The sequence below is a fragment of the Talpa europaea genome, assembly GCF_964194135.1.
Source record: "Talpa europaea genome assembly, chromosome: 9".
Lineage (NCBI taxonomy): Eukaryota > Metazoa > Chordata > Mammalia > Eulipotyphla > Talpidae > Talpa > Talpa europaea.
In genome coordinates this window covers 91,484,574-91,556,662 of record NC_140076.1, presented here as the reverse complement: position 1 = coordinate 91,556,662, position 72,089 = coordinate 91,484,574, and the positions used below count along the sequence as shown (strand labels likewise).

General features: G+C 39.0%; 1 pseudogene across 1 annotated transcript; it reads left to right on the top strand.

Annotated features, from left to right (window-relative positions):
• Positions 1 to 56,008: 56,008 nt before the first annotated feature.
• LOC311176783 (BCL2/adenovirus E1B 19 kDa protein-interacting protein 3-like) lies at positions 56,009 to 56,611 on the top strand (annotated as a pseudogene). The gene has a single exon. The product of its transcript is annotated as a BCL2/adenovirus E1B 19 kDa protein-interacting protein 3-like (transcript).
• The last annotated feature ends 15,478 nt before the right edge of the window (positions 56,612 to 72,089 follow it).

Sequence of the window (72,089 nt, the reverse complement as noted above, 5' to 3'; positions counted from 1 at the left end):
ATGAATTCTTTTGTTGATGCTTTTCTGATTTTAGAAGGTTGAAACAGACAACTATCACACAATAATGAGGAAAAATATTTCCTCTTCAAATGTTCACTACAAGAAATATCAATTTTCTTTATTGAAAGGCAGACAATAAAATGAACTCAACACACATCACTGATGATGCACATGATTTGGTCAGAACGTTAGTCACAGCTGCACCTGTGTAGACAATCACAATTCCACTACATTGGTCTTTGACCAACAGTGACTGAATCTTGATGCAGTTGTTTCAAGGATATTAAAATAAGAAAAAAAATCTTAAAATTGATAAAACATTGATTAAAATTATCTTAAAAATTATAAAATTGATAAAATATGACCAAATGTAAGCTATTTATTTACTTATTTTTCTCCTTGTGTATCATTAAAATATTTATTGTTATCTATGGCACATACATAAGGGTCTTGAAGGAATGAAGTAGATGGATTGGTTTCCAAGACTTAGGAATGCATGGATATGAAATTATATACCGTTACAGAATTTATGGCTGTTAATAAATAAGGAATTGTAATTTCTCATAAGATATTTGTCGATAAGAAAAACCTTAAAAATTACAAAGGACACTTTTACCAAAATGTCATCTGTCCCAACTGGAGACATAATAAGCAGAGAAGTTTTTTGTAAAAAAGACACATTAACTGTAGATAGTATTTACTTCAGGTAGAAAAAAATGGAGAAGACACAAATTAAGTGAGTGACATTCCTGTGTTTGAATAAATACAAAGAGTATATACTTAGTAGTAAGGTGGACAGAAGAAACACACTATGGATATCACCAGCCAGTGACATGCAAAGAAAGAAAAGACAAGAGGCTATTCCTATTTGATATCTGTGAATCTGCCTAGTGGGTTCCCCTATAAATTCTATAATTTGCTTGCCTAGATCCAGGACATGGGCAACGCAATCCTTGCCACGTGCACATTCCTGGTTTAGCCCTTCTGCCTACCTTTTGCTGTATCAGGCCTTTGACCACAGACTTATCAAATAGAACTCTTCAGAGAAGACCTCTGAAATTTAATCCAACCCATTTTAGAAAGAAACAGGGGCTCAAAGACAAAATGCAAATTGCCTAAGAACATGCCTCTTTATTCCTGCCATATAGTCTGCTCTGATAATGAAGTCATTTGTTCTTCACTTGCATTGTCTTTGAACCCCTCAGTCAATGACAGGAACCTTTGTATCAGATGTTCCCATGAGCTAGCCTCCTTTCATTGTTTATATTAGGAATTATTTCAGCTTCCCAGGGAGGTAACAAGTTGAGCAGTTTAAAACACACATACGTATATACTCTCACAGGAGACACATATGTGACTTCTAAATGCCAAGCATTACCTTGGCAGTAAGTTTACTAAAGATAAAACAATGATTCTCATTATTTTTGTGACCCCATGGTCCACAGGAAAAGGAAGACAAGCTAAAAGTTCAGGTAAGAATGAAGATGTAGAGGTGAGGACCATATGGTGCTTCCTCTGCTGAAGAGATTCAAAGATGATCTCAGGGAAGAGGGTGAGCCTGAGTGGAAATTTGTTAGATAATTGGAAATCTGTGAGGTAAAAGGGAGGAAGGGTGGTAGAGTGAATATCTATTGATTGTGTATGCTGAGTTATTCATCCTCCTGCCTGATAACAGCAACTACGATTTCCCAAGGACCCCAATCTCCTCATTCTTGTTCCATGTAATTTACTCCACTCTCCCTCAGAGTCACACATGTGACTCAGATCTCACCCATGACAGCATCCCCCCTACCTGACCATGACATCACTTTGTTGATGAGTGGAAGATCTTAGGGAGAGTAAAGAGACCCAGATATGGGCCCTTCATTAAATTAGGTGAGAAAACATGAATATCTCTTTTCTTGCCTGGAGTTGCCAGTAGGTTAGTTTATAATTTGGACCAGTTGGTTCCCATTTTATAACCATAAGGAAGTCTGTTTGAGCATGGAGTCATTACAGAGGAAAGAATAAGTGAGACACAGGGAAATCAATAGCTGATAAAAAATCATCTGAATATCTGGATTCAGCTGTGTCTGAATCTGTGGTCAGTCTACCTCAATAATTTCAGTTGTGTGAATCAATAGTTTTCCTTTTTTACTAAGACCAGATTGAGTTGTATTCTGTTTTCTGCATTTTCAAGACTTCTAATGCAAGGAGGTCACATTTGAGAAGAAAGATTTGGGGGACACATAACATACAGTATTATGGGCCAAGTTGCGTTTTTTTTCAAAATTCATATGAAATTGAATATCCTAGTCCTCAGTATATCAAAATGCAACTGTATTTGAAGATATGGTCTTCAAAGAGGTAATTAGGTTAAATGAGGTACTTGGAGGACTAATCCATTATGATTGGTGTGCTGACAAGAAGAGGAGAATAAGACTTAGAGGTGGACATAGGGAAGACCATGTGAAAGCACTGGAAGACAATGACATTTATGAGTCAATGAAGGAGGCTCTTGGCACAAATCAACCCTGCTGACACCTTGACCTTAAACTTCCAGTCTCCATAACTGTAAGAAAGTCCATTTCTGTGATTTGAGTCACACATTTCTATTATAAAATTCCTAACAAACCGACAGATGCAGGCTCCCAGGAGTAAAGACTGCCAAAGACAAAGGAAGCAGGTTGTCATTTCAAGTTGGTCTCTTCAAGTAGCCTGGCTTCTAAGAAATGGGTTATTGTTGATTTTTGCCTCAAAATGGCAAGAGGTTCTATTTTGTCTGTACACAGCAGAGTCCTGATGAAACATAGTACAGTCTGGCCTTCAAACAATGATGGCAAGAAAACTTCCATTGTTCAACCTTCAGGTATATCCCAGCCTCAAGGATACACTCTTCACTGTTATCCTAATGAAGTCCTTCAGGTCTGGCAGTTAGAGAGAAGAGTGAAAATGAAGGATGGTTCAAAAACAAAAGGAGAGCCTCCCTGGTGGCACAGCAGTTGAGCGCTGGGCTGTGAGGCTGCCCACAGCCTCTGCAGCGCTGGTTCGATCCCCAGTGAGGGTCCCACATGATGCATAGACCTCTCCTGCGGCGCCCACTGCTCCCCTCAGCAGTGTACTTCATCAGTCTGCCTGTTGTGTTCCCTGCTCTGGCTCTGGTGAATTCTCTCCCCTCCCGAGCTTCTGACTGTACCCAGTGCTTGTATAAATAAATAAATAAATCTTTAAAAACAAAAGCAAAAAACAAAAGGATGAGAAAGAGCAAACTTCTGTTTGAAAAAGAATTTTAAAAATTAGATTTGTTTACCCCCAGCCTGGGTGTGTGTGAGGACTCATTACTGACTAAATTCCTCATGTTTCATCTGGATACACAAAGACAGAGCTGGAGTTGGTAACTCGAGGGAACCAATCTCCTGTGTTATTTCTAACTCTCCACTTATTAAAGTTAGACCAATGCTATTTTCTCCGGACGAAGTTCTATCAGAGACATTTTAAAGTGCTCTTTACTCGCTTGATAGAAAACATCTGGGCATTCTTGAGAGTTTTCATGGATTTTTACCCATGCTCATAAAAAAACCATGAAGTTCTTTTTTTTTTGAAATACCATTTTGCTTCCAGATATAATTATTTATTAATTTTAATATTGTTCTATAAATCATGTTTTCCACATCAGACTGTCATGCACACACTGAGAATTGTGTGAAGTCAAAAACAATTTTTTAAGAAAATATATTTCCTTCTCATTTATTGACACTAGCTGAGATATTTTCTGTTGAGTCACTATGAAAACAACTCCTTCTAAATGCTTTTTATACTTAGGGGAAAAATGAAAGCAAGTGCTTTCTTATATTAAGTGAATATATTACATGTTAACAAGCATTTTCTTATTTTTATAATGCAAAATATTGTTAAGCACAATTTCACTCTCCCTAATTGTAATAAAGCTGGTTTTCTTTTAGAATGAAATACAATAAACTCATAAACAGCCATCTACCCAAGGCTTTATGCCCTCCATTATAGATAGATAGATAGATAGATAGATAGATAGATAGATAGATAGATAGCTCCAAATGGTCTCCTACTTGATAGTTTTAGCCACTGAGCTATAAATGAGAAGTAGACAATAAGGCGGAGACATTATTTTGCCAAAATTCACAGATATACATACAATGTTACAGCCTTCTATTTTAAAATGAAGTTTGAGTAAGTCTGCATGAGAAGGCAGCCAGCTGCCGTTTCACTGACTTTCAGAGAAATATTTATCTAATTCCTACACAAACAGCAAGGTTAGGGTTTTTACGGTCCACCTTCTCTAGCAGGCTTCCAACCTCAGAGCCCACAGTGATGTTCTCCCTCCCCGAACTCATAGAGTATTTATTGTTGCCGTCACTGATTTGGCACTTAGCATATGCTACCTGGCAGTGTTAATTATCTTTTTTTATGTACATGTCCTGTCTGTCCAAGGAGCTGAATCTCCTTGACTGTAAGGGCAATATCTTGCAGCACTTTATTTCTCCAGCAGCTAGAGCAAAGTACTTTGTGAGATAGGTTTTCAACATGTTTTTGGATGATGGTGGTGATGGTGCACTAAAGGAGAGACATTACTCAATTTGCCCTATGACACCAGGCAACTTGAAAATTCCCTTCTATAACCTACCATAAAACTTTGTGTACTGTAGCTACTTAACATATGCTTGTTAAATTTTAAGCAATTTTCTTTCAGTCCAAATAAGCTGGTACTCCGCTATTAAACCAATTCATAGTACATGTCTATATATAGGTTTTACATAGGTTAGTCTTTTAGCAGGTACATGCTCATTAAATATTTTTGTCAGTTGTTCTCCCTCCACACTTTATATAAATGCTGCCTTCACAGCTTCACAATATGAAAATCTCAGAATCCTACCTAAGATCTAAACCATGAGAATATTTGGAGATAGGATCCTATAATCTATGCTAAAAAACTCTCTCCTATGATTCTGACATGCAACCAGTATTGCAAACCATTGAAAATCCTACTCAAAGACTATTTTGGTGCCAAAGTCTATCCTTATTTTTCCTTTTCCTAAATATTTTCCATACATGAAATAAAGATACACGCAAAGGAGGGACCCATTGTCTATAATGTATGTGTCTAAATAATAACATATTTCATTTCCCACACTCTCTTATAAAATATTTGAAGCAGCTTTCAAAATGTTTGAGAATAAAATAAATATCAAGGGAATTGAAGCTTGAAAAACATGAGTTGATAATAAATCACCAAGAGTTGAAAGACACAAGTATGGGAATACTGTTTGCAAACCAGGACGCACAGAGTCCTGTTCACAGGCATAAGGTCAACCAGAGGTTTATTTAAGTCTACATTTCCTAACATCCAAAGCAGAGAGAGAAACATAGGTGCTTAAGCGTCCCCACAGAATAAAAGCAATGCATTTTTCTAGATACCTGATGTGTCCTTATAAAGAAGAAAAATGGTTACCTGTGATAGACAACATCTCCCACTGAGTCATTGTTGCAAACAATCATGTATTTTCTTCCACTATTTCCTAAAGTTTCCATCAGTATGGTCTGCTAGCATGATGACAAAACCCAATTCTGCAAGAGTAGTTCTACACAGTCTAAATTGTGCAATTATTCAGAAAGCAAATTTTGGACAATGGGTGCTCTTCAGATATTTTTCTGTAAACATTATTCTTGAGACTGTGTTTTTGATAACAATTTGTAAAAGTTTAAGATGGTCTTCAAACACGAGAGCCCAGTGTGTCAATATTCTCCATTATTAATTATTTGCTTGACATTCATATATGTAGAAGAATAGTTCTGGTCTATTTATTAAAGACATATGGTTGACCATGCTAAAGCACCATCACAGGTGGCAAATGAGAAAAGTTTCATCTAGACTGGGTCATTATTTAAAAAAAAAAAAAACATTCTGAACCAGTTTTAACACTGGAATAAATGTATTTACTTTGTTGTATACTCAAATGCCCTACAGTTGAGCTACACACTGAATTTTTTTGTGAAATACAAAATTTCAATAAAAATTCTACTGTGTTTCGGCTTTCCAAACCAAAATCCAGACGGGAGGGTTACTTTCAACTCACCTACAATATCTACTCATTTTGCGTAGACCTGCCTTCAACTAATTGACTCTGAGAGGTTAAACCAAAAGAAGAGAATGTGAATATAGAAAGAAGACAAGTTGTAAAGCTGAATATTCCTGGAGAATTCAATCTTTGCCTCCCTCCTCACGTTGGCTGCATGACCTTGAACAAATCCATCTTTTTCCCATAGGCAAAATCAATTTTACTCTGTTTCACCATGTTGCTTGGCACTGAAGCTACAATTAAACGTAAGAACGTCAGTAAACAATTGTTTCGTATTGTAATAAGTGCATGCTAATTGCAGGTAAAGCTGAAATCTTATGAGTCAATGGGAAGAAAGGAGCCACCTAGCATTCCACAGGTGCACGGAGAGTGGGTCTCCTCTTCCTTCCTCACTTATGCACACGAAGGTCCTGGTGGCTCTGTTTTCACAGGCTTTGTGTTATTTCTTCAGTTCTAAGCCTAAGGTAGACAACAGATCACTTCTGCATCCTAAGCCCAATATGTCCTGTTCTTTAGTTTTCATTTGCTGAGCCTCAGTATTTATGTTGTACTTAGGATTTACTGTGGGGCTTACAGTCACTGGCCTTCCTATCTGTACCCCCCAACTCATCCCCACCAGTGGACAGTGAAACTCAGGATGGCAGACATCACACCCATGTGGGCTCTGACTGCCCCTTCAACCCTTTTCAAGTGTGGCACAATGCAGTCGGCATTCAATAAATTCAGCTGGGTCGAGTTTCTCACTCTCTTGCTCACACAGGATTAATACTATCATCTCACCATGTAATTTGCCACGGCAATGAATGAGGCTAACATGTGGCCACGTGGAGATGTTTACCCAGTCCCATATTGCTCTCTTGACTTGAATCTGTCAACAACCCTATAGAAAATGCAGAAATTCTCCCCAGAGATAGGTGCCATCCTGCAGTTCAGTACCACACATCGATTATTATCTGATGTAGTAATCAAATTGCTTTTACACATGCAAGCAGTAAAGTGAAATGAACAATGAGCTGGGTTTGACTTACAAAATGCTGTCTTATTTTTTTTTTTTAACTGTATGGTGCCTGTAATTTTCCTCACATACAGTTGCTAACATGTCCACAAATGTGAGTCTTAGCTCCTGGTGATTAAAGGAGAGTGTAGTATTATCTGTTATCAGACTTACTGTGATAAAAGTTACTCAAAAAAAAAAAAACTTTTTTAAGAGAAGCATTTATTTTTTCTCATCTGAAAATTCAAGAAGTCTTTTCTTCTCTCCATAAACTTTAACAATAATAAAGAGAAGCCATTCCAGGACCTCTTCTGCAGCACTGATTTTGGGGAAAACAAATGTTAGCATCAGTATGGTATAGTTCAAAGACCTCAGCAAACATCTACCTGACCCAAACCCTTGCATTTCTGAGGTCTGGCCTGATTTGGAGGTACGGCTCTCCTCCTAAACACTCAAACCATATCTCCTTTGTGTGGAAAAATAAGATTTCATGCACAATCAAGTTTATCTACATCAAATCAATAAAAGCATTAAAAAAGATATAAAAGAAATACAGTTAACCAATTTAAATATTATTGAAAGTCTTGTAGAACTACAGATATGCTGAATGCGAAATTTCCTAGTTGAAAGGTGTGTTGAAAGCGGTTCAGGCAACACTGGAGAGCTTTGAAACGATGCGCAGCCACTTATGAAAACTATTCAGGTGCTTTCCCTAATCTGAAAAGGAGTGCTTTTTCATAGCATTAGTTTTATAATGAGCCTTTTCAGGCAAATTTCAAAGGGTGCATGGTTCACATACTTTAAACTAAATTCACTCATAATCTAGCATCCGACAAAAGCTAATGCTTAATTGTCTCTAAAGAGGCTATAGAAGGAAAACATTTTCCTTATTCACAAACATAGAGCTAAACAGTGGGGCTCCCTCCCATTACTACCCCTCCCTAATTTTCATAGGAACAATGACTCTCTAAAGAGCTGGCCATGAGGATACTGGGAATAAGATGCCAGGAACCAGATGCCAGGGCGACTCAGGAGGCTGAAACACATTGGCATAGCTCAACTGAGTGAGCCTGCTATGCCTGGTCTGAACTGGCTCAGGGACAAATACTTCAACCTGGAGGTTGCAGGAGATGAAGATCTGAAATCTCTGTGAACACAGATATCCAATAGCTTGCTATTGCCTGAGGCTCCGGGAACAGTCAATACATTTGTCAAGCTCCACCCAACTTTCTCCATGGCCAAAGGCAGAGGCTCTGCTTGCCGGGGTGCTTCAGTTATCACAGTGCTTAATAGTTCAGACAGTCAGGAAAGCATAATTTTGGAGAAGTAAATGAAACTCTCCACTGTCTCATCTATAAAACAGGGCTAAAGGTGGGACAATGATTTAGGACTCTAGTGAGACTTAAATTAGCTCAGGTACATGAAGAAATCATAGCAATGTCAGGCTTGTGGAAAAAAAAATGTTACCTACTATGAGGATACCATTTAATAAGGTAAAAACTAAGCCCCCACTCTTTGTCCAGCAGGAAGTTTTGGGAGGCTTGGACAAGGGAATTGACACAGTTGCCATGGGAATCAGGCCATGAGACTCAACACCAGGACCAGAAACACCATCCCAGGTCCAGGAATGCTGAAGCAGCAGCCACATGTTTCTGTGCAAAGGCCAGCGCCTGAGACCAGACATTCCAGCAGATAACTGGTGCAAACCGGTTAGAAAGCGGTTACAGCAAGAAGTTAGAAAGCCGGAGAAGAGTATAAAAGAGAGCCTTAAAATGTTCGTTCCTGTGCAAACCTCTCCTGTCTCACCCACTGCTCTGCTTCAGCAAGGTGTTTCAATAAATACGTCTTTTCTGTTCTCCACTCTGTCTCTGGTGAATTCTTTCACTCCCACATCTCTGGCCTCACCCCAATATTTCTCCCCACTAAAGTTACATCTGAATTGCTATTATTCTTATAGTTGCTATTGCATCATAGGAGTAGAAATTCTAAGCTCTTTGCCCGCATGTGTCTATGCAAGCACCTTCTTCTTTCTTTTTCCTAATAAACCCGCCCTTATGAATACTATATATATATATAAATTTTTAGTCTCTCAGAAAAGCGACAACCTATCTCCCATTTCATTTGTTATTGTCTCTTTTTTGAGTGTCTTTCCATTATAGCATCCCTTGATGTAACTTTGGCTGCCCTATTATTCCTTGTATACTAGAACGTTTAACAAGTTTAAGGCACACATGTGTTTGCAGGTGCAATGAGCTGGGGAGAGGGAATCCTCTCCCCTTTAAATAACTGTACCCAAGGAGATGCAGCACCATTGGAAAACAGCATGTTAAAATACAATGATTTGAGAAAGGCCTTTTGCAAATGATAAAAACTTTTGAACCAATCAAATCTTGAGAGAACCAGAAATAAGTAAACAGGAAAAACAAGTATAGCAGAAAAAAAAATCTCGCTTTCATAAACCTTTTAAAATCTTGAGTAATTTTCATAATTGTGACACTTGGCACAATTTGATAGTATCTTATATTGATTCTCAGGTTTTAAGACAATAATCATTACATTATTATCTGCAGCCCAAGCAGTGTAGCATAACCTCCTAATTAGGATAAAAAACAGAGCCAGGAGCAGCCCCAGCAAGTCACAACAAGTCAATATTTTTAATAAGGATTAATTAAAAAAAAACTCTACAAGGTTGTATTAGCGGCAGTTCTGGTATGTCTATTGATTAACAGTTGGCATTACATCTCATAAAGTGCTCATTATGTAAAGCATCAATCTAAGTGCGAGGTTTCCCCCCTTTAAATACTATTGATTCGTTTGGAGTTTTTTTTTTTTTTTTTTTTAAGCACAGTTTGGGAACTGAGAAGATTGAGAATTGTGTTATCCATCACCTTGCAGAATGACCAACAGGAAATGACAGAGGACTGAGTTCTCCCATAGCTCCCCAGAGCTGGCTTCTATTGAGGGACTTCACAGAGGGGCAGAGGAAATTTCCATGACCACACTGCCAACCGAAGGAATCAGATTTTTAACAGGCATCCTCAACTCTTGCAGAGTTGGTTCAAGCTGCCATTTTCCAGAAGCAGGATGGAGTTATTTTCTTGCCCTGAAATACTTACTTGCATGTTTATTCCCCACTCCCACTATTTCTTTTATATATTTATTTATATGCAAATAAACAACAATGCCCTTTGGAAACCACCTCCCCCGCCCTTCTGCGGACTGCAGTGTTAGGAATCTGCAGAAGACAGCATGGCCACAGGTGCCTGCAACTCATGAATATGCAGCTCTGACATTTGAAACTCTTCAGCAGATTTCACAGCCCCTTTCTTCATTGACACCAATTCACTCCCAATCACAAGGGTTTTCAAGTAAACAACATCAGTTGGAAGCTGCTGCAAATACTTCCCGAAGTAATCTCAGTCCATCCTTCTTAAGAGATTGCAGACTGATCTCCTGAATAATATTTTAAATATAAAGAAACCTCTATTCTTTTTTACTTTAATAATAATAAAAAAAAGCCCACATAGTCGATGCTAGGTGGCAGTGCTGTGTAATTAAAACTCCAAAGGATTCCTCCAGAATTTGTGACTCAGGACACCTACTTTTCTAAACACTATTCTAAGGTATAATTATGAGTAAAATACATTAGGAATTCGTGGTTCTTTCTTAGAAACTCATTAATAAGTCATGACAAAGCCTTTACCACTTGAAGGTCAGTATTTTTTTCCAAAAGAACCAAAATAGAATAAATCTAAATATATATGTTATGCATTTTAAGTGACCAAACTAAGTAATACTAATAATTTACCAGGAAATGCATTATTTAGATAAAACAAACTATACTTTCCTGTCATCTGTGATATTGTGCATATCTTAATTTTAGGAATCTTTCATGAGTTACCTCATGAATGGGAGAGTCTAGAACACCTGCCACCTAGATATACTGAGCATTACCAGGAATCATTCATTCATTCCTTTATTTCAAATATCTACAAAGACTGAGTAGATAGGCTAATACACTAGTATACCTACTGATTAATATATTAGGCCTAGTATAGTAGACATGATGAAGGAAACAAAAATGCATATACATAGTCTTCAACTTCAAGGATATGATATTGTATAGGGGAAAACTAAATGGCAAATGGACATGCAGAACCTAAGTACCAGGACTACAAAAGGGACAGGTCCTGGACATAGCAGTCTGGAAAATGAGAGTCATGGGTCAGGAGAAGCCTTCAATTGGAGACTAAGTATGAGATTTCTTCTTCCTCCCAGTGAATCATTTCTCTATAAATGACCTGCAGGGGAGGAAAAAAGTCTGTCCCTGATGTGCTTTTTGTCTAAACTGAATTTCCTTCCACAGAGCGGGTGACAGGAACATTGGACTGGTTCTAGTTCTCAATGGGAACTTTGGGATGTGACCACCTTGGTTTCTTAGTTTCTCATTCTGGCTCTACTGTTTACTAATGTGTGATGCTGACCAAGCTGCTCCACCTGAGTTATTAAACAGCACAACTCTGGAACTATCTCCTACAATTGTGGTGAGTGTCAATCGGTACCAATTCTCCTGGAGGTGATGAAAACCTCACCTAAAACTTCTAAATTAGATTCAAGGTTCTAAAATTTGAAATTCTAAAATTAGATTGTGGTGATTGAATTGCACACTTGAAACAGGTGAACTTAATGATATGTAAATTTTATATCAATAAAAATGTTATACAAAGAGACTGAAGATAAACCAACTGTGGTAGTATATTGTAATATTGTAGTATTATACCTACAATACTAAGTACTACAAAGAAAGAAGCACTGGTAGATGAAAGGAACACATGTGAACACATATGAAATATTTTGGCTCAAATGTATGAATTTTTTTTAAAGATTTATTTATTTTTATACAAGCACTGGGGTACAGGCCAGAGGCATGGTGAGAAGATTCACCAGAGACAGAGAGGGAAGCAGAACAGGCAGATGGACCGAAATATACTGATGAGGGGAGCAGCAGGCCAGACAGGAGAGGTCTGCCGCGCCATGTAGGTTGCTCCCTGGCTGGCCAGGAATCGAATCTGCACTGCAGAGGCTGCAGACAGCTTCACAGCGCTGCGCTCAACCCACTGTGCCACCAGGGAGGCCCTCAATGTATGAGTTTAGTGAGTATTAGCTCATCTCTTGGCCCTGGGACAAGAGGTTATATGATCTTGGAAAAGTCACATGTAACAATCAGAAAGCCTCTTGCGGTTCCAGTTCCTTCTTAATGGGAAGACACTGGGATACATCCCGCTATGACAGATTTCAGTTCCAAGATTACTCCAGATCCTGGGAAATGGCTTCTGAGTTTTCTCTGGCTCTTACTGCAGGGATTCCCCACTGGCAGGGTACAGGCTCAGTGTGGTTGCAGTCAATTTTCTGCCACCTTCAGTTAAATATATAAGCTCTTTTCCACTGAAAGATCCAACCATACTTTCATGTCCTTTATGGAGTTGGGGCTGCTTTCGAGTTGTGCAAAAAGGAAAGGGAATATCACACTATAGATTAGTGGTTAAGTCTTGCTGTGTATTAGGGTCACCAAAGCACTTTTGGAAAACACAGCAATACCCACGCCCTAAACATGACCAATTAATTCGGAGTCTCTGGTGGCTCCAAAATATTGTTTCTCAAAAGCCATTCTAGGGCCTCCCAGGTGGCACAAGGGGTTAAGAGGCAAACTATGAAACTATCCACAGCCACTGCAGCACAAGTTTGATCCCAGGCCAGGGAGCAACCCACATGGCACAGCAGAACTCTCCCGACTCGCCCGCTGTTCCCCTCAGCAGTGTATTTCGATCGATCTGCCTGTTCTGTTCCCTGCTCTGTCTCTGGTGAATCTTCCCACCCACCCCCACCTATGGACTGCACCCCAGTTCTTGTATGCACAAATAAATAAATCTTTTAAAAAAAGCCATTCTAGTGGTTTCCACTCACAGTGAGTGTTATAAACCATTGCTAAGTTAGTTCCCAGCAGGGCAGATGATGTTCATTTGGAGTAATCAGGGAAGATGAGTTACTACTTAAACTGGGTCTTGAAGGTCAGTAAGAGATGGATGTCAAGATGTAATGAAGGGGAAGAATTTCTAAGGAAATGCTCTGCTTCATCTCATTCTAGAAGATAAAGCATGCCTAGAGAGAATGATATAAATATCTACAAAAGAAGCAGGAAGAAATATATTCTGAAGGGATGGAAGGCAATCAAAACTCAGGTCAGGAGATTGGCAAGGGAAGGGAATTACAAAGAACAGGAGAAGAAGAAAATGTACTGCTGTGGTTACAGCCTAATGCAATATGGAGAAAGACCCCTAGCTGAGATCTATGTCTGCATGATGAAGTAAATCTGTCTGCAGCTAAGTCAACTTTAGTATATCCATCTTACACAATCAAGGGACCCGTAGTCTTCCTTCCTCTGCTACATGTGACTCCATACTTAAACTGCCAATCTCCAATCCAACCTCAGGGTCAATCATTGATAATCAAATTGGAACATCAAGTCTACTTCATTGGATGCCTCACACATGTTTTTTGTTTGTTTTTATTTTTTCTGTTCTTAGAGGGATAAAGATAGCAGGAGAATGCTATTTACATAACCAGATAGAATACTGTAATAGTGATGTTAATGTTTAGACAAAGTATAAAGCTGACCAAGATAAAAAAAGGGGGAGAATCTTACATTTTGTGTCACTGAAATATAAGAAATGAGGAAGGGTTCTGAAGCATAATTTTTATTAGCACACACAGAGGTGCACCTGACTCTGGATTAAATGTAATGACATGGCCATAGTGTCCTCATGCCTGTGGAATCCTATCAGGCAGAGGTATGTTGCAGTCAGCCTGGCATCAGCTCAGAAATGCTGATTGCTAATTTTTTTAGGAATTGGGTAAGCTGATTGACACCATACTGGACATGGTAGAATTACTTGCATCATCAGAGTTAGCCAATGTTACAAACCAGGGCTCCCTCTATACCCAAGTCAGTTGTTAAACATTTACCAGATTTGCAAAACTCTAAAATATGCCATATAGACTATGATGGGAATGGTTCCCCCTAAGATTATCATGCAAATCTGCCTCTTGAGTAGATCACCATTGTGGACCAGCATCTCTATATTCTGATGTTTATTTCTAAATAGTAGGCCTGACAGCCAATTTCTGTGGGGGAAAATTATTCCTAGAAAAATTGCAATAGAGAGGCCAAGTTGGCAAAAAAAAAAAAAAAATTGGTTACCAGCTATGTTGAAGATTTCAAACTCTATTCCACCAGGTCAATTTTGTATACATTGTGATTTTTAAGACCCTATGTAATTCAAAACTCACAATTCAACTTTAATTTTCCCAAAGGAATATAGTTCTGCAACCATTAATTAGTAACTGATGTTGATTTTATTCCCACTTTTAATTTTCCTATTGTTTCTAATACTTCACAGAGGATACTATTCCGAGTTAACAATATAGTCTACACCCTATAACAATATAGGGTATACTGTTGTTCGATCTTCCTCACAAAATAATCAATACACGTAAAGTACTTTTCAACAGGTGTGAATAAACACCTGAATGGCATGGTTGTGATATACAAAATACACAGCAACAGTGGACAGAACAGTGACATAGCAACAGTTATTAATAATGCACAGGAAAAAGTAGCTCAATGCTATCAAAAATAGGTATTTGAAATTACCAACCAACTAAACTACACTGCTCGTGGAAAAGGTTTACAATTCACCTGGAATCCCAGATTTAAAATGGCAAAATCTCCACAATAATTTTCTGTTATTTGAGGGAATCAGGTAATTTTTAATTTTGCAAATAACACACATTGTACTTCATATTTGAAATGTACAATCTCAACCTCACAATGTGACATCCCGTTCACAAGAGCGACTCGGGACCTTATGCAAAATGTAGGTCACTGGTCCTGTACTTGTGACCAGCAACCCAGCGAGCATCAAGAAATTCTGATGTGGGTAGAAGAGTTGGTCCACTTAAATACTGATATATGTTCTATCTCTTTGGAACATCCAAGCTGGAAAATCCTTCGATGAAAGGCTTCAGCTGATACAAAATGAAGTTGATTTATTTTACACAGTTCTTCAAGTTTAACTTTGTATAAAGCAAGTGGACTTGAAACATACTTCATCATCAGGGGAAAGGTTCAATAAGCCATGGTACATCCATGCGCCAGAGGCCAGCCACCACTTTGCACCTTATCTGTCTTAAGAGGCTCTACAGGAAAAGCATTGTATCTGAAAGATTCATGCCACACCTCGTTTTAATCATGGGCACAATAACCCCCATCTCTTCAAAGTCATTTAGCTGTGAATTTTCAAGAATACATCAAGTAGATTTTCTATGGGCCCATCTGTGCGGCACATTTATTTTCTGTGACTGTTTTGCTGAGCACAATGAAAACCTTGACTACTAATGAACAGGGACCCAGAGAATGGCATGGCTGAGGCTGCTGCTGAGGCTGCTGCTCCAGATGAGAGGGGAAACAATCTTTTTCACCTGGAGCTGTGGCCGCAGGTTTGTTGAGCTGCAGAAGCTTTTCAACGAAAGTCTTAGAGTTGAGCTCCTTTTCTTCTCTCTCACCTACTCCACTTGAGGAGTAATTTCTAATATGATCTTCCTGGCTAGAGAGCCAAAAAAGCTAAAAGCAATCTTTTTGACTCTTTTCAAATCAACATGTCAACTTCGGGTTCCAAATAATGTGCATGTCTGAAACTATTAGAAAGAAGGGCTGAGAGTGGAAGCATTATAAATTTAGAGGTTAAACACGGGCTTTGGAGACATGATTCTATCACCCTCAGTTTTATTATAACTGAAATGGGATTAACAAAATTTACTTTATGATGTTGTGATGAAAAAATGACAACACATGTACAAAGTTCTTAGCAAAGCCATTGCAAATGGTAAGCATAATCCATCAATTTTCATATATATGGTGTATAGCTTTTATAACATGATAATATAGAATCAATCTAATATCAGCTATCATTACTATTGATAAGAAGAAATAAACAATCTGATATCATCATGATCAGTCAGTCTATGCACAAGGCTGCCAATAATGAATCATTTTCTTGTATGATACTCAATGTAGAGGAATAGTCAATGTTCCCTGGGCTGCAGGGCTTTGAGATATAAGGCAAGTTATTAAGTTAGCACTGGATGCAAAATTAGTTCTTGTTCTGTTATCATTTTGGTGAAGGAGTGAGGAAAACACATTCCTGAGCCAGGCACACTTCAACACAGCACTGTGAATGATAAATACATTTCTAAGGATGCTCATTATATTATGGACTACTGTATCTGTTATGCCCAAATGTAGTATAGATGATTATTCTGAATTGAAAGATATCTCAATGATAGCTGATGATCAAATCATCTAATTTTATCAAATCATAAAAATTTATATTTTATATTCATATAATAGGCTATAATTTATATTATAATATGTTGTAGAATCCTACGCTCAGAGTTAGCTCCATGTAGAATTTACACATAATAACACAAATTTTATCCTACTGGTTGAAATGGTATAATTTTTTTGTGTTCATAAAACCTAAGTAGGTAGATTGTAGTTTCAGGTAGGATGAAGCGGTCACTGGCAATTTTTTTTTTCCTTCAGCAAAAGGTTTAGCAAAAGCAACATTGTGAGAGAGATACTATTTTGTGAAGAAGAAATAAATCAAGAGATTATTTCTAAAGAGAAGCCAAAGTGGAATCTTCTAGTGCTTCAAAACCCCAGAAGGTCTTGTGTCCTCCTCTGAGTTTTTCTCTCTTTGACAAAGTTGCTTCAGGTATTTGCATAGCCTTTACTTTCCACAGTCTATTCATTATTTTACTTATCTGAGTTTATTCAATGGCAAAATACAGAAGGAAAGATAATATATTCTCATTATATCTTTTCTCCCATAGTGCCTAGCATACAATTTTGTTTGGGGTGTTTGTTCAATATACTCTAACAAAATTAAATTGAGGTGTGAACTATAGTGCTCAAACTTCATAGAAAAAAGTATGTAGAGGCAGGCATTTAAAAAGGTACTGAAAGTGCAAACAGATTTGGCAAGTCAATAAAGAATATTAATTTCATAAAAGGGAAATTTATTTCTTAAGTAGAAACAATATTCTAATATCTAGAACTGTGCAAATTATGACTGCTTCCTTTTATGCATATATCCACTCATCTTACAAATCAGTGAGAGGTAGAAAAGTGTGGTGTGGTGACATGCATCTGAAGAGATGTGAACCTATACCTCTGAGTCATATCCAGTACTGTGAGCCAATGCTACCTCAACAACAACAACAAAATAGAAATACAAGGCAGTTGCCAGAATGGAAAGCTGAGGACTGTTTCTTGATTCCACGTATGGATTTATAGGAATAAAGAAAATTGTGGGGAGAGGGGGACAGATGTCACTAGTCTCAGTGGCTTCAGTTTCAGTCCTCTGTCAGCCACTGCTGGATAAGTGATCTCTCACCAATTATATCTCTAAACCTCAGTTTTCTAAAGGGTAAAACAGGAATAATAATCATAGGTAGAAATATGTACTTTATGGAGTTGTCATGTGAAATGAATGAAATAGTCCATGCAATGTGCTAAATCAATTTAGCCATCAGTTTTGTGTCTATTATATTTAGAGCACATGCTATTCACTGCATGAAGTATAAAATGTTACAGCAGACGTTTCTACGCTTAGACATTTACACCAGCACAGATAAGCAAGGTAAAGGAAAAGGTAAATTGCCTATGAGTAATGTGGCATTAATTCAATGGCCACTGAGGGTCAATACAGTTGAAAAAAGGGAGAGAAGAAGACACTGAGTGTTAGCATCAGGCCTTACCCAGAAAACCAGAACTTAGTCCTTCTCTCTCCTTCTTCATCAGCTGGGGTTACTTGTGAGCCCCGAGAAATGAGGAATTTGAAATTCTGGCAAGTCAACAAATTTGGATGAATTATATGAGGGAAAGGTAGAATTACAAAAGTAGGAGATACTACAAAAATAAACTATTAGCTGCCTTAAATTAGAAACTTTAATCATTCAGTCAATATAAGTTGAGGAATAACAAGACTACTGAGAATAGCTAATATTTATTGAGTGCTTCCCATATTACTAGGAGAGTTGAAGTGCTTTTCACATGTATTCTCTCATTTATTCTTCACAACCGTGATAGGAAGTAGGTGCTATGTTTTCTCATATTACACATATGAAAAAGGAAACTTGAAGAACTTAAGCAGTTTGCCATGGTGCCAAAATAGTATGACTGCCTACTCTGAATCAAACAACAAGAAATAAGAACAGTTATGGAGAAAGTCATAACAATGGGGGGAGGTTATGGATTCTTCCAGGTGACTCCCCTAGAAAGTTCACTGTTTCTCTCCTGCCTAGGGTAGAAGGAAACTTCCTCAGAGCAACTTTGCTCTCATTCTGCCAACTGACTCAAATAGAACAAAAAAGCAAAGTGAAATGGCTTCTGAAGAAAGAGGCATCCTGCTCTGCTAGCTGTTTGTGCGCTCTGATTTGCCTTTGGATATTTGGAACGATACTTGGAGACATCTCTCAAGATCACAGAAAAAAACCCAGACATGGTAAAACATGAAAGTCCTCATTAACTTAGTTTAAACGACACCAGCCTGATTAAGAGCATGAGCAGTTAAGTGAGGCTGAGCAAAATCCGTGTAACTTTACATTTTCTTAAATGAAAACCCTTAAAAGAGCTCTAATTCATGCCAATATACCAAAATAAATTGACTTGCAATCTAAATCTTAAGGAAATATATGCATCAGCTATGCCTTAAGAAAACATTAATTATGTCCATGCATTTCTAGTGTTCTTTGGTGCATGCCTGACTTATTTATTTTATAGCACTTCTCACATCGAAGTTAGTTTGAATTTATGAGACCATTCAATTGCTTTCTTCCCAGGATGTGGCACCTCAGAGTGTTTTACTCCGAGCTTCTAAAGGCACAGTCATCTACTATTAGCTTAGAATGATTAAAATAGACATTGAGCTACGTCACTTTAGACAATAATATCATTTACTTGACATGAATACTAGATACAACACAGAAAGGACTAACCAGTAAGACCTAAGCAATTATATACCAAATGATTCTGTTCTCTCTCTCTCTCTCTCTCTCTCTCTCTCTCTCTCCAAACACACACACACACACACACACACACACACACACTTTTCTTAGAATGTGCATCTCTAATTTGATTTCAAATTTACAAAATGGCATTACTTTTAAATGCAATAAGACTTAAATAATATTCTTCAGTAGTTAGCACTCCCTTATACTTTATGCAGTACTCTCATGCCTGCTGTCTCATTTTACCATAATGAAACTAAAGCACAAAGAAGTTGTATGTCGAGTCTTGGAGAAAAATGCCTGGCACAAAGAACACTCTGAAGAATAGCTACCCCTATGTGCTATTACCCCTCCAAAACCCTATGTCTGGCTGAAAATGGGCAGTCCATGAACCTCATTTAGCTTGCAGATGTGCATTGTATGGTTCACACAGGAGTTTAAAGATAGAATTACTTGCCAATATTTTAAAGATTGTTGTAACAAGTAAAATTCAGATTTCTAGCTCCTTCTAAGATCATAAGATCTGACACCACCAGATCTGAAACTTTCAAGAGTTTGGTGGCAGCTGTGCCTGTCCTGTGTGCTGTCACTCAGTCTGTTCCCTTTATTTGTGCTGCCTCCTCAAAACATCTGAATTTAGACATTGCACCACCTCGTGCAAAATACAGCAAAGATTCACTTCACAGCGAAGTCCCACCAAAGTCCTATCAGGAAAGAACAGAAGGAGACTGAAATTTAAGAATGAGGATTATAGCACATTAAAAACCTTTGATGTTATTCAATCTTGTAGTTCTTGGCTCCTTACATCTTACATCTTCCTGCAAAATGTTTCTTCTTCTTCTTTTTTTGGATGTACAACAATTAATTCCAGTTAGGGTGACAATAGTTAAAATCACTGCTAATCCAGGGTTCTGATTTTGCTTGATTTTTTTTTAAAGATTTATTCATTTACACAAGATTCGGGGTACAGGCCAGATGCGTGGGAGGGTGAGAGGATTCACCAGAGACAGAGTAGGGAACAGAACAGGCAGACTGACAAAATACACTGCTTAGGGGAGCAGCGAGCAAAACAGGAGAGGTCTGCCACACCATATGGGACCCTCGCTGGCCCGCTGGGATCAAACCTGCGCTGCAGAGGCTGCGGACAGCCTCACAGCATGGCGCTCAACTGAGTGCACCACCAGGGAAGGCCCGGTTTTGCTTAATTTAAGGTAAGGTATAAACAAGGAAGGAATTTATTTTCTACTAAAAAAAGTAGTTGATATTGAAAATATTTCCAAACATGGGTCCACTAGAAGATAAAAATTAAAAACAAAACAAAACAAAAAAAAAAAAAAACAAAAAAAAACACAACAAAACTGGTATTAATGAAGATTGGGAAACATCCATTTTTTTAATAACTCATTTAAAAAAAAGAGTTATAACACCTAAATAAATTAAATGACTTAGAAAAGACTGCTCAGTAGCAAAATCTTAGAACTAAAATTCTAAATCATGCATTTGTTTCAAGACACACATTCTGCAAATTTATCTTTCAAGGGTTCGGAGGCATGCCTAGTTTTCTTTAGCACAGCTTCAGACAATCATTCCCCAGGTGGTGTATCCAGAACCATGGCAGACTTTAGGGATCCAAAAACTGATAGCCCACAGTTCCTCCCTTTATGGGCCCTTTTCCAGTGATGAAGACCACAGAAAAATAATCAAAATGTTACTCTTTCCATAGCTTACCTAGTTACCATGACAAAAGGGGACAGATGAGGAAAAATGGAAAGTTATTTCCATTTCTTCAAGGTATCAGAGGAATGACATGACTTCAGTATTGAGTAGGATGAAGTTTGAGGAGACTGAAGCAGAGATGAGGCAGATGGATATCTGGATCATTTCTTTCAGGGGCAGAGTTTTCTCCCTATGACTTTTACCATTGGGGGCATGCCAGAGGGACTTTGCAGATGTCATTAAGGTCACTAATTGCTGGACCTCAAAATCAAAGGCTATCTTGAACTATTCAAGTGGGTCCAATAGAATCAGTTGAGTTTTAAAAAAAATAAATAAATAAAAGCTTCTCCTAACAGAGCAATAGAGAAAATCAAATAAATTGTAGAAGAGGAAGTTGGAGATATTCCAACTATGAGAAGGACTGGAGATGTTGCCACTGGCTTGAGATAAAGCAGGTCACATGTCAAGGAAATGGGAACTTCATTCCTACAACTACAGGAACTAAATTGCTCCAACCAGATGGGTGAGCTTAGAAGTGGATTCTTCCTCAGAGTTCCAGAAAGGAATCCAGTCTTGCTGACATTGTGATTTCAGTTCATGAGACTTCAAACAGAGGTCCCTGTTAAACCACACTGTGTCTGGACTTCTGACCCTTGGAAACCGTGAAAAAAATAAATAGGCAGGTTTACATCACTAAATTTGTGATAAACTGTTAAGCAGCAACAGAAACTAATTTGGCATCTTAGACATCATAAAGACATCTGCCTAAGGTGAGGAGTGTGTATCTACAGGTGAATCTGATACACTAATCGAAGATCCACATTTTTATTAATGTAAGGGTTTACATTAGAAAAAGATAATGGAAGCAAAATAAAGAAACACAATCTTTGTAAAAAGATTCCTCACACACCATGCACTGTATGAGGGATTGGTATTACTGTTTAATCATCATACATGCTTAGTGATGAGGCAAATATATTATGCTCCCCATCTTACAAGATGAGTGGGGTCTTAGATATAAAGGGCAGATTAAAGACTAACCACTAATTAGAGGGAAAGTCAGTAAAGGTTTCATAACCCAGGTCTGTCTGCTGAGGAAGCTACCGTGGTTCGTGCGTCACATGTGTATGAAGCTGTTCAGACCGCAGTTGTCTGGGTTTATGTGTCCATGGAAAAGATGGTCATTTTAGAAGCCCTATTTGGAACAACAATTTTTGAAATTTGAAGAAAACTTTTGGCAAATAGGAGTTTAATCTGCAGGAGGTGTAGTTCTCCTGAGTAATTGTTCCATTCTCTCTCAAGTAATGTCCTCAAACAAGGACACTGGGCTTCCCTAGCCCTGGCATCACAGCCAGTTCTGTCACTGCAACATATGGTGCCCAATGCTGGAAATGTGGCCCCTCTGAATTCAAGAATTAAGATTGGCAATCCAAAACAGAATTCCACTGAGGATGCCCATGCATTTCTAATTCCTGCAGTGAGGGGCAAGAATCTTCTGGCATCTGCTCCAGGAAATCTGCGCAGGCATTTCATCTGGAGAGCCTAACAGATTTTCCCACCTCTGGTCCATCTCGCTCCACTGTGGTTTGTCCACATTAATCTTCTCACTGATTTATCTCTTCTCATTCCAAATAGCTTGGATGAGATTGCTTCAATTACTTTCTTTGGGAAATTATTCTGTTATCTAATTGACCCTACTATTAATTTTATTTTCTATCATCCAATTTATTCTACCCTCCATTCCCTTCCCTGCTTCCCCGGTACCTCACAGCATCAGACTATTCTTATTTCTTTAACTTTTTGTCAATCACCTATTTTTCTTTCTCAGTCTTTATAATAACTCTAACAGCAACAAATTTGAGAACATAACAACACAGCAAAGACATGGAGATGCGAAAACTTTATACTGTCTACCCCTTCTCCGAAGATATTAAACTTTCCCAAATGTTCTTTTCCTGGAGTTTGAAATTCCTCACATTTTTGCAGCTCAACCAAATTTTCTCACCCTGCCCCCCATCTTTCTTCTCTCTTTTTGCATCCCCCCTCTATCTTCTTTGTTTTCCTTTCTCTTTATCTCTGTTTTCTTTCCTGTCCTTCTTTGTTCATTGTTTCCATGTGGCCTACAGAAATGACATCTTATTTGATATATTTTAGAATATGAGAAAGTTCAAAAATGAAAATTTGAAAAAATTCATATTCATAAAAACCAAGATAACCCCCTGAAAACACCTGCTGTATCTTATTATCACTGTATGACACCTTCCAGCCCACTGAGGGCCCCACTGAAGTCACTGGTTTCTAACTTTTTTAAAGAAGTTCTGCTCTTTCAAATGCAGAGGGCTTTGCCTCATTCCTGTGTCAGATGATATGAAGGGAAATTATGAATTTCTGTAACAGTTTAAAGAAGAAAATTACTGATCCAGTCTAGGGACCACGGCATGTTTTATGAAAGCAGGGAGAGCTCAGCTCTATCATCAGGGGAAGCACAGAGCCAGTTCTTTTTTTTTTTTTTTCAAGATTTATTTATTTATACAAGAACCAGGGTACAGGTCAGAGGTGTGAGAGGGTGAGAGGATTCACCAGACACAGAGTGGGGAACAGAACAGGCAAACTAACTGAAATACACTGCTAAGGGGAGCTGCGGGTGAGACAGGAGAGGTCTGCTGCACCACGTGGGTTTCTCCCTGGCCAGCTGAGATCGAACCTGCACTACAGAGGCTGCACACAGCTTTACAGTGTGACACTCAACTGCTTGTGCTACCAGGGAGGCCCCCAGAGCCAGTTCTTAAAGTAGCGTGGCTGACAGAAAGTGGGAAGGATATTTCAGAGAGAAATTGTGGGATGAGAAAAAGAGGTAGAGATGTTTACCAGAGGGATCCATATTTGAAGAACACTAAGTAATTCTACAACCTGGGCAGAAAGAGTGAAAGAAGTGACACACTTGGAATTAAAACTAGGAGGCCATGTTAGCCAGGGATTGTGAGGGCATTGAATGCCAAGGTACAGTAGGGCAGTGACTTGTCAAGACTAGTGACATACACTTAGGAAAATTATACAAGTAGCATGGGAGATGATATTATATGGCAAAAAGAATATGTTTTAAATTGGATTGGGACAGATTCAAATTCTAATTATTCCCTTTACAAGATGTGTGTGGCATTTCACAAATTATGTGTCACCACTATACACAGGTTCCTCATCCCTAAAAGATGGATAATAATATCTCATAGGATCTGTCTTGGTACAAGTTCCCTGGAAGCACAGTATAAGAGGACGATTAATGGGCAAGTGATTTATGAAGGAGGCTCTCCCAAGGAAGTTTTATCAGGACAGTGGGGGTGGTGGGGTGGTGGTAGCAAGCCAGTTGATGATACCATCTCAGACTAAGCCCACAAAGATTCAACCTCTTCTTGTCAGGTGACTCTGGAGTGTAAGCTATACCTCAGAGATAGCCTGATATGAGACAAGAGAGCTGAAAGTTTTGTATTGCTAGAATCATCCCTGTGTGGCTGGGATGATGGTGACATCATTGGTAGGAATATGCTTGTGATGGTTGGGGGTAGACTCTGAGGAGAGGAGAGAATAAATTCCACCATAGACTTGATTATCCAAACCAGCAAGTGAAGAAAAGGCATTGCTTTCTCCCATAGGACAATGAAATGAAAACACAAGGCTAATTTTAATGGGATGATACATATAATTAACCATTATTAGTTATATAAATCCCTTCACTTCCTCTGAAGAGGAGAGTGAATCCTGGGGATTGAAGGCTCTTTGCTGAGCAAGATGATGGGGTGGGAGTGCAAGCTGTGTCTGTCCAGAAAGCAGTAGGCTAAGAAAAAAAGAGGTAATGAAAGGCAGCTCTGAGGGGAAAGGAAAGGTGAGAGGAGATGCTGGAGAAAGACCCAAAAAAGAACCCGAGAGGATCCTGAGAGTGTAAGAAGATTATGACTTCTGATGGGGCCTCCCTGGTAGTGCAGGGGTTAAAGTCTCAGAGCTATCATGCTATCACCAGCCACTGCACATGGCATGAATTTGATCCCCTACCAGGGAGTTAATCCACATGGCACAGCAGACCTCTCCTGCCTCACCCGCTGCTCTCCTCAGCAGTGTATATCAGTAGATCTGCCTGTTCTGCTCCCCGCTCTGTCTCTGGTGAATCCTCTCAACCTCCACACCTCTTTCCTGCACCCCAGTTCTTATATGCATAAATAAATAAAAAATAAATCTTTAAGACTATGATTGGCATACAGAGAGGAAATTTGCGAAACTCAAGAAATTTCTACCAGTTTTGTTCAGGGAGTTTTGCTATGTGAATTTTTTCCCCCATGAAAAGTCAATAAAACCTACATCTTTCACTATTGTCTTCAGGAATGTCTTGGGGCATATGTAAGTGTAGGTTGTAGGGAACAGGCTCAAATGCTGTGTGTTTCCAATAATGGCCTGCCTTGAAGTCAGTTTTACTGGGTTGTGCAAGAAACCAGTTCACTGTAAGAAAATATCTGCAAAGCAGCTCTGAAAGTCTGGTCTCTAGGCAGGCAGGGACAGGCAACAGTGGGGAGAGAAAGGAACTGCATCTGAACTCAATTACATCAGTCAGCCAATCAGCTTTCCAAGGCACTGCACATTATTCAGAGTAAAAGTTAAAACAAAAAAGCAAATGGAGACTAATCATAAAAAAGCTTAATCATGAAAATAGAGCACACGCATTTCTAAACAAAGAGCCCTTGGAGCCAATCACAAGCTCCAAATGAAGAGATACGCAGTACCGTTGTCAACGGGCTGAAGCATCAGGAAAAAAATCCCAACTTAATCAGAAGGCATTCTTCCTATACAGTCAGCTCATTCCCATTACAACCCACTTTGCTAATGACCATTACTCAAAATGACAACATCGTAACTAAAATCACCATTTGTTCAAGTTAATTTCTTAAAAATCTGTGATTTTCCTCCATTACATTTAATATTTATGAATCCTAACTCACTGGAACTTCTCTATTTTCTGGTTATTACCATTCATTTTCAGGATGTAAAATGAAGGTCATTAAAGTTGGACTTTTCCTTTTCTTTTTCATTTGCCTAGCATTCCATCTTTCAAAGGCAATAGAATTCCCATCAAATGCTTGGCACACAATAACAATCTTACCTTCACTTGAATATTATGTTATTGGGAACAAAACTAGGGTCTCATTAATGTGATTGGCTACGCACAAGTATTTCTCTCTTGAAGAAATAGCTACTTTCTAACAAATCTGGCTAGAAAGTGAGTACTTTTGTTAGTAAAATCCTAATTTCACTCTAAGTTCCATCATAAAAGAGGAGAAAAAAAATACTCAAAAGAAAATGAAAACCACTGGCAAGAAAGAAATGAAGTTGGCAGAAAGGTTAATGCCATGCTGGGCACAATGTTTTGTGTTCTTCCTTATCCTATCCTCTCTCCTGGAAATTCTACTTTGTCACCAGATCCCTTTGGGATGTAACATTCCTGGTTCTTGGGACTCAGAGCCTTGCCACTATTTTTCTGGGTACTTACAGTATGTGATAGAAATTGGTTTGGTTTGCCAAGGGTTTCTGTAATCAAACAAATGAGATAGTCTTCAATTTTACAAGTCTTTGGATTCTGAAAATGAAAATGGATACCCTATTTCAGAAATTACTTAATGGAAAATCTCAAAAACTTAGGCTCTGGAGAGCAGTGACTGCTGTACTTTGACGACCACATCCCCTCAGTCTCATGCCAGGTTTCCCATGGCTTGGCATCAAAGGAGATACAACCTTTAATTAAATATATTATACTTAAAGGGAGATGTAAATCCCCTTAAGAACCTATATATCAGTGGAAGGGTTATTTTTAGACTTCAGTTCTCTATAATGCTCCTCCACTTCCACTCCTGATCCAAATTCAGAAAATACTTTTCTAAGAGACAAAATTTGAGAAAAGTTTCTCTGCCATAGCTTTTGGAACTCTTCTCCACAATGAAGGAGAGAAAGAGAGAAAGGGAGAGGGAGAAAGAGACTGCAAGGATGTGAGATAGAAAGAGGGAGAGAGAGACCCCAAAAGAGTAAATTTAACAAATAAAATGGTGAAGAAAATAAAGGCTAACTGAAATGAAAAAGGCTCCACTCAGACTGAACTAATTTGGAATGGTCTCTCATGCTGGGAAAATGTGTTGAAAAGAGCCCATACTGGTAATCGACTCCCACCATCACTGTAAAAAATAAATATGGGGAAAAAAAACAACAACACAAACTTAATGCCAATTTTAGTTTCAAATTAAATGCTTTGCCTTGGGAGAAAAGAAGAAAAGATGGAGCTGGGGGAGGTGTTTCTGCTTTACCCTCTTTGATTTAGAGGAAAGATTCAACCCTTTTCTTTGGTTGACTCATCATCATTGGAGACAGGGGCTAGTGAGGAAAAGGAAGCTTGCAAAGCCACAGTTCAAAGCAGCAGCCCCTGGCAGACCTGCTGTCCACCCCTTCCTGCTCAGAGCTGGCACCAAGAAAGGAAATGTACACCCCAGCCCAAATGCAGTTTTGTATACCATGGACCAAGTAGGGATGGGGACTTTTTTAGGGCAGCCTAAAAACCAAACAAACAAAAACCCAACTGCATGTGAACGAAAGAACAGTCAAGAAAAATGCAATTCCTTCTTCCTGGGGACTCATCACTTAAAAACTCAGTGCAGGACTAGTTGGGAAACACAGACAAAGAAAGCGAGCACTCCTCACCATGCTCAAGGAGTTGGTTTCAAAACAGGGAGAAGATGCATGGAGGGAAAAGGACATAACCGGACAGGACAGGCTATTAGAAATAACAGCAGGTGCCAAGAAAGGAAGATTTGAGGAAGCGGGTGGGAGGTGACTGTCCTCCAGAAAACACAGGAGAGCAGATTTGGTTACTTTCACGTGGATGCAGGCAGATTTGGTGCGTGAGAGAAGAATGAGAAATATGGAATTCAGCCTCTGACAGTGCCAGCTTGGAAACTCAGCGGATAGTGGTAACTCAAACAGTGGCCAAGAAGTTGATGGCGAATTTGATCCTCCCCTCTGGGGAAAAGATGAGACAGCCGGCTACAAGAAGGTATAAATTGAAGCACCAGATAGCAGGCCGATTAGAGCAAAAACATATTACTCTCAGCACCACTGAAAGTATTCACATGTCTTTATGTTCACAGTCCTTTAAACACAGAGCGACTCAATAAATTCTTATTTATGTGATGCCATCAGCAGCGACGGTGCCTCCGCAGCATACTTCTTTTGTTTATAGGCAGAGGGGGAGGTGACACACGGGACTTTTTTCTGTCATATCAGCTAGTGACTGCCCTTCAAGCTGCTGTGTTAAGATGGGAATTGAAGGATTTCGACAGTTTTACCATACATCCTTTTATTCACAAAGGCTTCTAATCTTGAAACTGGTTCTTTGTTTTAAATCAGGCATCTATTGATTAACCGTGAGACCCAGCGCAGCTCACCAGGGGCTGAGGTGGGGTATACACTATGGAATTAGGACAGTTAAACACGGAAATCGATCCTCCCTTTCTCCCGCCGCTGTTGCTGTAGCAAGCAGTTTCTCTAAGCTATTAATTTTATTATTAGCACACCTGGAGGCATTGCCTCCCTCAGGGAAAAGCAATTCAACTGTGTGTGCTGCAAGGCGAGTGGTGGGTGATCAATGACACTGCTGCGCTGGGACAGGGAGCTGCGTTCCATCCCCACCAATGTGAAATGTAGGGGTGAGCTTTCTAGCAAAGTGGGGGACACAGAACAGGATATTGTTTCTTCTCTCCTCCCATCGCTCTTTCAGTAAATTTTGGTTATGAAAAATTGGCTTTTCTTTGTTGTTAAAGAAGATGTGGAAAGAAACCAATAGCTTCTGGTCCTAACTCTGCCACTTCACTTGGTGGCTTCCTGCAGCCCCCTCTGCTTTCTAGCTCTTGTGCCCAGTGGAGACGTAGAGGAAGGGGGCATTGGAGCTTGTGCAGAAGGTGTGCACTGGCTGCTCTCACTGACATGCTCTCTGGGCATGTCCCCTGGACAGTGCGATGTTAGTCCTGTCAACTGCACAAAAAAAAAAAAAAAAAGGATGCACTTTTTGAAAAAAAAAAAAAAATCAGTCAAATTTTAGAATGTTTCAGAGATATCACCTGATTGAGACCAGGTTTCTCATTAGAATTCGGAAGGATGCACAGCACTGGACCACTACAGCCAGCAGTGCAACTGACAGAAATTGAGAAGTGAACATCTCTTTTGGATGACACAAGTGCTCTGTGGTTTCCTGCATCCTCACTCGGCTCCCATCTCTTGCCAAGGCTCCTGTGTGGTCCCTGTGCGAGTGACTTTGCAGTTACTGGTGATTATCTCCACAATAATAATAATTTAAGTCATCAGAGAATATTCCAAAACAAATAACTTTCTCAGACTATTTCAACTCTGTTTTCTCTCATTCTCCTTTTTCCGTTTCTCCGTCTCTATCTCTCTCTCTGTCTCTTCTATTTAATCTGTCTATCTATCTGTCTGTCTGTCCATTTTCTATCTCATACTTCAGGAAGAAACAAGGGTTTGACAAAAGTCCATTTTAAAAAAAGAGAATATAGAAAGCAGACTAGGAGTATGCCCAAGCTGATGTTTTAATGGTGTTCATATGATATACTTGAGGTTGCCTAGTTCATGATCACATGGACAGATATTCCTCTGTTCCTTCAATGTACACAGGACCGAATGGCTCACCACCACAATCCCAGGACACAGTTTATTTGCTATTATCTTCCATTCTTAATGCCTGTATTGGCTAGGATTGCAGGGAAGTACAGCTTGCAAGGAGGAGCAGGTTTTGCTCACAATTAACATGATGTTTTCTGTCAGCACCAGACAAAAGAATGAAGGCATTGACTCTTGTGATCAATTTTTGTATCCTCCATAGACTGGCCTTCTTTTTACATTCTGTTATGAATGAATGTGGACTGGTCAAATAATGCATGCTAGGATCAGTTCTAGGAATAAGTTGGACAGACTGCATGAGGCCCCTCATCTGGCCTACCACCTTCAGAAAGCATGGATCTCCACATTTGACTTCTTGCTGACAATGCTTCTGGCCCAGGTTTTGCAGAGTGAATGGTGTGGGAGTGAAACCGGATTTTGCTTCTGATTAACTGTGAGTCCCTGTCAGGCTACTCAATCTCTCTGAGTGTACACAGTTTGGCTTTACAAAGATCACTAGTGAAAATATTCACAATGATACTCAATCCTAGTAGAACAGTAGAAAAAGAAGCAACTGCTACCTTCTTCAGTGACTCCAGATAGGAAATCTCTCAATCTACTGCCAATCTTGTCATTCAGGATCCAGAATCAATTAACTGCTTCTTTTTATACATAGTAAAGCACGCTATAGACAAGAGAGGATTGTTTTACAGTCATATGCATTAGTCAGAATTTCATGATTGTTTATAATTATACACACACATCTATGTGCATATATATCACATTTAAAACTGTAAATAAATAATAATTGTGTGGAATGTATGCGGGTGAGTAAAGATGGGTGATATGGTAATGTTAATAATTGCTGAATTTGGGTGATGGGCAGATGGGGGGCTCATTGTGCTATTTAGTTTACTTTGAAACACTAAAATATTTTAAATAAAAAAAATACAGATTACTTTAAAATTTGGTGTCCAAGTACAGGTTAGGCTGTAGAAAAAATAATTACATGAATTCTTTAGTCAATTTAAAGAACTATTTTTCCATTTTAAGTTATGTTTCTTGTTTTTCATATTAAAATAGCCATCTTTTATAAAATTATAGTAATAACATAGTAATAATAGCAGCTATCAATTACTGAAAATGAGCCTGAAAATGATTCTATAACTAAACATTTATTAGAATATTATTTGCATTTTCTATGCCCCAGTGCTGAGTTGAGTAGATGTGAGATTGCATTCCCAACAAAGCCTAAACTATTTGACCCATTGTAGAAAAAAATTGTGGATCCTGACCTACCTTTATTCATGCCTCATAGTATATGCTCAATAAAAGCTTCCACCTTCTCTGTGTGAAGGACTGATTTTCTCTGGTCCTTTGTAGGTGACTAAGAGCTTATAGGACACATTAATTTAAGCTATTAATGGTTAATAATGGCTTAATATGTGACCACTCCCAGATAAGATACTAATCCCCCCCCCCCTGAAATGTAAATACTAGCACAAGGACACAGTTAATAAATCAATCCCAGGAACAGAGATTATGGTGCTCCTTTGCAGTAAAGAGAAGTTTTTCCCACTGAGATTGTCCTTCTAATTTCTTTCATGCAGCCTGCCAGCTGCTCCGGGTGTTTATATAATTTCATGGATCAGCATAAATACAAGCCCATAGAAGTGAGCTGGTGTTTTCAACAATGATGAAGCCCTTCTATTAAGTAAGTAATGGGAGCAGAGTAGTGTAGCATGGAGTTTAGTCACTAACAGACCTCACACCTTTCTTTGTTGGTAAATAGTTGTATAGTTTAGAAACAAAGATTTTACTTTAGTGTCCCCATCCATAAAATATAGATGGGAATAGCACCCATCTTCAGGGGTTTTGTGAGATTTAATGAGAAATTGCAACAGAAGTGCTTATCACAGCTAACATTTACGGAGCATTACTATTTTTACACTTTGTGTTGCAAATGTCAGTACCTCCCAGGGATAATGTCCCTGTTAAATTGGGTTTGTCCAGGGACCGAACGTTAGAATGTGTGACCTTCAAGAACTGCTCCCCGTCCTATCCCACTCTTTCTGCTCACCTTTATTAATCCTTGACTCAAAACCCAATTTCAGAAGAAGGGGGATTGCTTTCATAAAGTCACAGGTGCCTCACATGGAAATCTCTTCCAAATTTATAATTTGGTATCTCTGCATGCTATCTTAATAGTCTACAGTTCCAGTAATAAAGGTAGGTTAATTTTGCATTAGATGAGATTTAATGTACATTTAGAAATCAGAAACTAGCTTATGTGTTCATTAGTAGAAATCTTGCCTAAAGTGGGTCATGTTAAACTGGAGGAAATTCAGACTTCAGGAAGAGGGAACAGTTTCTGCTGCATGTGTCATCTTCCATTATTTATGATGAGTTGAATGGTTGTACATCAAATGAGTCTGCTATGTTTTCAGATGTGTCACTGGTATAGAAGGGTGAGAGAGATTACCAGGACTCTCCTCATGATTTTGGCATCATGTGATCAACATCAGCTAAGGTGCAGGTAGGGAGCTTCCATGGTCTCAGACCATTGGGGTGACACCTGGCAGAACCTTCTTACTTGGCAAAAGAATGGTAAGGCATCCTCAACATTGACTTAGTCATATTGGGAGATGTCATACAAAAAACTTGAGCTTGAAATGCACTAGGCATGCACTGGCTCCTGGCTTTGCCCGTAATCTTGGGCAACAAGTCTCATCTTTGGGGCTCTTTTTCCTCATCCAAAAAAAAAAAAAAATCAATATTGCTAGGACAAAGAATGATGCCTTCAATGTACTTGGTACAATCCCTGTTAAATAAGCTCCTAACAAAGATATTGTTTATGAAGTAGATTTTAATACATTCAGTAGAGTGTGGGTATCATCATCAATACCTCCATCTTCATTGTTACTGTTGTCCTCAAAAACTAACCAACAAGATCAAAAAGTATCTTTATAGACTTCCCAGCCTGCAACTGCTTAAAAAATGCAGTAAAAAGCTTAAACTATAATACAAACTTGCAAAGCTATTCCCACACATACAAATTATTCTCTATCCCCTGGATCTTTGATTCCGACTTGGGTGAGAAGAAGTTGTAAGCAGAAATAGAGAAGCTATTCCTACATGTTGAGAAGAAGGCTTTTGTTTTCCCCCCACCTTCTCTCTAATATCATCTGTATGGTTGAGATTCCCCAGGCTATGTACAAAGGAAAGAATTCACAGGCTCCACTTAAAGTGAGCTGAACTGAAACGCTTAAGCAAACAAAGATATCTTCTGCCTAAGTTTCCAGGGTACATGGGGAATCCGATTCACACTTCCATTTAACAGTCACAGGAATTGCACACCTACGGTGATTTCCCAGGGGTGCAATGCTGAAAACGTACCCTAAGGTGTCAGGAACAAATGTGTGTAACCATGTCTGTCTTTCCCGACTACAACTGCAGAGTATGAGTCTTAATGGATTTAAAAGAAATAGGAACTGACACTAAAATGACACTTTTTGTGAACAAGATATATTAGCTGTTTTCCACTCTCCTCCCCCCATCAGCGGGACTTTTCCCTGTGAGAGAAAAGTGCTCAGTCTGAGTTTTTATGCCACGAGAACAGCACAGATTAAAATGTAGGCATTTCCATGACTGAGATCAAGCTTGCCCAAAAGGGGAATTGGATGCAAGGCACACTAAAAACTCCACGGCCACTCTCTCCTCAGTCCATTGCAGTTCTTACGTCCTACAGTATGTTTTCCTTTTTCTTTAATCTCTCATCATGCCAGAAAGGTATGGAAAGCATTACCAAGCAACAGCTTCCTGAATAAGTTCTGTATTTAAACAACCTAGAAAGTCAGATATCCCAGCATAGGGTCAGACACTGAGATTTCCCCGCCATCCTGGAAGTGGTCAAACTCAACTGAAGTGAAGTGGGTGTCCAGAGCCACAAGCTCAGATGGGACTTGAGGTCATCACCTAGTTCATTGATTATTGGCCAAATTGAGTCCCTTGGCATCTAGGGCAAGATGCCATGGCATCTCTCCATGGCATGATACTTTGGCAATACAGACTCTCTCAGCTCTCCATTAGGTCTGACCCAACCAAAATAAAAGTCAACACCTAGGGACTTTCATTTCACCTGAAAAGTCTCTCGTCTTTGGATAGGAGGTGAAAAAGGGAGTGAAATACCCTCACAGACACAGGCCCCACCCACACCCAAGGGGAGGGGAATTCACAGGATGCATATACATGGGGGTGTGGAATTGGAGAGTGATCTTAGGAATATGCCTATTCCAAGTGTGTATGGAAGCCCAAGGATGGTTGCCTATAGGAAGCAATGGAATCCTAAACAAGGTATTCTGAGAATGATCAGAAAGACTTTTCACTCTATAAATTATTCAATCAAATCCATTTACAAATATATACCGGAAATTCCTAGGTATCATGCTAGCCTACTGAATGTTCCCCTCTTTGTGGAACTTCATTTAGATGGTAGAAAATAGTTTTTGATTCTGAAGGCAGAATTACTTTTTTTTTGTTCTCATATATTACAGCTTAATATTTTTGGTCATTTTTTTAACCTTTCTAGAATTTTCTTTTCTGATCTGTGAGTTTGTTTCTAAGGTTCTTTCTTTCAAAGAACAAATGAATTGTCCTACGACGATGTATTGAAAATTTAAACACCCCCCACACAAAACAAACAAAACCAAAAAATCAATCAGGAAAACTATTTACCAGTTACACAATAAAAGCACAAAAATAATTTAAGCATACGGATACATGCATTGAAAAATAATAAACTGAAGCAATAAAAATATTTCACAGCTGATAATTTTAGGCAAAAATATTTTAGCTTCCTATAATAATACAAAGGAGACAATATTGCCCACCTGCTTAATTAGTAATTTTCAAAGAATGGGTGTATCCTGGTTAGTAAGACTGATGCCTAGAGTGTCAAAAGAGAGAGCAAAAGGGTCTTAAACATATTTATAGCTTTTAACTTAGCAACTCTATTAAGGCAACCTGCCTCCTCCTTTTCCTGACACTATAGTTCTTAGAAACCTGGAGCAAAGTATGAAGGAGAAAAGAAAAAATTACCTGGATAAGTCCTTAGAGATTTTACTGGGCACATGGCTTATGTCACACCATGAGAATCAAGCAAAATATAGATTTCAATCTGGCTCAAGGATAGATTTTCACAAAGGAAAAAAATAAGCTTCAAATATACAAGAATTTTCACATTTCCCTCCCAGCAATCATGCTCCTCTCTTGCTAAAACCTTCACTGTCACCCACATAATAATAGAGCCCAGAGAAAGAGGATGAAGAGGTTTGCTGAAAGGTGGAGAGAACCTTTTAAAAGGAGCTATAACTTTCAGGAACAACCTCGTCCTGTTCTCGAAAGCATTTTTTCATCCTCAATTACCCTCATGTCATACCTTAAAAATCCTGAATTACAGAACTTACACAACAGATTGGGGAAACCATCACTATCCCCATTTTCCATTTAACCCTTTGCTGATGGATATCTGTGACCATAGTAGATAGCCTCTATCTCCAAGATTTGGGGCCTGGTTATTTAATACAGATATTCCAGTTCAATTAGCCAAAAGGAATGAAATGAACACATGCCAATGTATAACTGTTACAACTAAGCAAATGCCAGACATTCAAAGCAAGCCTAACCTGAAGGATGTGGATAAAGTTTGAGTTCAGAGGTGCCACAGTCAAAGTATTTTAGTTAATTTCCAATAATCTTTTTTAAAAGATTTATTTATTTATAGAAGAACCAGGGTACAGGCCAGATGTGCGGGAGGATGAGAGGATTCACCAGAGACAGAGCGGGGAACAGAACAGGCAGATGGACCGAAGACACTGCTGAGGGGAGCAGCAGGTGAGGCAGGGGAGGTCTGCCAAGCCATGTAAGTTTCTCCCCAGCCGGGAGTCGAACCGGCGCTGCAGAGGCTGCGGACAGCTTCACAGTGCTGCAGTCAACCCGCTGTGCCACCAGAGAGGCCCTCCAATAATTTTTTTTAATGTTACCATTTTAAGGGACTCTTCACCCCACATTCTAATTTACAGAATTTATAAACAAATAGCCTCAATCATGAATGTAACATTATATTCCATGGTACATAATAAGGTATCATTTTTAAGAGTATAAAATAAAAAATATAGACCTTGCCTCTAAAGAGAGGACTGGGTAATTAAATTGTGTTACTTGTATATGCTAGAATGCTTTGCCTCCATTCATACTCATTCTCAGGTTGCTATGGTTTAGGAGTAAGAAAATTATACCATTAAGTTTAAAAAAGCTACAAAATCTAAAATAATAAATCAGACCCTTAATTATATTATGTTGCTCTGGGAAACTAAATTCACATATATTACAACTGAGGATACTTTCCTCCCTTACTTTGTAGGAAATATGAATGGGAAATTTAAAATCTCCTTTGGACTATGAGCGATTCTATGAATTACAGTAATGTATTAAGTATTTATCTGGCAAAAGAGCATAGTTTTGTTTGTTTTTGGACCGCTCAACTATATTATCTCTTCCATCTCAAGCTAGAACAAATTTTTCTTCCTTGGTCATTTTCCTGGGAGGAGGCAGGAAATGATTCAAATAGACAACCTTTTTATAGACGTGAATTACTTCATATGTGAAGATGAGCAGCGAGTAACACAAGTATTGAAATTAAAAATCAAATAAACAAGTCTCAGTAGAACAAAAACACCATGGCTCTTTGTGTCACTCATAGTTGATCTAAACCAGAAATTGTAAGGGTTTATTTTACGTTAAAAAAAAAAATAGAAAAGAAAAGAAAGAAAATGCACTAAATATCATAAGTTGTTAGCACCTTATGTGTCTCTATCTCCCAAATTTCCCCGATATATTATTTTTATAATTCTGAAAACCACACAGACATAAGAAATAATGCTCAGAACTAGTGCTAACTTGGCTTTCATGACCACCTAAAGCCCCCTCGTGGCTGTGCTAAGTTATTTTCATCAGAAGCAACTGTTTCAAGGCATACAGAACTGGCCACATTACTTGTCAAAATTAAAAACCTTGTCAACGCTTCTCTTTGTGTCATTATAAACAGTTGTCAAAAGTGAGCTGTTTGCAAAAGCAGCAGAATGGGGGAGAAAGTGTTCTATTTCCCTTTTATACTAAGTGAAGGGTTTCCAACGATTTTAGCAGTCAGTAAGATTTACTAATGAAGACTTGAGATGGAGTCTAAAAAAGGAAATATAAAGTTAAGTGTCTCATTTCGTGTTTTGAGAGGTAAAATATTAAGAGGAAAAAGAAGTGTTACCTCAACAATCAGAAACCACGTAAAACTGAAAAGCAGTGCAGCCCTTTGAGCAGCAGCCTCCTCTGAAGAACACCACTGGCCTAGCGAGACCACCTTCTAACAGGTGAGAGGCTGTTTCTGTCTCCATCCCCATTTAATCACAGGGCTGTTTGAGCTCTGACTGCCAATTATACTGAATTATGTGTCATATAGTAGGTTTGTGATCTGGGCTATAGTGCATTAGGGACCCAGCAGAGACCACCATGTTGATTTGACAAGGTTCTTAGAGCTGGGATGAATAAATTAATGCAACAGAATGATTCTGATGAACAGAAGATTGGAGCCAAGCTCCCAGAGATGGAAGATTAGTGACTAATCAGCTCTAACACCTGGTTTCCATAACACTCTAATAACCACTCCTTGAGCTGTTGTAACAAAACACAAGCCCTCTGCCAGGGGGAAAAATGGAAGCAGTCTCAAAAGTTATGGCTTGGACTGTTTTATTCATGACAGGATGTATGTCACCTGTTCTTGGAAAATGAAGAAAAGTGGCAACCCTCTCCCTACCACCCCCATAATGGGATGGTGGGTGGGGGTGGTTGTGTCTTCCAAACAATGAGGTTCCTAGGAGAACACACTGAATGAGAAATCTGCTAATTTTTCAATTCAACTTGTGTCAGCTAAAGGGAGGATGGCGGGCCTCCCTGGTGGCGCAGCAGTTGAGCGCTGCCCGCAGCCTCTGCAGCGCCGGTTCAATACCTGGCTGCTCCCCGGCCACCAGAGGAGGGTCCCGCATGGTGCGCAGACCTCTCCTGCCGCCCGCTGCTCCCCTCAGCAGTGTACTTCAGTCCTTCTGCCTGCTCTGCTCCCCGCTCTGGCTCTGGTGAATTCTCTCACCCTCCCGTGCTTCTGTCTGTGCCCAGTGCTTGTATAAATAAATAAATAAATCTTTAAAAAATAAATAAATAAAGGGAGGATGAGGTGGGGGGGTACAGGAAGAGGAGGCCCAGCACTTCATGCTGAAGGAACTCTGCAGTCCCATCCTAAGGTGGAGGGAGACCCCAGAGAACAAAGAGGTCTGAACTCTGACCTTTAGGTTCAGAGTAAACAAAGGTAAAGCCCTCAGGCCCCCATGTAGCACTGCTTAGTTTAATCTGGAGAAAATGCCAGGTCCCTGACATCTGTCACATAGCACTAAGTTGTAAGACACAGGCAAAAGACTCATATAAAAGCAAGGCAGCATCTAGTAAGCCTGTGTGGCTGCCTGCGCTCCTTGGAAACGGGAGAGAGGCTGTGCTCCTCTGATCACACTGCTCCCTGCGCGGCCGGCGCCCTGTGTGCACCAGCACAAGTTACCGCTGGTCATTCCTGTGGCCACCACTTCTTGAAATGCAAGTCACTAATTGGCAGCTGTTGTGTAAAATCAGAGAGCACTGAACTGAGAAAAGTTGGTTCTCCCAGAGTCTCTGAGATGTGCTCTGGAATAGCATTTGGACATCTAGGGAGCGTAGGTATCAAATCATTAAAATGATTCTCTTAGGATTGCTGAAAAATTGTCAGGCCTCTCTTTGCCAGCCTCACCAACCAGCCTCAGAAAGCAAAAAAATCCCAATATGATGACAGTGAAGTGGTGGAAGCCCCGACTGGTGCTAAGAATGAGCCCTTCCTTTACACTAAAGAAAAACCTCTTAGCAGAGGACACACAGTAAATTCTCTCAGAATTTTGCAAACATAATTTGATGTGTGAAAATGAAGCTGACGCTCGGACTTCCAAGGAAGCCAGTCCCTGTGAGTGCAGCTTCTATTCCCAGCTGCTCTTTGTATTTCCACAACTGGCCTTTCTAGTTCAATCTCTAATTCTGTGACTTAACCTCAGCACCCAGGTCGGATCAGGTGTCTTTTTGATTCAGGTCATTTTCCTCGACTTTGTATCCACCCCTACCTTATGCCCCACATTCAGCCTGTGAAGACCCACCCGTTTTGCAGTGACTGACAGAGAAACCAACTACATATCATCCCAGAGGCTGTTTCCAAATTTGGTCTCCCAAGGGGAAATTCGTGAACCTCCTCTAGGCATGCTTTCATTACGACCCATTTCCACACTTCACTCCTTCTCACATCTGATTCAGTTTTTGCCTCATCAAGGCTCGAAGAAGGAGGACAGACAGCTGTTGTTTTATCACTGTTACACTAGAAATCATTCTCTTCACCCTTTTTCCAGTGCTGCACCCCTGATCTGAAACTGTTAGCCTAAGAGTCCATGGTGAGACCTCTTTCACGCGCAGTGTATACTGGGCAACGAACCAATATGGATTTATAGCTAATATTCCCTTCATTGTTTTATTTTCTCTCTGCTGAAAGGTTTTAGTGCACGTGGTTAAATGAAGGAAAGAGTCGTCTTTAAATAGACTTTCAAAATGAAAATGGTGGCGGGGGAGCACAAGTAAATCTTTAAAAAAGGTTGATTGAACTTGTCTTCTTAAAAGCCCCACACTGGGACATTTGCTGAATGTTCTCCATGAAAGGTTTTCTCTTCTTACCCCAAATTATAAATGCCCTAAACCATAAAGTAGAAAAAAGCCAGGCATCATCAGTGTTCCACTGAAAAATCACTCCTGCCACCACCAAAGGGACCTGCGGCTCTTCACAGCCGTCAGTGTGGCTTCCGTGGCAGCAGCAGGGAGCAGTTTTGTGTGTACAAAGCACAGGTGAGAACATAGGTGTTAGGATAACAAAACCCTCAAATGTGGAGTGAGACAGACTTTGCCTCCTGGCCCCTCAAAGATGCTCTGAAGGTTTCTGAGGGGCATGAAAGGAAACTGGAGGTTTATGGTTAATCTGAACAAAAAAAAAGTCTCATTTCTAAGCAACTGCAGCCAACAAGTGATCTTCAAGGGATGGAACCATATGATGTTTTCACCACCCCGTGCCTTTAAGCAACTTACAGCACTGATGATTGTGGGAATGCGTGCGGGTCATAGAACAACTGCGAGTCTGATGAAACGCAGAAAAACCTCACCTGTAAGAGTCAAAGTATTCACATCAATTTAAAAATGTGCATGTTATTTCAGGACTATAGTCAAGGGTAGGAATTACTGTAGAAGATAAAAATAATAAAATTGACCTTGCTCATTTGCATTGCATATTAAAATCTTCAAATCAAGTAGATTTTTAGTTCTAGATGCAAGAGGGAAATGGGTGTTTAAAATGGTTATAATGAGTCAAAAAGGAGCCCTAATTTCACTCTCCCCCACAAGCTTCAGTCCTGTAAGGCTGTAAAGGGAAAGAGAAAGGGAAGAAGAGAAGTTGCAAAGGATAATAGATTGCTTTTCTCAAATGGCTACTGAAGTAAGGAGATCAAAAAATAATTTCTGATTATGATTCTTACACCCGAAAATTTTAATGATCAATTGGGACCCAGAGCCAGGTGCTCAGATGCCACAGGAAGTACCTTTTCCAATACAAAAAAAGAGCAGGAGGTGTTTCATAAAATGAAGGAGATTCTACCTACTCTCTGTAAAATCAGTATGGCGAGTATATCTAATTTACAGACAGATCGGGAGGATTAAATGAGTTAATGTGTCTGAGAGAGATTTGCAGACTGTTAGGTACTGTACAAATGTCAGTTATTATTTTTACAAAGGGCTGCAGACTTTGAGTAATATTCAGATTGGATAAAAACTCAGAAGGTCTTGAAATCCCTTTTGCTTGCTCCTACATTAACCTAAAGACCCACCGGCAGGATATATGCTCTGAACTCGGCTTAGCGTGCTAGAGAAGAGCACACGCAGTTATTTATCCCCTCGGAATTAGCAAAGCAGCTGAAGTCTGGAATTCAGTCTGCAGTCATGCTAAACTAGTAATGACTATATCAATTATACCTTGCATTTTGCATATGATTTAAAATAGAGATCTCCAAAGTGGGCCGTGTGGCTTAAGTGTGGGAGGTAGAGGGAAGAAAATATGATTCATTGTTATTATTGTTATTTCTTTATCTTCTTTTTCAGAAAAAAATATTTTTTTAGCAATATGCACAATATATTAGTATAGTTAGATTTATGTAATGCACTATATGGGTGTTAGAGATTGAGTTTGTATTTTTTTTTTTTTTATTGCTTGTTGTGCAGGCTCAAAATTTTAAATATCTAGGTCCTTGCTTAGGCAAACATCATTGGATCGTCTTAGCTACTTTAAATTTTATTCCCAATTACAGAGTGAAGGAATCCAAGCTTGGAAAAAGTTAAAGGATTTCTGCATCATTTTACTTAGCAGGACCCAGACAGAATTCCAGCCTTGGTCACTAAGACCTGACTCCGAACTTTCACACCAAATTGGACCCCTCTGAACTCATTTTTGGCAGAATTCACCAAAAGTAGTGTGGGCTATAAAACAGACTAGTGTTATGTGAGAAAGTACACCAGGGAAGGTGAGATAAGAAGGGGAAGAGGGGTGAGTTTACTGGGTACAATGGTTCAAAGCAACTCTTCTATTGTCATAGAGTAACATGGATCAATCAATCGCAGCAACACAATGCACCAACCAAGCCACTGTGGGGTCATCCCACCTGCAGGATGAATGTGCAGGAAGTGTTCGTTCCTGCATACTGAAATCAGGAGAAATGAGACCCTGCTCTCCACCCTCCAACCAAAACCAAACCAAACCAAACTTGTTACTGTCACTATATGTTTTATTTATAAGTGGTATTTTCAGAATTTCTTGCACTTTGCTACCTTACTATGAGGTACTATATAAATGCTAACTATTGTTTATATTTTAACAAGCTCCTACCAGAGGGGGAAAAAAAAACAAACAACAAAAGTGTACCTCAGTTTCTGCAATAAGGGCAAAAAGGTTGAGGGAAACTGACTATTATGGGTTATAACAACATGCACTTTACTTCCTCATCTCATGTCCCCCTCCCTGTTTTCTGCTTCAAATCTTTATTCAGAGGCAAGCATTCATTTTCTTGGATGACTTCAAAGGATGTTTCCAACAACAGGAATCAGGATAAATCTCACTGACACCAAGTCATCTATTTTTAGGAGAGAGTTTTGTGGACACAGGTTGAATGACCAGAGATCGGTATAAAAATGACGTATTTTCCTGAATATGGAGATTTTAAAGAGATATGTGCTCCTGGACAGGAAGACAAATGTGAGAAAGCTCTGTCCATTTGTAAGTGAAAAAGAAAAATGTAAAATTAACCTTATTGGGTAAAATGAGATGGGTGTTTAACAATTAATTTACTACACAAATTCCGTAAATTAATTACACTAGTTCATTTGTAGTTCTGAAATCCATATGCGAAATGTGTCTTAAAAATTCAGTAAGTGGGCATTTTTGTCTTTATGGTTCAGGTGACTCATATTGCTGACTGTACAAGTTTGCTTCTTGGATTTGAGCCAGTTTCACATAAAATATATCTGTTATAGGATCATAGGACCTCGATGCTGGCAAAAATCTTTTAAATAAGCTCGATGATCCTTTATTTTTGAGAGTAGGCAAGAGCATCCCCAAAATGGAAACTTGAACAGCTGGGTTCGTAAATAACAAGAAGCCTAAACATAGTGTATTTATTCAACAAATATTTGCTGAGTATGAAGCCTTGACCTGCTTCTGGGTGTATGTTGCATTCAAAGAAAATGAGAAAGCCACATAAATCATCAGAATTAAAGAAGGCACTGTATGTATCATTTAGTTGACAAAGAAGGTGTTTTACAACATGTTATTAGATCTTTAATATGTAAAAACAATATGTTACTAGCAGGGTAACTTCACTTTAAACATCTGCTTAACTAACAAATATTATTCCTATCAGATTTGCATACCAGGATGTTGAAGGGAGTTGATTTCCTAAAAATTGGATCTAGAGTAAGCGGTAGAGTCAGGACCAATATAAATATCCGTTATATGAAGCTGAATGCATCATCAAAACAGAATCATTTTCATGCTTGACCTTCTGTACCATCACTTCTAATCATGTGTGTGAATGTGAGATATAAACTAGATGACAATGAGGGATGATTTACAGCAAATCACAGTGAAAAACAACATAATGGGCCTTTAAATGCAACCTTGCCTAAATTGTATAAATAATGTTAGTTCTCCTTGTTTGAATTTGTGGCAAAGCAGCATAAGGACAGAAATGAAGACCTAATGGGAGATAAGTTTTTTTTTTTTTTTTAATTTTTTAAAGGGACAATTTACTGAAAAGAATCTCTTGTGCAGCTTAAACACAATGTTTACATTTTTAAAGTTGTGTGCACTTATAAATACATTCAATGGGCATGGAAATGCACATATTGCATAAAAACTCCCCAAAATAATTTTGAACCCAAAATAGCATGAGGTTATTATTATCTTATTTTTCAAGGATTTTTTTTGTTTTGTTTTGTTTTTCTATTACTTTTGTAAAAGTAACAGAGGAGGAATGGAATAAGGGATTAGCTTATGCCTGAAATGTTAAAAACATAACAAATACGTAGACTTATGTGAAAACTTCCTATATTTCTATGTCTTTCCTCAAAAATAAGAAGTAAATTCCTTGACAATTTATTTGGGGATAAAGTCAAAATATTTCTAATGGAAAATCAGAAGTTCTGGATTTTTCCTCTGTTATAAATTCTTTAAAGTTGCAAAAACACAAAGAACATAAAATTTTAGAAAATTGTTTAAAAGATTTATAAAGACTTTTTTAAAGAAAATATTCATTACTAGCCATCAAATTATATGAAGAAAAACATCAGTAGGAAATGGAAGAAAAAAGTCAGAATGGAGCTCCAAATTAAAATATAATAAGATTCAAAGAGTACTTTTAAAAAGCAACATGTCTTGGGGCCTCCCCAGTAGCGCAGCGGTTGAGCGCTGGGTTGCGAAGCTGCCCGCAGCCTCTGCAGCACAGGTTCAATCCCCAGCTGCTCCCCGGCCACCGGAGGAGGATCCCACATGGCGCGCAGACCTCTCCTGCCGCCCGCTGCTCCCCTCAGCAGTGTACTTCGGTCTTTCTGCCTGCTCTGCTCCCCGCTCTGGCTCTGGTGAATTCTCTCAACCTCCCGCGCTTCTGACTGTACCCAGTGCTTGTATAAATAATAATAATTATTTTTTTTTTAAAAAAGCAACATGTCTTTCTAGAAAATAAAAAAAAAGTAAGATTTAAAACTACTGTAGTGGGCCTCCCCGGTGGCACAGCGGTTGAGCGCTGGGTTGCGAAGCTGCCCGCAGCCTCTGCAGCGCCGGTTCGATCCCCGGCTGCTCCCCGGCCACTGGAGGAGGGTCCCACATGGCGCGCAGACCTCTCCTGCCGCCCGCTGCTCCCCTCAGCAGTGTACTTCAGTCCTTCTGCCTGCTCTGCTCCCCGCTCTGGCTCTGGTGAATTCTCTCACCCTCCCGCGCTTCTGACTGTACCCAGTGCATGTATAAACAAACAAAGAAACAAATAAATAAATAAAACATACCTCTATAAAAAAAAAAAAAATAAAACTACTGTAGTAACCTATCTTAGCAACAATTTCACATTCACTTAGGTGAATTTACAAAAGAAAATCGTTATAAGTATATAAATATTAGCAGATCTTCACCCCATGCAGAATTTTTTAAATTTAAATCAATATGATTAACAATGCAGTTTTCCATCCAAGCATCCAAATAGCAAATGCTACAATAATGTTTACTTGAAATCTTTTGCCACTGCATTTAAAATTTGATAAGAAAACAAACTGCACCTGCTTACTGAATTTAATAGGGATTATTAGTTATAAGAAATTACAAAATCTTCTTTAATGTAACTTGCATTATTGATGAAACCTCAAATAAGATGTGCTACTTACAAATGACTTTGCTGTTTTTGTAGGAATAAACAGAGACTACCCATATAAGCATCTCTCCACGAAGAAAAAAGAAAGGTGTTTTGATTCTAAATCCCTCCTAATGAAACATATGATATCAAGGAAAATAAAATAGGTAGATTTCTTAAGTTTTTCAATAAAGGAAAAATGTCAGAGTTGCATATTGTTCTATATGCTATTTTACAGTGAAAAATTTACATGTTCCACTGAAACCAAAATACCTCACAATTTTTAGGACATACAGAATTAGTTATGTAAAATTGTAATGTTTTCATTAATTTAATATATTTTATGTAGGAACTCAGATATTTTCTATTTCATGCATTAACATGTCTTTCACCCACACTGAGCCAAAGGTCCATTTACATCTATTCTGTTTTATACAACATGTCAGTTACCCACACTAACCTAGAAGTGGAATATGTGAACATGTACACACACACACACACACACACACAACTCTCCAGAAAAACCACAGAGCCGGTTCGATCCCCGGCCGCCGGCGAGGGTCCCACATGGTGCACAGACCTCTCCTGCCGCACCCGCTGCTCCCCTCAGCAGTGTATTTCATCAGTCTGCCTGTTCTGCTCCCTGATCTGGCTCTGGTGAATTTTTTCACCCTCCTATGCTTCTGACTGTACCCAGTGTTTGTATAAATAAATAAATCTTTTAAAAAATAAATAAAAGAAAGAAGAGATGAGAGGACAAAGGAAGAAAGGGAAGAAGGAACATCAATTATGATAAGGAATAGAAAGGAGTAAAGGTTGGTCCTAAACTGGATTCTGTAACATCACTAATGGTCTCATTTCAGGGAAAATCAGCTCAACCAGTTCAGCAGTTTTGTTACCATCGTTGCTAAAAGACCAAGATTGCTGTACCCAAATTTCCTACAAAACATTTAGGAAAACTGTTGCTCACACCAAGGCCACGGCTATCTCTGGGTGATCGCTGAGCGGATCTATTTGAAGACTCTCTTATGCAGCTAAGAGATGTGAGGGTAGATGACTCACAATGTCTGCTGATAGCAAAACAGGTAATGGCATACATTGGATTTTGGTAATGTGTTTCTCCAGAGGGAATGAAAGGTAGCCAAGAGTAGAGTGGTGCAGGGAAAGAGTTGTAAGTGAGCAGCGAATCTGAAAAGTTCTGGGGAAGACGGAACGATGAAGGAGAGACAGTTAAAGCCCCAGGTCAAATCATCCAGGGAGCCAGCCCTGTCCTGAGTCAGCTCCTCCTCCACCCTAGTTCTGCTGTTTACGGACTTCTTTCAGATCTGCTCTGACCTCTCATTCTTCACTCTTTGCTCTTCCGCCCAGAAAGAAACTTCAACTTCATTATTTAAAAACTTTCCACATGGGGCCTCCCTGGTGGTGCAAGGGATTAAGCATGGCACTATGAAGCAATCCACAGCCTCAGCAACACGAGTTTGATCCCCTGCCAGGGAACAACTCACATGGCCCAGCAGACCTCTCCTGTCTCACCCACAGCTCCCCTCAGCAGTGTATTTCAGTAGATCAATCTGTTTCGCTCCCCACTGTCTCTGGTGAATCCTCTCATACCCCGTATCTCTGGCCTGTACCCCAGCTCTTGTATGCATAAATACATCTTTAAAAATATAAAATAGGGCCTCCTGGTGGCACAGTGTTTGAGCACTGGGTTGCGAAACTGCCCGCAGCCTCTGCAGTGCCAGTTCGATCCCCGGCCACTGGGCGAGGGTCCCACATGGTGCACAGGCCTCTCCTGCCACCTGCTGCTCCCCTCAGCAGTGTACTTCGTCAGTCTGCCTGTTCTGCTCTCCACTCTGGCTCTGATGAATTCTCTCACCCCCTCGCGCCTCCGACTATACCCAGTGCTTGTATAAATAAATAAATAAATCTTAAAAAAAATAAAATAAAAATATAAAATAAATAAATAAAAACTTTCCACATGAAGCTGCCATCCAGGATTCCAGCTCTAAAGCTGTGCCCATTCACCGACTGCCCAGGGCCTCTGGTCTACCTGGAACCCAGCATCTTCCTGGAACTGAGACCAGAAACGCCATGGCCAACCTGGGACAATTTGGTGACCTTATCTATGCATCAATTTTTTCTTTTGTCTCCAGGTCCTACCAGCCCTATAGATATTCTTAACTAAGTAAGGGTAAGAAAGAAAATGATTCAAACTTCACTTACAAGTGTACAAATGTAAGTTTGGGAAGCCTCAGTAAGCCTATGCCATTAGTACGCTTTATTTACTAAAGGAGGAAAAATGCCTGCAGTGATTAAATCCTAGAGTCATTGTTAATCCCTTCCAGAAACAAATAACATAAAATAAAATAAATGCAGCTGATAAATTACTTACAGAAAATATAATGCTCAAAGAAAGTAACCACAATGCAATAATTATTGGACTTGATTAAACATAAAAATAAATCTGTCTTATACCTCTCTCATTCCATTAGTACAGACAATAAAAGGAAAAGCGTTTTTTAAAAGGTAACTCACAACCAATTCTTTTCCCTCTTAATTCTGTATTGTAATAAACAAAGGTAAAATCAAAAATCATGCAAGCAGTGAAGTATAAGCTTTTTCCCATTATCTTGAGACAGGTGACAGTGCCAATTAAAAACACATCCCCATGCAGTTCTCAGCAAATGCACCTTTTTTTTTTTTTTAACTCCTTCATAGTTGAATGCCTTATTAAGAGTAAAAGAATCACAAAGTGTAATGGCTTATAAATTATCGATTTTTCTGGGGAAATCAATTAACTGGCCTCAAATGAAATGTATGAAAGCTCTCCTAATCTCATTGACAAAAATAATGTTCCCTGTTCATAAACTCTGAGACCAAAGTGAGCATCTCATCTCTACACATGTAGGCTAACAATGCTGTCTAACAAGAAAAAATAAGGACAGTAAAATAGGGTCAAATTAATTTTTTTCTCTTCTACATGGAAGAATGTGGCCACATTTTATACGTATGTGTACAAGTCTCAACGTGATATTTTTTTTTCCCCTCTGCTGAGATACTTGACTTTGATTTTATTTTTATCATTTATGTTCTGAAATACCAACACCACGCCACTCCTACAAAACATGCTTTTATCCATCTTTTTTTAGTCCCCATTCAAGTCAGAAAGTAAGCCATATCTCGGGATCGTGTTTTGTAAAGGTTGTACTCACCACAGGCTTAACGCAACGGTGGGAGACAGTGTGGAAGGGATCGATAAAGTAGTATTACCCTTTGTGTTGGTGAGTCTCCGCAGGACATGCGGGTTTAACTCTGCTGTCTGAGCCTACTCTCCATCCTTACCTGCTGGGAGAGGCACTAAAGCACAGTAATGGACCATGAGCCTCGATGGGGTGAGGAAAAGAAACACACTTACTTTACCTCCTTCTGGAGCTGCTCTAATAAAGCTGGAGAAAATCTGGAAGCCATGCGAGAGAGTTTCAAATTTGAAAGACAAATGTATAAACATTCTGAGTTCTGAGGGCACAGGCCTTGACATTCAGACAGGTGTATGCATCATCCGGGAAGTTGCACATTGGCAGGAATCCTGCATATGCAGCTATTCTTCCACCTCATCACGTCACTTGTGATTTTAAAAAGCCAACTATTGTGGCTGCAGGGATGCAACACTGCAATATAATGAGCTTATATTAATTGCCTCCTTCATTTGCCAAGTGGACTTAGGGAATAACACGTTAAATTTGCCTCCAAATTAAATGCTTATAATTTTTCATTTGTCACTGGCAGAGTAAAATTACAACTCTGTGGTTAGGAAGGCTATAAGGTGTAAGGATATGATCACACTGTTCCCATTCATGTTAACGGGAAGGAGCTGATACTGTTCAGACCTGAGCCTTAGAGGCTTTGCCTGCTTTACAATAGGGACAATAAGGATCTGCTGTAGTTCCTTTTTTTAATAAGTAGACTGAGACTGTCATTTAATTAAATAGACCTCACTTTGCTATTCTGGCAAAGTGAGTGAAGAGTAATATAAGTTCATTTGTAGGGGCTTATGACACAACAACTAACTTAAGTAACTCCTTTTCCATGTTCCTATTATCGTCTAGGACACATTTGAACTATTTTTCCTGATTCAAATATGGGGAGGCCCTCATTCTTTTTCACACCAAATACTCCCTCATCAGAGTTGAACTTTTCTCAGAAATCTTGACACCCTCCTTGTCCTTGTCCTCAGGATAAGGCCAAGCCACTTCTCATTCATCAATTGCACCTTCTAATCCCTGTGCAATGATTTGTCATTATTTGATAAGTCCTGATAGACATCCAGCCATGAAATATGCAGAAACTATGCATCCTGTCTCTTTAAGCAAATAAACTGTGAGAAGTTGAAAACCAATCTGGGTATGACACTTTGATTCAAACAACTGGGGAAATCCATTGCCCTTTCTCTATTCTAGAAGGAGATCCTTGAAGTGGTACATTTGGGATTTTAGTACAATGACCTGTTTCATTTACTAGTCATGAACTCTCTTGTATTCTGTTTTAATATTTATATTTTCACATGCCTCAGATGACACTAGAACATACAACTATGTCAGGCTTAGTACCAGCCATCAAGTTTTTTAGGCTGTTGGGGTTGGGTGAGAACTGGAAGGGGAAAAAAAAAAATACAGCCATCTCATTTGATCATGTAGAACAAATTTATTTCCCCTTTGTCTCAACTTCCCCTGGCTGGACTGCACCTGGTTGTTATTTTTATAACTAAAAGTATCATTAATGTGGTTAACTAAAGAGTCAGCTGCCCTGGGTCAACACTCTGAGTCATACTAAGAACTTGGAAAAGCTTTGACATTGCAGTTTCTCTTCACCACATCCCAGATAAACTTCCTAGGTCAAGCTACTTACAGCCTCTAAAAGAGGGTGGGAATGGTATTAAAAATACCTGTCCTGTGCAGGTTCCCGAACCAGATCAAGCTACACAGATCACACATTCTTTCCATCCTGGAAGAGTTATTGCCCCTATTTATTAAACTGATATATTTTTAAAAATTATTTCCCAAAACTGTATAACCATATGTGAAGCACCTTATATAAAGATACAATTGTGAGTAACACTAAGGATTGAATTCAAAGGACACAAACAGCTGAGCAGTTATGTAAACTAATGATTATAAATGAAGCCACTTCAAAGAAGAAAGGTTTTGAAGACTGTGTGGTTTGCAAGTTTGGAAGCACAGGGGTCTATTCCCATCTCTTGAGTTGCATCTTTGCCTTTCAGAGTTGGTAGAGAAAAGAATGAGATCATTCTTGGCCAGGCAGGCTTGGTCGTGGCGGGTCATTTGGGAATCCAGGTTGGATGAACAGGTAGGGCACATTTAAGAATTTATCTCCTTCTTTTCTCCCTAAGTTATACATTTCCTCATTTTCCTTTCCCTTGTAAATAAACCTTTTGTTAAGCATTAGTGTGTGCCTGCAGTGTAAGTCCCTTTTAAGCATGAGAGTGAGGACCCAAGTCAGGCAACCTGTTTTGGAGCGGGGCTGCCCTGTAACAAAAGGAGCCTCCACTGAAAGTAAATAGCTGCGTTTGGTCACAAAGAATGAGTTGGGTGATTAGAATGGTGGCAGGAGAAGGTGTGTGACCAGGGGAGGGTAGAAAGTGGGTCCAGGGACCTGGGTACAGAAAGAGGGTACAGGGAGAAAGGCACATTGAGAAATAACTAGATTTGGCTACTTCTCAAGTTCCTACAAAAAGTATTCTAGAAAATCCGCTTGGAAAAATAGGAGAACGCCTCACTGAGTATCTCGTAAGACGTACTATTTGAATGGAGAGCTTTCAACATTAACGATTTCCCAGATCTTTAGAGAATGACCCGGTAAATTTGGGTTTTGAATTGGGAGAGATCACAAATAGGGATGCAGAAGCACTGTGATGATGTAAACTAGAGGAAATGGGACTTCTTATCAGAATAAGGATTGTCAAAATGAAAAAAAAAAAAAAGATAGTGAGGAGAAATGTTGAAATAGAAACGAGTGGAAATGTTGAAATAGAAAAACAGAACTTGGTAATTTACTGGATGTGGAGCACCACCAATGCAGGGGAACAGATAATAAAGAAACATGTCCCGGGTATGAATATCTAGATATCTGGCAACATGTTAAAGAGAAAAGAGTCATCAGTACTGGAGCTGACAGCTTTTGGATTATGTGAGTTAACTTGGACCTTGTTAAAGTTTTCACATCATTAAAAAATTGGAAATCAAATTGTCCATCTGAAAATAAAATCTGAATATAGCCATCTGAAAATAAAATAACTGATGATATCAATGTCCAAATAAGTGTAGAATCTGTGATGCTTCTTTTATTTCATACTTAAATCGTGGAAACAGGGGTACTACTCAAATAACACACATTTTTAAGGGGAATTTTCAAAGAACAAAAACATTTAGTATGCCTTCTTAAAACAAGGCAGCAAGGCACCTATAATATTTATACCGGGGACAAAATAAAACCTTGTCACATGTTAATTCTGGTTACCAGCCCTGTTCTTTAGTATTTCAAGAAGCAAGGTCTGTATTTAACAGAACTAGTAATGTGTCAAAACAGCAGTGTGGGAAGTGAGGACACCAGAGAGAACCCCAAAACAAATCCACCCGATCAGAGGAGGCGTTTTCTTCACGTGACAGGGAAAATTAAATCTTCATGCCCACATAAGTGCATAAGAACAAGCCTAAGTTGAATGTGGCATTAATCTCAATCACTGTTTATTTGTGGGTGTTTAGACATATTACATGCAGGGAATGTTTCCATTATTGTTGTTTTGAATGAAACAAGCAGCATTTCATTGTGAGGAAACCAGTGAAATAATTTTCTCAGTTGCCAAACTAGTAACAAAGGAAAAAGCTACAAAATTCCTTTTGTGCTTCTCCTTGTCTTTATTTCAAGGGACTGGAAAAAAGGAAATCAAGAACAGTTCCCTCTAACATTATTAATAACAGATTTTTTCTACCTTATTATATATTTTATGTTTTAAAAACTCACACATGGATCATTAAAAAAGATTAAGATATGTCTGAAAATAATTTCAGCAAAAAAGTGGTTAACATTCATCATAGCCTTTCAAAATAAAATTGAATTCTACTTTATCTGAAAACTTTCCAATGCAATATTACTTTTTCTTACATATACAGCCTGCAACTTACCTAGGACACTATTTATCATTTGGACAAGTTAAGTACAACACACACACACATCACCTTGAGACAAAAGAGAAATTCTCTCTTGAGAAACTCAAAACTGTATTAAAATGATAAGTAGCAAGTCTTTACTCTTCCTTCATTAACTTAGGCAGAGCAATGTAATGTACACATACCAAAAAATAAATTAAAAAAAAAATGAAGGTTCCAACATGTTGCTGGACATAATAATCATTTGCTTCCTCCAGTCCACTAAGTCTGTTGGTTTCTGCAAAGACATTATGAGCTGTGATGGAAAAAACAGTACCCAGAGAAGGTTTCCAATTATCCTCACAGGTTACTTAGCCCAGCTGGGACCCCCAACAGGTATGGGTCAGGATTTAAGGATTCAAAATAATTATTGCAAAGGATACCTGAATGAGTAATTTCTCTTCAGTATTCCATTCACCTGCATAGTAAAGCAGAGAGAAAGGAAGCAGAAATTTGGAGCTTAAAAAAGGTGGCAATTTCATGGTAAGTAAAAAAAAATTCAAGTTTGTCAACTATTTGATGCCAGTGGCATAGATTCCAAAAGAGTATTTTCAAGGTAAGTTCTAGCAAATCACGCCTCACAGGCACCTCTGTCAAAACAGTGGAGGAGGCCACCTGCTATCAATATTTACACTTCAGAACTCAGGGTCCCCCATTGGAAACAACAGGGCAGGAGGAAACCTGTTTTTACAGTTAACATGTATATTGTTGGTGCCTTTTGTATACAGAGAGTGGATCAAAGAGTGTGGTCAGGAGGAAAAACACATCATCATCTTCAGACCTTGCTGAAGATTTTGGTTAAAGCCAGGAATGAATCTAAATTACTTTTTGAGAGAGAAAAATTATATGGGAAATACAAAGAGACTTACCTAGAGATTTCTCTTAAAATCATTTTAAATAATGAAAATGCAACTTGTGAATAGTTTCTGCTCCAAACCCATCCCTATTTCATCTGGGAGGCAGTCCGAATATTTAGTCAAGACCTAGCGCTTTATATTAGAAGTCCCAGCCTGGGTGGGAGCCCCAGCAGATGAATGGTCTTAAGCAAAATTACCCTCTATTGAACCCCAGAATCCAAACTCCTAAATGTAGGAAAGGATCAGAATCTACTGAGAAGGAGCACCTAGAGCACACAAATTACCCCTACATATAAGACATGCCTTCCCCAAATGTTCTTAGAAAAAAAACCCCTCACTTTTCAATATTTATATTATAGCATCTTTTGCAAATGCCCTACATCGAACATTGCACTATATATCCCAGCATCATATATTCTTCTCTTTTGTTGGGACGCTGTCCTGATTTTTGAGGGTCTGTTTCATATTCTTGTTAAACATTTTGAACATTGCTCCTATTGTTTAGAGAACACACATTAGGTTGTTCTGACTTCAGCCAATGTTAATTCAGGGAGAGGTTAGCTTATTGACAAGAGGTGACATGTAATGCTGATTTTATAATGATTGCTAGGGCTGTGCCCTCACAATTCCAAGTGCCATCATTTTAAACATCCTCTATTAGTTTATGTTCACTCTCCTAGATTCATTCTCCACTATTCTCTGTCTTGATCTGGATGCTAGAAAACACTACAGCTAGATTCGCTGTAGAATCCTACTGGAATCAGTAAGTGGAAGCACACTGATGAGAGATCAGATAACAGGAGAAGGGGAAGTCTGGGTGTTTCTGTGCTCTTCCCCTGCTCCTCTCCTTCCTTTGAGTAGTCATGGTCCTGGAAGTCAATGTATTCTTCTTCAGTCATACTTCTCTTGAGTAGCCTCTGCTTCCTAGCCCTGGCTTTCAGGCAAGTGCTGATCATATGGTACTTTTCCCGTTGGCCTTCAGGCCTGTGGGTGGAAGTGGGCCTGTTGCTCGTTCCTAGGTGTTTCCTCATTCCCTACCAATTCCCGAACTTTACCTAAACCTTCAAGTCTAGTTCCTTTATTAAGCTCTCTTCAGTCATACCTTTTAGAATGTGCCAACGTTTTTTGTTTTTGTTTTTGTTTTTGTTTTTGTTTTTTTTGTGTGTGGGACCCTCGCTGGCAGTCTGGGAATGAATCGGCGCTGCAGAAGCTGCGGGCAGCCTCGCAGCCCAGTGCTCAACCGCTGCACCACCAGAGGAGGTCCTATGCCAACTGTTTTTTATTGGGCCTCTGACTGATGGAGGAGCTCACACACACAGGCAGGTCAGGGAAGGCTTGCTGATGAAATGATAATTAAGACTAGATGTAGCCCCCCACCTCCCCCCCCCGCCGTGGCGCAAGTGCTTAAGAAGAAACCTATGAAGCTATCCACAGCCACTGCAGCAAGAGTTCGATCCCCCGCCAAGAAGCTTACCCACATGATGCAGCAGATCTCTCCTGACTAGCCCGCTGATCCCCTCAGCAGTGTATTTTAATCTGCCTGTTCTGTTCTCCACTCTGTCTCTGGTGAATCCTCTCCCCCACCGCACCTCTGGCCTATACCCCAGTTCTTTTATGCATAAATAAATAAATCTCTTTTTAAAAAATACTAGACATAACTGATAGAATGATCCATGCAGCTATCTCAGAGAATGATTTCACAGTTACAGAGAGGCAGAGGTGGAGGCCTATTCGAGTTTTCAAGGCAGAGAGAGAAGCTAATATGGAACAGAGTCAAAGGAGCAACATCCTCAGACGACATGGAAGACATGGGCCAGGCTAAGGTTGCCCACATAGTCAAGACCCTGGAAGCAGACAGGAGGTCCCAGGAGAAGCTGTGGAGGTGACCAGAATGCACAAGCAACTGAAAGGATACGGAGAAAGAGAAATCAGGAGAGGACAAGGAGAACATGAATGAATGGGACCCCAGAAGTCAAAGGAAAAACTTGATTTAAGGAGATGCAATTAAGTGGCAATTCCCAGGGTAGGTCAAGTAAAATGAAAACCAACCACAGGATTTAGCTATTGGTTCATGTTTGTCCTTGACAAAACTGCTTTGGTGAAGGCGTTGGGAGGAAACCTCTGACTAAAGTGGGTTCAAGGGACAACAAAGAAGAGATTATGGGTCAACTCTCTAGAGGATAAATTAAAACAAAACAACAACTAGGCTTAATGTTATGCCAATGGATTTTTGTGTCTTGGCATAGAACTCCCTGTGAGAGAATCATATAGAAGCTTAAACACCCCATGTTTCAAACAACTGAGTTGGCAACTGATGTGCCATGCAAAACTGTTAGATAAATAAGAGAGTGATTTAGTCAATACATTAAATATTACAAGAGGCGGATCATTATCACAGAAAGTTTATGCATTCAATTTGGCCTACACAACTTGTCTTCTTATAAGCCACTTCACACATATCCCCGAACACACAGACATACACACACCATACCTGGCTAGTTTTGCAGTAGGAGGCTGTGCAATAACAAGATTCAAACCAAATCCCATTTAGAGACTGCCCTGCAAACCAACAAGGCTTTACTAGGTTGCAATAGTAGTAGCAACTTGATTGTACATTTTTCCCATGAGAAGGAAATGAAAAGAATCCTATTTGTTAACCGGAAAGTTAACAAAGTACTTCTAGGGTATCTTATCCCTTCTTAAAAACAGGATAGGCTATTCCCTAGGAGGAGGAAATCAGATTCCATGGAAATTCTCCATTCCATTTATATACACTTTGGTGTGTGTGAATCCTTTAATGGAGGTGATGGAGCCCTGGAGGAGGCAGAGGACTAACTATGCCCATGGAGTATAGGTCAGCAGCGGGTGGGTGTCTCCCTGTGTGTCTCAGACACCCAATGTTTTCCATGATGACAGAAGTCCTGACTGCCAGGAGATTTGCTAACACTGTAAACCACTTAGGGAAGACTACTCTTTTACAGAGAAGTCATTGGCCTTTTATTCCAAGGCACCAAGAAAAGGAACAAAGGAGGGTATGGGGCATAATGGGATTTTGCTAGAAAAATATGTTTTCATTGTGCAAATGAATAGCATTACTCCATGAAAATTCAGCATGGACAAGTGAAATTTCAATTAGGTTTGCGGTGTTGCTGCTTGATAATTGGGGACAGTCATGCTGTGGCCTCAGCACCTCTGATCACCCAATGATGCTATGTTATTAATATTTAGTAGAATAACCACTGCCTCCACACAGCTGAGAGAAGGTGAAGAGCTCCTGCCGCCGCCAGCAGGCCTCTGCAGGCCCTGGGTGGAAACCCATGAACCACGACAGCAGCAATGGTGATGGCAACGGGAGAAAGGGGGTGGGGGCTGGAGCATGGGCCTTCCTCATCTTCGATCCACTGTGGAGACATGGAGAGGATTCTTCTGGATGCACAACATGATTCAGAGAAGTTCAAGAGGCAGGTCTCACTGTGACAGTCCTGCCCTACTGGGAGATGGGTAGATTGTGTTTGATGTGGAAATGCACACCAGCAGGGACCATGGCTCTCAGTCAGAAGAAGTAGAAGGAGAGAGAAGGTGATGTTTTGAAGAAAGGTGTTCAGTAGGTGCCTGGCTGGTCCAGCAAACCTGAAAACATTCTATCCAAGGACTTCCATTTCAGGCCCCCTGAAGCTTCTGCTTCTTTAAGGATGAGGAAAGGGGAGCAATGAGGAAAAGGGGTATTTTCTGCACAGAATTTCCTGAGGTATTCATTTCAATGCTTTTCCTTTCTCTTTTGGCTTTGGAGCTAGGCATCTGTGTGGGAAAATGAGCATACCTTGTACCAGCACTAAGTCAGGCAAAGCAAAGCCCCTGGAAAGATATGTGATGTGTGAAATAATATAACATCACAGCAGATTTTTGTTTTCTTTGTTTTTGTTTGTTTTGTTACATTTTAAAAGGACAGGTTTGTTAAGAAAAGGAGAAAGGAAAAGAAAGAGAGATACATGCATAGTCACAGGCCGGCAAGGAGAGCTGCCTCACAGCAGTTTTATTTGAACTTGAGGCATTGTAACCATGGCCCACGCTACCTAGGGCCCAAGTGGTAACCCTATTTTAACATATCCAGTTCAAATAACTTTCAAATCCAGGATTTTATTCAAACTCTGTTGAGGCATTTTATAAACTTCATCCCCTTTGTGGTCTGTAAGACACTAAGTCTATCCTAACAGAGTTACTATCATTTAGAAATTTACAAGGGCTTTTTTTCCAAGAATGCCACCAGCAGGTTATAATTTTGTCAACAATGCCACCATGTCCCTTTAGCACCATCACACTGAGACCTGTATATTCAAGGTACAAATTATGCTCTTCCTGGATAACTACCATGTCACTTTTAAAGTGAGATCACATGAGCAATATATAAAGTTTTGCCATTTTGTTTTTCAAGACAAAGGCAAGCTTCCGTAAGCTTGAATTTGTAGTTATTAAAAAGTAAACAAAAGAATAGGACACAAGAAAAAAATACATACCCTGGGCAATTAAAAAAAAATAAAGCATTAAAAAAGAGAACTTTAATCAGCATAGCTGCTGCTGAACAAAAAGCTAATATTGTGGAGTTTTTTTTAACACGGTCTGTGTACTGTGTTGAGTGTGCTTTATGCATAGTTTTATTTGTTCCTGCAAACCACACCTTGAGGAGAGTACTTGTCCATTTTCATTTCCCAGAGAGAGAAACCAAGGCTCAGGGAGTTACAGTGACTAGCCCCAGATAAGAAATAGCAGTGGTAGAACTGAGATATAAACACAGGAAGTCTGACTCGAATACGTACTAAACACAAAATAACTGTGATACGAGGTCACATGTAATGTATAGTCACCATGAAGCAAAACGTTGAAAGGATTTTATCTCCATGTTTTCTTACCCACGGCTCCCACTGGTCCATTTTATAGATGAGAAGAGTCAAGCATAGAGAGTTGAAGTAGCTCACCCTGGCGGACAGTGCCAGCCAGGAAACAGAACTGCAATTTAAACCCAATTCTTCTGAGGCCAAGGAAAGTACAGACACAATCCACCATTTAGTATAATATTATTAGTAATTGCAGGCCTGATTTTCAAATCAAGAAATGTGTATAACATGCTTACTGGGTTGAAGGCCCTGTGTTAACTACTCTGGGTGAACTCAAAGAAGTGACTTTCCTTCCATCAGTAACCTTAAAAGAAAGTTGGGAAAATAAAGTACAGGAAAGTTTTAAAGTTCGATTCTGTTAAACATTCAGAAAACGTCAGAAGTATGTGGTTATTTGAATGAAGAATGAGGCAACTGTCAAAATGCAAAAGTTTTAGGAATGAAGCTTCAACTGGTCTCAGAGAAGAAATGCACTGCTTCCAAAATGAATGATACAAAGAGTCTATGCAGAAAGAGGAGGGGACAAGTTTAGCAAACACAGCGGGAAAATACAAGTAAGAGCAAAAAGGGGAGGAGTTCAAGTGTCTGGCAGCATTCGGATCGTGTTGTGTACTTGAAGAATACAGGGTGGCCTCAGACATGATGTGAGATAAAGTAGTGCTGAAAAAGATACACTTCCTGTTCTAGAAAGGTATATACCGTTCAGACTTATATGCCAAAGCAAGTAGCACTACAGCTAACTTAAGAATGGTGTGAGATTTTTTCAGAACACCCATACCATGTCCACTGTCGGCACCTATATGCTTAACACTAAGTGACAGGAAGACTGATTTTCCCTGATAAAGGCTGTTTTTTTCTGGTCTGATGAGTAAATACTCCAGCAGCCACATGCTTAGCTGACCTCTCTCTGTCTTGACAATTACTACCTGTTTTGTTTTTCAACTCAAATAAGTGTGTTTATGTAATTCTTAACTCTTTTGGAGCAGACACACATCACAGCCACTTGGTCTTACTATTATCCAGCTCTTAGGATGAACAGTCACTCATTCCTCCGCCAGGCGTTTACTGAAAACCAACAAAGTGTCAGGCAGGTAGAAGGCTTTGGAGATACAAAAATAAAACATCATGTCAGTTTTAAGGAGTCCAGAACAGAGGGATGAACAGTGACAATACATTGCTTGAAGCACTGTACCCATTTTATATACAGCATTATGTGATAACACAAAAGAGAAACTTAATTCCAATAGATGCACTCTAGCAAGCCCTCCAGAGGATGTTTTAAATAAAGTTGTGAAGAATAAACAGCCATTCTCTACAGAAGGGAAAGGCCATTCCTAATGGAGGGTGAAGAACGTCCAAATGCTTGGGAATCTGGGTAACTGTCAGAAAAGTGATCTAGAGCTGAATTTTGGATGGCAAAGAAGAGTTATATACTACAGTTTTTGAACCTGGTCTAGAGATTGTACTTAAATTTTGAAACAACCACAGAGAGAGACCAAAAGTGTGGGCAAATAGGAACTGAGCATAAGAAATTCATGTACATTTCAGGTAACAATTAGAAAGAGAATCTAATTTTATCTCCACAGTCCTCAGTAAGTAGGGAAACCATGCTTTGTTATCCCGTTGAATTTTACCAGCTCTTAGACAATAATTTCCCCTAAAGCATTGCCACTATACTTTCTTAGATGTATACTGACAACTTGTCAGTCCAGCATTTTCTGAGATAGTCATTCAGGTGGCCACAACTTCAAAGTGAAGAAATGGGAAAGCGTTGGTATTGCCAATTAGAGGAATATTAGGCATATTCATGACCTTGATCAACCTAAACTTTGGGACCCACTTTAAACACATGTTTACATAGATCCTAGGCTCTGAGGACTGGCCAAACAAGGTGTGAAATTAATGAGAAATATCCACTCCCCGACTCTGGCCCTGAACCTCCAAAAGAACATGAAATTATAAGAGAAGAATGTTATAAAATTATTGAGAACAGCAACTTTGGTTTTTAATGATCAGTAATATTCTATTTTTTATTAACAATGACTATTTGTGCATATTACTTGTCTTATTCTCAGCACTAACACCATAGGAAAGAAATGTTTATAACCAGCAAACGGCTTTCATGTATTATATTCACCAAACCTATCTTAAACTGATTTTAATTTTGTATCTCAGTCTGTGGAAGAGCCAGTTAATGTTCATTAGCATCTGAGTCCTCTCTTCTTTTTGGTTACTCAGCCAGACCACATGCTATGCCTCCTTTGGAGTTCATGTCAGAGATCCAGTCAGTGAAATATTAGTAGAAATGAGGCTACCATTTCCAAGCTTGGCCAATTAAGGAAAACTTCCCATTTGTAACATTCCCCCTTCCCAGCCACCCAGTGAACAGAGATGACCCTGAGTTAATAGAGAAAGCAGGAGCCACAATACAGAAGGAGTCTGGATCCCAAGAAATAATGATGACGGGCAGAGTCTGTTCCACTCCATTCTCCTTTCACTCCCTGCATGTGAGTAAGAATTAGACCCTTACAATAATAAGCAATGGAGATTTTGAGTATATTTATTACAGCTGTAAGCCTACCTGGACTAATACAACTCTCCTTTATAATAAATTAATATCTACATAGACTTAATATTCAACAGACTCCAAAGATATATACATTGTGAAGAGATCTTAATAAACTATTTCATACTGCTGACTCTGAGAATATGATGGGGAGGGGAGCACAACATTATTCTTTCAAGTGAAAACATAATTGTAATTTTTATGATCAAATTTTCTTATAATAATAATCTTCAGGTCATGACAGACAAATTCCATGAAACACACATTATAAGATTGGATTCAAGATATTGTATGTACTACATACTATAATATTGTAAGTCCAGATGTACTAATATGCAAAGCATGGGTAGACAAATCTAAGTTAGACCTGCTGAGTCATTTGAGAAATATATCTACCCAAAATGAACATAATCTATCAGCATCAAAAAAAGTCCCCCAAATGCTGAGGAGTCTAGTTCCATTCATGATTTTTTTTTTTTAGAGGCATGCTTTTATTTATTTATTTGTTTGTTTGTTTGTTTGGTTGGTTGGTTTATACATGCACTGGGTACAGTCAGAAGCCTGGGAGGGTGAGAGAATTCGCCAGAGCGGGGAGCAGAGCAGGCAGAATGACCGAAGTACACTGCTGAGGGGAGCAGCGGGCGGCAGGAGAGGTCTGCGTGCCAAGTGGGACCCTCCTCTGGTGGCCGGGGAGCAGCCGGGGATCGAACCAGTGCTGCAGAGGCTGCAGGCAGCTTCGCAACCCAGCGCTCAACCGCTGCCCCACCGGGGAGGCCCGACCATTCATGATTTTTATCAGCATGACACAGGGGCTAGTATTCACTCATCAAACAGTAAGGGCATTGTTTTGCACTCAAATAATTATCAGTTAATGAAGCTTCAAAAAAGAGTCTCTTAGTCTAGATTGAGATATTCTTTCTATGGTGCTTACCCTCATATTCCTAAATACTCAAAATGTTCTCATGGTAAATGAGGTCAGCTTATGTAAACTCAAAAGCAATAGGATATTTTAGCATCACAACATGATTGCAAGACTATGAGAGCATATTCATTTAATTCAAAAATCAAGTCTAATATTCCATACTTGACTACATGCTTTTTTACAGTTACATGTGTCATAGTAAAGGTACAGCATAGAAATACAGACTATCTCCAATATCCTTTTACAAAAAAATGTAAAGTCCCAGCAACCCCATTTATATAAGTGTCACAACTGAGGCACACAAGAATATGCTCCTGGACTGCGGAAGACTTCTTCTGAATTCCATTTTGGTGGGTGCTGGTCCCTGGGTGTTTATTCCCACCCTTCCCACTCATAGCTGAGATGAGAATCTTTAGTTTGTCCAAAGTCACGAAAAGACACACAGTCTTCTTATTGGAGGAAAAGGGTTTACTTTGTCCAGCACTCAATGCAATGGCACTTACAAGCTAAAGCAAAAGGCACTGGATAAAACTGTACAGAACTTCCTTCCCAAAGCCCTCAGGAGGTGGAAGTCTCAAAAAAAAAAAAAAAAAAAGAGGACTAAACTATGAGCATCCATTTCACAGAGGATTTGGAAACTGTACCTTAGACTCATCTTTCTTTCACTCCAGGTCTCCAGGGAACATGGTCATGGAGGCTGTGTCTACTAAAACCTTCAAAATAGCTTAGTTTTTATCTTATTATAGATACAGTACAATACTCTAGAGACAAGTGACTTGCTGGGAAGTAACAGAAGACTAGAATGAAGGAAATAGCCAAATCTTCCCTGTAATGTTGCAGTCAGGAGTATCAGTAGCAAAGCCTGTGGTTACCATAATCAGAAATCCCTATGGAAAAGCTGATGCAAAGTAACTTTCTAAGTCTCTGGTGAAAGTGTTAAAACCCAGTACAAAGGCATGTATCAGAATAGAAAAGTCCAGACAATTCATAACTGTCTTCTATTTCTCATTACTATGATGCTCAAGTTTTCTCTAACAGAATTTTTTAAGGACATTGGCAGTATGATTTCATTAGATCCATTAGTGTTCAGCATGGCAATAATCTTTCATTTGGTTGTCCCACTGAATCAAAGGGTAATAATTTTTAAAATCAAATGTAGGTGCCTCTACTCTTGTAACTCCCCCCATCCTAGACCAGGGCTTCTAACACATCAAGCTGACTCAATGGGCAGGCACATTCCACCAGTTTTTTATGAAAATGCTTTACATTAGCTATTATTTTTTTAAAATACCATTTGTCCACAGATTGTAATACTACATTGGCAAGATATAGCTGAAACCTATTTCCACCTTATGTTGAAATGCATTCTGCTTTCTTGATGATGGAATTGGTCATGAGTGTCAGTTTTCTGGAAATAAACTTTTTTTTTTCTTCTAAGTGTGAAAAAAAATTACTCGCTTTGTTTTGGCTTGGCATTCTCTCCACCTAGTCCCAGGGGAATAATTCTCATAAAGAATCAAATGGGGTCCTCCCCAGTGGCACAGCAGGTTGAGCACAGTGCTATGAAGTTGTCTGCAGCCTCTGAGTGCAGGTTCGATTCCCAGCCGGCCAGGGAGAAACCCACAAGGTGTGGCAGACCTCTCCTGTCATGCCCGCTGCTCCCCTCAGCAATGCTCTGGGTCTGTCTGCCTGTTCTGCTCCCCACTCTTTTTCTGGTGACTCCTCTCACCCTCCCGCACCTCTGGTCTATACCCCAGCTATTGTATAAATAAAAATTAAATCTTTAAAAAAAAGAATTAAATGGGATTTGAAGAGGTATGAAAAGTCACTCTCATTGAAATTCCAAATAGTGCTTTGGCTCATCCACCCAGATCTTGCAAGGCTGACCATATGTGAAATTTGAATGTAGATTACAGTGTTTCATTTTAACAAGATTAAGGTGTGATTACATTGGTTATTTTGTAATTTCATACTTTATCCATTAAGGGAAGTCAGCATTTAGGATCACTCTTAGTCATTTTTAATAGCATGCTGAAATGGGAAAAAAATGCTTCCCATGCCAACTTAACAAGCACAAACATTTCTTTAGTTCATGTTTTCTAATCAGTTATTTCTTAAACTATATCTCTCCCATATCTTCTCCAAATTATCCAAATGATGTCAGTTAAGTTTCTTTAATTTCTAGTTTCTAATTTTGTTTTCCTATGATGAATCCTCCGCTCTCCATATTCATAATGAAAGATGAGGGCAGAAAACATAAAACTTTAAAAAATACAATATTTAGACTTAATTTGCTGATAGAAATTTCAATTTACTTATTTCCTAGGGAAGAGAAAGGTATGATTCTAATAGGGAGTGACTCACATTGTGGCTTCTGCCGAATACTTGTGTCTCATAAGATAGTAGTTTAATTGAAAGAAGTATATCATAACCCAACAATGGAGGGAAACGCCCATACCATATCAATGTATTATAGTTTCAAAACATATCTGCATATTCAAGTCTGCCCATGTCCTCTGAGAAAAAAAAATTGTATCATATACACAGTTTATCTGAACATAGATCCTTTTTTTTAAAAAAATATTGAAATATCTATGAAGACCCATCATCAGGAGAGTAGTATTCGAGGAACAGAGTTTGGGAAAAAAGTGTATCGTTGAAAATACAGGGACTTCAGGAAATGTTTGCAAATCCCTATTTTTGATTTTTAGTACTGTGTGACATCAGACAAATTACTTAACCTCTCAGAGCCTCATTTTAATTTTTCATTCCAATCAATATCTATTGAACATCTGTGATGTTCCAGGCCCTGGGTAACTAGGCACAGAGAACATCCCAATTAAAAAAACAAAAACAAAAACAAAATACCCTCAGGTAATTTAAGATTAGGGAGAACAGATAGAAATTAAACATAGTTGATAAGTGCCAAAAAGGAAAAAAAAGTAAGCGGAGGAAATAATTATAGGAAAAAGCTAATGTAGACTGAGTGGGCAGAGAACTCCTTGGAGGAAGTGACAATTAAGTTGAGGCCTGAAAGAAATATTAAGATATAGCTAAGGAAAAATGTGGCAGTAGAAGGTTCCAGAAAGAGGAAAATACAAATGAAAAGGTGTCTGGACCTGTCCTAAATGCTGAATTTTCTTAAGAGAGAAAACTGCCAAGCTGTAGCTGCTTTATCCTGTTAGATGAGCTGTGATAGTTGAGCAGCAGCAGGCTGTAGCACAGCAACTGAGGCGAGCCACAGGGGCCACCAATAGCAATGGAAACAGCCAGAATTGGACATGAGGGAGTCTGGCTTTTACTCTAAGAGCAAAGGATTCTGGAACAGAAATATCTGAATTAATTTTTTTAAAAGCCCATACATGGAAACAAGAAGACCAGTTAGGAGGTTATTTTTTGCTAAGAAAGAAAACCAGATGCCACGTCTGGAACACTGGGGTATCAGCTATTAAGCTGTTGGAGAAAAGGATTAAAACCTGGACAAGAGCCTGATGCAGGAGAGATGCTCAAAAATAACCTCCTGCTTCCATTTCCTCTGGAGACATGGAACCCAACCCATCCAGAGACTTCCATAGGTCTACAGTGACCTCCCCTCCCACCACTGTTCTTTTCACCCAGCTGTCTGAATCACAGTCTCTTGAGACTATGTAGTTCAAATGGGTCACAGTGTGACTAGCTGCAGATGGAATGGCTTCCCATTCCATTGGGATTATCACCTTCCCTCTCTATTGGTAAATGGAAGAACACATCACCAACGGTCCTTAGGAATTCAGAACCCCAATACAGCAAGTCTGGATTCCAGAGTGTTTGTTCAAGCAGGTCTGAAATGTGGGGGATGTCAGGTGGAGGGAGGACCAGAAACCAGCTAAATAACTGAGAAGTCTGTCCTCCCAAGTACCTGCACTGGCCATTTGGATGCTTCAGAAAAACAAAGAAACCACCCAGTTTCTTCAACAAATAAATTGTAAGGGCAATAAAGGATATGGCAATTAAAAATAACCACCAAATCAGACAAATCACAACCACGTCTAGGAATACAACTCTGAGTGATAAAGGAAAGGAAGAAAGTGATAATATAAAATCAGGTAAGTGGTTACTTTTTGAGGGATGGCAGGGTTTCTGATGGGATGGGATGTGACATGTGCATGCCCAAGGGTGGGGGTGAGGGGGAGTTGCTATTCAAATTCTATTTCTTCAATGGTGGTTACAAGGGGTGCTGCTTTATAATGACTTATTAAGTTATATACTTGTATCTGTGTTTCATTTTCAAATATAATGATTAAAAGTAAAGAAGATATTAAGAACAAACAAATAATAAATTTTACATGCTATTTCAGTCAAGGCCATGACACAAATTTTTAAAGTCAAAAAAAAAAAAAAAAAACAGAGCTTGGGTTTCGCAAAATGACTTTGTGCTGCTAAAGGCAAAAAAAAAAAAAAAAGTACAAAATGAGAGTAATGATTGTGTCATACTTTCTGCTGAATTTTTCTTTCCCTTCCAATTGTACATCATAAATGACTAATTAAACTGTTATTTCATTACAGAGTTCAATTAATTTATATGTCATTTAGCTGCCCCCATATCTTGATATTATAAGACAAAAGTATAAATTAAATGAGCAACAAGGCAGCATTTATGTCGATAAAACTTTTAAAATAGGTTATAAAATATCTTACCTCCCAAACAAATAAGACCAGTAATTTATGTATTTTGATTTTGATTTCTAAGCAATAATTCTATAATACAGTTAATGAACTTTAATACAATAATAATTAACATCTATAGCCTTTTGTGCTTGGACAGATAAAGGAAGATGTTTTTATATCTTTATACCTAAGATGCTCTTCCCAGACACAAAGAAGAACATACACATTCAAAAGTCCTTCTAGTTGTAAAAATACACCCCACGTGTGAAAATCTCCAGGTTCTCCTACCTTATCATTTTTGGTTATTTGAGCACAATCTTTTTCAAACCCTCATGATAAGATAATGTGATAGAAATTATATTTATTTAAGTGCTCAATGAAATATATAAATCATTACCTGTTACCTGACAAGCAGGAAATAAATTCCTTCTAAAGGAGGGATATATCAATAAGCAAATCACCTTCATTTCACTTTCTGATTTACTCCGTCTTGGAACTATATGGATATATTTTTTTTTTTACTTCAAAACTAGAGGCCTTTTAAAACTTAAACTCTGGAGAACAATGGTAGGATGGAAGACATTCTTTGTATAAAGTAAACTGAACCATTGGGGCTACTCTATATTTTCCCTACTATTACGATTGCCAGATTATCATAGCATCAACTGTGGGACAGTCTACAAAACAGCTTTATGAACTCGAATGCTGGGATAATATGAATCACACCTGCATGAAAACAAATGACAATGCTGAGTTCATTAAAAACAAAACAAAACAAACAACAACTAGGTTTTCTGAAGTTGTAAATATCATTATTACACTGTATTCATCAATAAACAATAGGTCATATATTATCATTTCTTCTCCATTCCTTCAGCATTAACCCTCTTTCAAGTATAATAATATATATGCAACTTACATATTTCAGAGACACCAAGAGGTGCCAAGTCTAGCCATTTGGGCTCAAAATTCTCATAGACCAGGCAATTTTTTAAATTGTCATTTTATTCTAGTAAGGGCTTGATAAGGCAGGTGTTTAACTAGGAAAACGTATTTTGCACTCTTTGAGTTTCCCAGCATGTGAGAACAACCTGGCTGGCATCACTCATTTGTATGCCAGTACCCACAATGCTCCTCGATCCCTCCACATTTCCCAGCACTGGGGGTGTCCAACCTCTGGCAATGCAGTGAAAAGTCTGGATGCACTGGTAACTGAAGAGCTGTTCTCTGATTTGAAGATCAAGGAGTGCTTGCTGTTCGATAGAGCAATGACAAATGAAAACCAAGAAAACTTTCACAGAAAGACTTCATGGGTTAATAATGTATTATAGAACCACCTCTGGTCAAGGGCTAAGGTTAAAAAAAAAAAAAAAAGATGGTTTGCATCTTTTTCCATCCTGTGTGGTTAAGGTGACAACACTACAATATTTGAAAATTCCATGAGCAATTCAATATTTGTAAGGTCAAAAAGGAGGTGAGTGGAACAGCCTTTGCCAGATGCCATTTCTATAAAGGCATTCAAAGACCCAGGCCTAAAGCATAGCACGTATGTAGGGGTGGTTTCAGCCCATGTTATCAAAGCAGAAGTCATCAATAAATCATTTCATTTGAGAAATCTCAGGTATGTCCAAAACATATGCATATTTTCCTCTTCAGGCATCTCCTTCAGAAATTTATAAATAGATTGTGAGCAAAATAATAAAGGCACTTGTTATTTTTATTCCTTAGCAACTAGACAAAACCCACTTGTCCCATTATTTCATTTGCCCACTAAACAAGGCATCTGAAAGTCATAAAATTAAAGTGCTTTCTATAGCCATATCCAGATAACTCAAGAGATACAACAGAAGCAGTTAGTGAAATACAGAGCTCAGGGAATTGTTTCAAGGAAAGAGCCTGAGAAGTCCAGTGCTGCTCAGACATTTTGTCATTTTCCATACGTGCTGCATGACCACACGCATGCAACAAAACCTGTGTCAGTTCCCTAAGGCTTCCTGCTTTTCACTTGAGAAGTCAGTGTTCTGAAATGCAAATGAATCACGGTGACAGAATTAGAGGATTTCCTCAAGTGAGCTTGATTTTATTTTACATTTTGTAAATCATTCTCAAATTTTAATACTTCACTGGGGAAACCCCTAGCTTCCCATGCAGAACACTGTCAGGGCTCTATGGAAGGACTCGGTGGCAAAGGCCAAAATGGTGTCTCCATGATAGTCAGGGACTCCAGCAGGTCCCCCAAATTCTGTTGTTCATAACATGGACAACAGATGCTCCACAGATAGCTTTGAAACAATGGCTGAGGACAAGCCTGTAAAATAATACTTCCTCTTCTCAAATGAACTCAAAGCACAATGGCATATTAAAGCTTCTGAGAATTTTTGAGACAAAGGGATCAGAGTGTTTTAATCTACTTCCTAAATATTTGACCACAAAAACCTGGTGGGGGGTGGGGGATTGGGCTTCTTGTTAATTGGTGTCATTTGGACACAGTATCCCAGAGAATATATTTTTTTTTTCCCATAAAGCCAGAATGACATTTTAACATGTCACAGACAGCAGGCCCTGAATATGTGAACCTTCTTTATTTCATCTCTAACACTGGTCCTATGCACATTTTAGAGAATTCTTGACAAAGCAAAATCTATGCACATTTTAGAGAATTCTTAATGTTGAATCTACAAAATGGACCACATTACACAATCAATTATTTCTTTACGATTTCACCACCCCTATCAAAGAAGACTATGACAAAAGCCTTACTATCAAGGTAGTTATGTTATAATTAGGTTCATGCAATAAAAAGCTGTGAAAGGTGACAAGGTCATATGAATAACTTTTATGCTTTTGTAAGGCAAACAGAGTTGGAACACTTAATAATATCTACTCAATACTTTCCACGTGCCCAACACTCTTCTAACTACTTACATGTAGTAATTGATTTGTACCTAAGGGCAAAATAACAAATTAGGTTCTCATTTTCCCCCATTTTACAAATAAGGAAATTTAAGAACTGAGAAGTTAAGTAACTTGCATAAGGTGGCATAGCAACTAAATGACACAGCAGAACAAAGACAATGAAAGACTAGTACGAACAAGATTACAGATTTAAATTTGCAAGTGGGGACTCCCTGGTGGCACAGGGGTTAAAGTCTCTGTGCTACCGAGGTATTTCCAGCCACTGAGGCCTGAGTTCAACCCACTCCAGTAAGCTAACACACATGGCTTAGCAAACCTCTCCTGTCTCGCCCGCTGCTCCTGTTAGCAATGCATTTCAGTAGATCTGTTAGTTATGCTTCCTACTCTGACCCTGGTGAATCCTCTCACTCCCCACCCTTTTGGCCTACACTCCGTTTCTATACAAAATAAATAAGTAAATTTGCAAGTGCCTTAATCCTAAGGAAAACTGCCTATTTTAGTTTAAGAATTTTCTATTTTTCATGGACGACATCATCAGTTTCTGTCATTGGTTTATCTGAGTGAAGCATTTTTATTTTCTAGCATTTGAGATAATTTTCCAACTATGTTTTATTTTAATTTTCATATTTTGTTTTTTCAATAAAGGAAATATTGGAATCATTTGTGTTTTGACACATTTTCTTCATTCACATGCTCAGCTTCATGTCAAATTTATGTAACTTCACAAGGCAATGGAGAGGTATCATTAATTCTCCAATTACCTATGTGATTCATGACTCACCAGTAAACTACAAAAGTAAAAATATTTTCAGCCCATCAAAAATGTTTGCAGGCTTTTAAATGTTCTAAATGAAATCTGACATTGGTATAATCACTTCAATAAGTGTTAGTATTTACATACAAAACAAAGGCTCAGTTCCTCGATATATAGACACCAGAACAAACCCACTTGTCATTTTTGCATTTAGCTTTAGAACCATTGATTATTGTCAGGCTCTGTTTAGACTGGACATTATAAACAGAAAAAAATCATTCCCAGAAGAAAATCATCATTCAGTCTCATTTCCTACAAAGAGAACTTGCTCTTGTATTTTATAAAGATGAAAGCAGCTTTTACTAATTTCACATTGGAACAAATTTGCTACAGTTCCTAAAGCAGTGGCAGAGACACACTTTGACAATATTATTAACTTAAAGGTGAAAACATCTACTTGAGAACAGAAAGGATGAATATCAGAAAATGTTATGAATTTCTAATTGTAGTAATTATGACACATTGCTTTGGTTTATTATTTGTGTTTTTTTTTTTAGAAATTTACAACTTTTGTAAAAGAATTAAACTTTAAAAAATGATCTAATAAATATCTAATGAATAGCAGAAAGAAAACTTTTCCATCTTCATTCTTCATGTCGAACTGATCCAGATTTTGAGGCATTACTATAAAGAAGCTAAAAGGAATATAAATGTTTATTTATTGTAATGTCCAGATCATTCAAGTTAATGATGACCCTACTGTAGCCCAAGTCACTAGTATCCCCAAGAGAAGGAATATTAACTGGGACACATTATTTGTTTCTGGACTTTCCCAGACCTGTACAGAAATGCCTACCACGGTTCTCATTATGGACTCTTCGGAGAGGTGTCCCTTAAGTCAAACACTATGTGACAGCTGAGAAATCATGAGCCTCCCCTGGTGGCGCAGTTGTTGAGCGCTGGGCTGTGAAGCTGCCCGCAGCCTCTGCTGCGCCGGTTTGATCCCCGGCTGCCTGCAAGGGTCCCACATGGCACGCAGACCTCTCCTGTCCCACCTGCTGCACCCCTCAGCTATGTATTTCACCAGTCTGCCTGTTCTGTCCCCTGCTCTGGCTCTGGTGAATTCTCTAACCCTCCCTGACTGTACCCAGTGCTTGTATAAATAAATAAATAAATCTTAAAAAAAAAAAAAAAAGAAATCATGAGTCTATATTAAAACTATGCCCCTATTTTGAACCCATAAAACCTTATTTTGAAATTTAATTCCCAGTTTGAGAGGCAAGAAACTCTCCTTCCTACTAGTTTTCACCTCACAGATACATAAAGTTTTGCACATAGCACATCTCAGGCAAGTTCACAAGTAGATCTAAACTACATGTGTGTTTGGGCACTTGTGATTATTATAATAATATTACCATCAAAGTTCAGTCATGCCATGTGCCAAGTTTTACTTCTTCAACTTCTAAAAGTGAATAAATTTGGTAATAAAATTCCATTCCATGCAAGTTTCCTTGTGAAGAAATAGAAAAACAGAATGCATGGTACATAAATAAGCAGAAGAAATCAGAACAGCTTGAAAGCCTGTATAGTGTCTTGCTTTTCCAATGTGATCATTTCCCTGACCAAAAAAAAAAAAAAATAGCAAATGTTATATACAAGTGCCTCTGCCAGTGGTTCAAAATTGAGCCCCACACACTACACTGGCTTAACTATTAGGCATCTAAATGGAGCATGAGAAAAAGCCATAGTGTGTGCAATGCCTGGATGGACATGCATCTTTCCCTTTTACTTGGAGCTGCTGAATGTAAAGAGAGTCAACAGGGATTTATTGACCTCCCACAGAGTGGAAAACCATGTATTGCCAAAGAGTTTGTGGTACATTTTTTTTTTTAATCTTTCATTCTGTATTCTTTTTCTACTTTCTTTTCTTTTTTTAAAGATTTATTTATTTATTTTTATACAAGCACTGGGTACAGTCAGACGCGTGAGAGGGTGAGAGAATTCACCAGAGCCAGAGCAGGGAGCAGAGCAGGCAGACTGACGAATTACACTGCTGAGGGGAGCAGCGGGTGGCAGGAGAGGTCTGTGTGCCATGTGGTATCCTCGCCTGGTGGCCGGGGAGCAGCCAGGGATCAAACCAGTGCTGCAGAGGCTGCAGGCAGCTTCACAACCCAGCGCTCAACCACTGCGCCACCAGGAAGGCCCTTGAGGCACATTTTTAAAGAAGAAAAGAGGTAGCTTTTTAACTGTAAACAGGTAAGGTTCCAAATTAGGGCTACTAAGCAGTGAAAATGGTCATTAGGTAGCAGTGTCAGAAAGAGTGCCACTCCACTCCTTCAAATTATCCTCAGAAGTCATAAATGCTAAATGTTGGTGAGCTGGCGTAGAATAATACAATAGATACATTTGATCTTTTTCCTAAATTCCTGGCACAGCACTTCCAAATCCCTTGGAATGTCCTGAATTAAGAGGTGAATGGATTGATAAGTGATCCTCTTGCAGCCACACCTTTGTTGATGTCAAGGTGGTGACTTCTAGAAGGTCCTTAAGGATGGGGTAAGCTAGTTGCCAGGAAAGCCAACCAAGAATTAGAGG